The 72,089-nt window shown below is 38.4% G+C and overlaps 2 protein-coding genes across 8 annotated transcripts; one reads left to right on the forward strand and one right to left on the reverse strand.

Moving 5' to 3' along the window:
* The first annotated feature begins 8,087 nt into the window (after positions 1–8,087).
* LOC306997364 (uncharacterized protein) lies at positions 8,088–10,898 on the forward strand. The gene is made up of 2 exons (XM_079610666.1): positions 8,088–8,217; positions 8,611–10,898. Exon 2 carries the CDS (start codon positions 8,639–8,641, stop codon positions 10,685–10,687), a length of 2,049 nt encoding a protein of 682 aa, XP_079466792.1. The 5' UTR covers positions 8,088–8,217; positions 8,611–8,638; the 3' UTR covers positions 10,688–10,898.
* Positions 10,899–16,352: 5,454 nt separating this feature from the next.
* On the reverse strand, positions 16,353–30,989 carry LOC306996769 (uncharacterized protein). Of its 7 annotated transcripts, none has more exons than XM_079609631.1 (5): positions 30,702–30,979; positions 30,091–30,313; positions 29,934–30,004; positions 17,840–18,032; positions 16,353–17,763 (listed from the first exon to the last, which is right to left on the reverse strand). In XM_079609631.1, exons 1-5 carry the CDS (start codon positions 30,858–30,860, stop codon positions 17,726–17,728), a joined length of 684 nt encoding a protein of 227 aa, XP_079465757.1. In that variant the 5' UTR covers positions 30,861–30,979; the 3' UTR covers positions 16,353–17,725. The 7 variants fall into 7 exon arrangements, with proteins under 7 accessions (XP_079465757.1, XP_079465758.1, XP_079465756.1 ...); XM_079609632.1 differs by having other exon boundaries at positions 29,943–30,004; positions 30,702–30,956; XM_079609630.1 differs by having other exon boundaries at positions 17,840–18,125; positions 30,702–30,956.
* Positions 30,990–72,089: the final 41,100 nt, after the last annotated feature.

Consider the following 72,089-nt stretch of genomic DNA (forward strand, 5'->3'; position numbering starts at 1 on the left):
ATATTTATTTACCAACTGTTTGATTTTGGATGCGTTTTGTTGGATTAATTATGTTTTAAACAAATTATTTACTGGAAGAACAAACCTGTCCTGTATCTACACAATAGGTCTACACAATAATAGTCAATTAAAATAAATATTTTTGTTTACAAGCAGAAAATTCTAGATTTGTAGGACTATGCTCGACATTAGCTGAAAAATAAAACTCCCAATATATATGTTTAGCTACTGTCCAGTCTTAACAATATGTCACGAATCTACTTCTGAATGAGCAAAAGCCATTATTCATCTCAACTGCGCCATCTATTGTTTAATAATGGGCAGTGCAGTGAATTAATTAATTTCCCTATTAGCCTATGTCAGGCAGTGAATAAAGAGCTTTGAGATATTTTTAAGAATGTAAAAACAAAGAAACTGGCTAGACCACTATGCGCTGGGTTAATTTCCTACTCAAACGTCGGTTGAGCCTGTTGGGTAATTTTTGGGGGTTATTTGTTAGCGTGTCTTTATCTTAATACATGGTTTTATTTAAAAAAGAAGAAGCTTTACACAACCTTATCAGAGCTAATGATAATTACCTATATTGTTATACATTTAGTCTTGATTTGGGTGTGTACAGTAGTTTTACATTTAAAAGGGTTGTAAATCTAGTTCAAGTAAATTTTAGCACGCCATGGTCAACTTTTATCAGGTAATTTCACAACAACAAAAATGTGGCTAGTAAAAATGCGTTGTGGCAAGTAACTTTGGAGCCGTCAAACTACGTCATCAGAAAAGAACGCCATTCCAGACCGGAAGTAACTTTTCAGACCTTGATCAAAGAGTATAGAAGTTACTTCTATACTCTTTGCCTTTATTAAAGATAACTTCGGCAAACGATTTTTTTCTGTGTATTAACTTGCACGGATTAATTGTTCACCACAAGACTAGTAATATCCGCTAACAAAGTAAATAGGGTCAATTTTGATTTCATGCCGACTTAATGTCAAGCCCTGATTCATCACACGAGTTAAGGCTGATTTATACTTCTGCGTCGAACTGACGCCGTAGCTACGCCGTAGGCTGTGTGTAGCGCGCGTACCCTCCGGCGTACCCTGATGTGCACCTCTCCAAAAATGTAACAACGCGTCAATTCTATGCGGACGCAAGCGCTGTGATTGGTCTGCTAGAACCCCTCCCTCGGGTTTCACACGCTCCCTCTGCATGTGTAATTGCGCGTCAACGCGGACAACGACGCAGAAGTATAAATGAAAACCAACGCGTTGCCTACAGCGTAGTGGCTCCGGCGTAGGTCCGACGCAGAAGTATAAATCAGCCTTCAAGTCAAGTCAAGTCACCTTTATTTATATAGCGCTTTTTACAATACAGATTGTATCAAAGCAGCTTCACAGTGATAACATGAAAATAATACAAAAAACAATTTCATCATCATCCACCTTTAAGGCAGATCTATAATATTGTTGAATATTAAATGTCCCCAACTAAGCAAGCCAGAAGGTAAGGCAACAGCGGCAAGGAACTAAAACTCGCTCAGTTGACAAAAGGGAGAAAAAAAAACTTGGGAGAACCCAGGCTCAGTCGGGGGCCAGTTCTCCTCTGGCCAACGAGCGAACAGTGTATGATTATGATTCAGGAGCATTACAAGTCAGAAGTTCAGAATGAATCAGAGTATTTGTCCAGTTCCTGTTTGTTGAAGTCGGAGTGGAGAGGAGGAGAGACTGGTTGACACTTCAGGTCAGCGTCGTGTCCTGGCGCTGGTCCTTCATCAGATCTGGATACGGCCTGGTTCCGGTGGACAGCGGTAAACCTCGGGATAGACAGAGAGACTAATATTAGCGTAGACGCCATCCTTCTTATGATGTACCAAGCACATCAGGATTTACGGGAAGTGTTCCCGGTCCCGGCTGTTCTAAACTATGCAGCCTAACATTGAATTATAGAAGTCTATAATGTGTTATGTGTATGCTAGGCTGAAGAGATGTGTTTTTAGTCTAGATTTGAACTGACAGAGTGTGTCTGTTCCCGGACAATGTTAGGAAGACTGTTCCAAAGTTTTGGTGCTAAATAGGAAAAGGATCTACCGCCAGCAGTCGATTTTGATATTCTAGGTATTATTAACTGGCCGGAATTTTGAGATCGCAGTAGACGTGAAGGACTATAATGCGTTAAGAGCTCGCTCAAGTACTGCAGAGCTAAACCATTTAGTGCTTTGTAAGTGATCAGCAATATTTTAACATTTATACGATGATTAATAGGCAGCCAATGCAGTGTTGACAGAACGGGGCTAATATGGTCATACTTCCTGGTTCTAGTAAGAACTCGAGCTGCTGCGTTTTGAACTAGCTGTAGTTTCTTTATTAAGCGTGCAGGGCAACCACCCAGTAGAGCATTACAATAATCTAGCCTTGAGGTCATGAACGCATGAACTAATTGTTCTGCATTATTCATTGAGAGCATATGACGTAATTTAGATATATTTTTAAGATGGAAGAAAGCGGTTTTACAGACACATGACTTTCAAATGAAAGATTGGTATCAAAGAGCACACCCAGGTTCCTAACCGACGACGAAGACTTAACAGAGCAGCCATCAAGTGTTAGACAGTACTCTAGGTTATTACGTGTGGAAGTTTTTTGTCCAATAATTAGAATCTCTGTTTTTTCTGAATTTAGTAGTAGGAAATTACTAGTCATCCAATTTTTTATATCAGCTATGCATTCCGTTAATTTTGTGAATTGGTAGGTTTTGTTAGGTTTTGAAGAAATATACAGCTGAGTATCGTCAGCATAACAGTGAAAACTAATTCCATGTTTCCTAATGATATCTCCTAATGGTAGCATATACAGAGTGAACAGCAGCGGTCCTAGTACTGAGCCTTGTGGTACGCCAAACTGAACTTGTGATTGATAAGACATCTCTTCATTTACTGCTACAAACTGATAACGGTCAGATAAGTATGATTTAAACCATGCTAGTGCAATTCCACTAATGCCAACATAATGTTCGAGTCTATTTAAAAGGATGTTGTGGTCAATGGTGTCAAATGCAGCACTAAGATCAAGTAATACTAATAGAGAGATGATGATAAGAGAGATGATGATAAGACACGATCGGATGATAAGAGCAAATCATTTGTGACTCTAACGAGAGCTGTCTCGGTACTATGATACGGTCTAAATCCGGACTGAAAATCCTCGCAGATATCATTTCTTTCAAGCAAGGAACACAGTTGTGAGGATACTGCTTTTTCTAATATCTTTGACAGAAATGGCAGATTAGAGATCGGCCTGTAATTGACTAGTTTTGTAGGATCAAGTTGCTGTTTTTTAACAAGCGGTTTAATCATAGCTAGCTTAAAGGTTTTTGGTACGTATCCTAGAGACAAAGATGAATTAATGATATTAAGAAGAGGATCTATGACATCTGGAAGCATCTCTTTCAGCAGCTTAGTCGGTATAGGGTCTAACATACACGTTGTCGATTTAGATGATTTGACGAGTTTGCAAAATTCTTCCTCTCCTATAGCAATGAATGAATCAAATTTTCCCTCAGGGAGACTACAATGCACTTCCTGATGCGATACTGTATTAGACGGTTGCATAGTTATAATTTTGTCCCTGATATTATCGATCTTATAAGTGAAGAAGTTCATGAAGTCTTTACTGCTGTGTTTCTTGGAAACTTCTGGGCTTGAAGCTTTCTTTTTCGTTAGTTTAGCCACTGTTTCAAATAAATACCTAGGATTATGTTTATTTTCTTCTAATAGGGTTGAAAAATAAGCAGATCTAGCAGCTTTTATAGCCTCTCTGTAAGCAATCGAGCTCTCCTTCCATGAAATCCGAAACACCTCTAGTTTTGTTTTCTTCCAGTTGCGCTCCATTTTTCTGGCTGCTCTCTTAAGGGCCTGAGTGTGCTCGTTGTGCCACGGCGTTGGACTATGTTCTTTAATCTTCTTTAAGAGCAGCGGAGCAACTGTGTCTAAAGTGCTGGAAAAGAGAGAGTTAAAAGTTTCTGTTGCAATATCAAGTTCTTCTAAGCTATCCGGGATGCTGAGATGATGAAACTGATTAGGAAGATTATTGATAAAGCAATCTTTAGTGGCAGAAGTGATTGGTCTAACATATTTATAACACGGAGTCGGCTTTGCAGCCTTGGCTAAATGTAATTTACACGAGACTAGATAATGATCTGAGATGTCATCGCTCTGCTGCAGTATTTCAACGGCATCAACATCTATTCCATGTGATAGTATTAGATCTAGAGTATGATTACGGCAATGAGTAGGACACGTGTTGTCTAACTCCAATTGAGTTTACAATGTCTTTAAATGCCAATCCCAATGCATCTTTTTCATTATCAATGTGTATATTAAAATCACCAACAATTAGTACTTTATCTGCAGCCAATATTAATTCAGATAGAAAGTCAGCAAATTTAAACGTGATTTATCGTTTACACTATATATTTTTACATTAAGCACCAACACTTCAAAATAATTATATTTACAACTAGATTTCTTAGTGGTTTTGAAAATATTACTATAAATTACAGCAACACCTCCTCCTTTGCGTTTCAGACGAGGTTCATGTTTATAACCGTAATCTTGTGGGGTTGACTCATTTAAAGCAATGTAATTGTTTGGTTTTAGCCAGGTTTCTGTCAAACACAGCACATCTAGGTTATAATCTGTAATCATATCATTAACTATTAGCGCTTTTGAAGTAAGAGATTGAATATTCAGCAACCCAAGCTTTATCATTTGCTCATTTGTATTATATCTGTTTTTTATTTGTTGAACATCAATTAATTTTTTAACCTTAGATGGGTTTGAACGTTTTTTTGGATTTCCAAGTTCGGGGAACAGACACAGTCTCTATATGATGATATCTAGGTGAAAGAGGCTCTATGTCAGGGATGTTCAACTTCAGTCCTGGAGGGCCACTGTCCTGCAGAGTTTAGCTCCAACCCTAATTAAACACACCTGAACAAGCTAATCAATGTTTTCAGGATTACTAGAAAAGAGCTTTTGTCAGGGTTGAAGCTAAACTCTGTAGGACAGTGGCCCTCCAGGACCGAAGTTGAACATCCCTGCTCTATGTGATGGGATTTATCTGACCTTGGTGACGTGAGGCCGCTAGCAGACGGTCGGTTAAGCCAGTCTGTCTGCTTCCTGACCTGAGGCCCAGATTGTCATGTTTTATCTCTAAGACTATGAGCCAAATTACTAGAGAGAAGAGCAGCACCATCCCAGGAGGGATGAATACCAGGTTTGCCCCAAAAACTTTTCCAATTGTCTATGAATTCTATCACATATAAATCCTATATTGCCGACAGAGAAGGCTATGGTAAACATGTGACATGAAGTGCAGGTGACAATAACAGGAGAAGACATTACTTACCGTGTTTGTTGACTGATTCTTACTCACCTGGGCTTTTATGAACTCAAAGGCGCGGGCGCGCGAGAGAAAAATAAATAACTGAGCGCACGGGTGGTGCGTTAAAAGGCTAGCGAGTTAGCGTGTTGTGCTGACAATAACGGAAGCTAGCAATGTCAGGTTAATCTGAGATGTTGAGTAAGCTGTATTTAGTAGTATAAACAACTAGAATTTATAATAAATGATGGTTCAAAACAGAAAGAAACACGAAGCTAATACGAGGCTTAGACGCAGCAAACAAACTCACAGCAGCAGTCACAGCGAGGCAGACAGGAGCAATTGATCTAGGTAGACTGTAAGGTTAAGGTTAGGTGTTAGGGTTTGGGTTAGGAGAATCCTAACCCAAGATGTTCAAGTAACTTTTTTTTACTGTTGAATGTTTTTGACGAAAATGTTGGTTAAAAAAGTTTAAATGTTGGTAAAAATTATATAAATGAATAAAAAAACTGTATGAAATATAGTGTATTTAGAACTGTATTTAACCAACATAATGTAGGCCTATCGTGAAAATAGTTGTGTAATGTATTTTCCAGGATTTAAGTCAATCTGGATATTTTTACCCATGATGAGGTGCAAAAAAAAGTAAATTAAATTTTGTATTTATTTGAAATACTTCCCATCCCTGTTTACAAGCTGTTTTATCCACGGTTGAAACATTGATTGAGCAAGTACATGAGACATCATACATTTCAGTCAATTGTACTGGATTTTTGAAAACATACCCTCTGATGTTTATTCATGTTTAGCTGTTTTGTGTTGTAACTATAGTCAGAAGGATGAGATATCAACCTGCTCTGTCTTGTCTGTCAGCAGCGCATTGTCCTCTGTTTGCTCTGTTATGTTTGAATATTTGTATCATAATATAGTATGAATATAGACTGAATTAAAATTTCTAGAATGACGTGAGAGCGTGAGAGCGTGAGAACGGTGTCAGCGTGACTCTGAAATGAAATGCGTGTTGGCAGCCCTGGTTTACATAACCCACGGTTGGGTTTGTCCATAATTGAAACTGGGTTATTTAAACCCAACACTTTTAGAGTGACAAGGACTACATCTGCTTGTAAGCAGGACTCTATTACTACCTGATGATCTAGAGCGCACCTGTTCTCACCCAAATGCGTCTCTATAGCACGCAGTGTGTTTATCGTGCAATTTATACGCGAAAATGAGTTTTTACGTGGATATGATACGCAGTTTTGCGCGTGCATATGATACGCACTTAATTTCGTGATATACACACGCACCCCACACCACTAATCCTACCCAAGCGTATACACACGCACCCTACCCCACCCTAAACCCAACCATGTGCTATCCATGCGTATACTATGCACGTAAAAAGTCATTTTCGCGTATATATTACACGATAAACACACTGCGTGCTATATAGACGCATTTGGTGAGATCGGGTTGGTTATATATAGGCTATATATATATATATATATATATATATATATAGTTGTGTAAAAAGGCAGTTTATTCTATTACAATTGTGCCTACTGATATAATATATATACTTATATGTTATATTCAACTGCATTTAGAACTTTGTTAAGAAAGTGGTTTATAATGTAAGACTATAATAAATATTAATATAGTTTATTGGAGAGAACTAGTTTATTAAGAAAGACACTGCAACTGTTGGTGTAAAATAATTTATTGAGAAAATGGTTTATAAAGAAAACCATACCACACTGAATGTTGTAAGCATGTATTAAGCCTATGGCAGAGTAGAGAGAAATTGAAAATGTATTAGAAAGTGCTTTGCCAAAGAAAGAAGAAAAATGCAAGCATTTGGTTGAGGTGGTGCATACGAGATGCAGGAGAAAGCAGAGAATCCGAGCCAGCAGACAAAGGACGAAAAAACGGAGAGCTTTATATATGAAGGTTTTAAGGGGGTTTCCAGAACTAATGACAGTTCAAGACTTCAGATTGGACAGATTGTTTGTAAAGGACTGAATCTGTGCGGAGTGAGTGTTATGGTGAACTATAAAAAGTACTGTAAAGGAATGTCATGGTCAAAGGCTGACACGCCACCGACGGCCTCTCTGGTGTTAGATGTCCTTGCCATTGAGCCTCCTGCAGTCGAAGTTTGTAAACTGTTTGTTTTTGAATTTATGCTATTTTATTTTATTTTATATTATATATTTGTATGTAAACTAATTAACCTGCATTTAATAAAAATACATATAATTTAGATTAAGAAACCATGCCTAAGTCTCTGCTTTATAAAAGATTGAGCTGAACTAACCACGGAGAAGTCTTCTGACTAAATTGTAAGTATGGAAATTGATTGTACTGTTGTACTGTTTTTTAACAGTACAACATAAATTGTACTGTTTGGAACAGATTTCACTTACTTTACCTAACCTGAGAAAAATTTAAATAAGGTAAAAGGTATCTTCAAAATGAAGCACCATAAAACAAATATATATATATATATAATAAATAATATATAATAGTATTGATGAAATACTTGATATAAACATTTATATCAAGTATTTCATTAAAAACTAGCAGTTTTCATTTCCCTGCTCATATGGTTTTAAATTGCACACATTTTGTATTTGTTGAGTTTCCTCGAGCTGTGGTGAGATTTTAGTTCATGTGGTTAAGATAAAATGTTTTTTTCACGTAGGCATCGCATGTGACATCAGAGATAGGATCTTTTAAGCTCAGTTGTTCTGCTGACAGGTCTTTTTTTTTACCTTCTGCTATTGTGATACGGAGCATTTTACATCTTTCACAATCGTTCTGTTTTGCAGGTCGACTCTTTCTGCAGGTAAGCGTGTCTACATGCATTAAGAGCAATTTAAAAGAAATATCAAAGTTGCTGATTATATATATATATATATATATATATATATATATATATATATACACATATGGGACATCAAGTTAATAGATTTGTGACAGTTATGTGTTACCATTCAAAAAATGTATAATTCGATTTTGTAATATGATACATTATTGATAATTTCTAAAACTAATAAAAAACTAGCTAATTGATAGGTGAGAATGGATATTATGCCACTTTATTTAATTAAGATGTTGCATCTCAGCAAAAAAAGCATTAAATACTTTCATTCTGTCTCATAACTTGCTATCAGTTGTTTAAAATGAATACATGCCCAGTTTCAGATAGTGTCACAATGTAATTTGTGGTTTTCTTTAGGTCTTGGAGATCACATGCATCATTAAAAATGTTTTGGCCCTTGTCAGTGATTCTGGCTCTCACCTCAGTTGTTGATGCCTGTCCGATACCATGTAAATGTGAAGATACTGACATCATCATATGCTCAAGACAGAAACTTCTGGAGGTCCCTTATCTGCCTCAGGGTACCAGGCAATTATATGCTACAAATAACATGATTAAAGCTCTCCCAAATGAAGGTTTAGAAGAATTGTTGGTTCTCGACCTCACCAAGAATGTCTTCAATATGTCACTGAATACCAACTGGCAGAACATGAGCAGACTTTCAAAGCTATTTCTGAGTGGAAATGGACTGAGTACATTAGGACCAAGACAATTTCATGGGTTGCTGAACCTCCAAGTGTTGGATCTCAGTGATAATTACATTAAAACTCTTCCTCAGATGTTTCTATATGGTCTGACCAAGCTTCAAATCCTCAATTTGAATATGAACGAGATATTTAGTTTATCTTATGGGGTCCTGGAGGGAGCTCCTGCCCTTATGGACCTCCAACTGAGAAATAACATGATCAAGATGATTGAGGTGGATGTATTTGAGAACTCCACCCATCTAGCTAAACTCTATCTATCAATAAACAACCTAAAAAGTGTAGGCAATGGGAGTTTTAAGGGTGCCATAAGGCTACAGCACCTTGATCTTAGTCGAAATGGACTAGATGCCATACCTACTGGTGTCCTTCAGGATACTTCAAACCTCACTAGCCTCCATCTTCAAAGAAATTCCATAACTTCAATTCCTGAGGACATTTTCTCTAAGGTTCCAGCACTGAGGCATTTGGATATGAGTCATAATGCTCTTGTTTCTATGTCTGACAGTTCCCTCAGAGGTCTTTCCCAGTTGGGCGCATTGGATTTGAGTTTCAATAAGTTAGAGACACTTACGCCACATGTGTTTCTAGACATGGGGAAGCTTGAGAACCTTAATTTGTATCACAACAATCTGATGTCCCTTCCGAACAGCGTGTTTAACAACTTAAGCAGGGTAACTGAGCTCCAGCTGGACAACAATAATATCTCTGCTATTCCACTAGACCTCTTTTACCCACTTTCAGCATTACAGGATCTACAATTGGACAACAATCGCATTTCGGAGCTCCACTCACACACTTTTATAAAGCTGACGAAGCTTCAACATCTCGACCTTAGCAACAACAACCTGGTGAAGATTCCCAAGGACCTCTTCAGAAGGAAACATCATCTGAGGGATCTCAATCTGGAGAACAATCGTATCCACTCCATTCCAAAGTTGTCCTTTAAAGGGTTAATCAGACTACGGACTCTGAAACTCAGCAACAACCACCTGGCAATACTTACAGAGCTACTGACTAGCCTTAGTAATTTACGGGAGTTATGGCTGAACAACAACCAGATAGAAACCATCCCTATTGGATTTTTCACAGGTCTTATGGACCTGAGGGTTCTAGATGTGTCTAACAATAAGTTGCATTTCATCTCCTCAGATATCTTCAAAGATCTGTTCAACCTGAAAGAGCTGGATCTGAGCTTTAATACCCTCAATAAGCTTCCAGATGACATCTTCACATCGTTGAGAAGTCTCACAATGCTCCACCTGCAAAACAACCAGCTGACACACTTACCCACCAAAGTGTTTTCTGCTCTAGCCAAGTTGGAAGAGCTCCATTTGGACAGAAACCATCTCCAGCATATTCATCCAGCACAGTTTCAAGGCTTAGTAAAATTACGTGAACTCGATATTAAATTTAATCAACTGCGCTCATTGGAAAATGGGACTCTGGTGCCTTTAGGAAAACGAACACATATCCATCTTGACGGGAATCCATGGGATTGTTCTTGTGTGTCCATTCTGTATCTAAGTCAGTGGTTTAACAATAATACTCAGTTGGTAAAACATACACCCATGTGCTCCTCTGGCCAGAATCTCTCCTACCCAGCTCTTTTTCCATCATCGTTATCAAAGAATTTGATAACATATCAAACAAGTTCAGCCTGTTTCTCTTTAAAAATGAAGAAACTGATGGCTCTCATTGTTTTCTTTCAAGGTTTCCTTTTCTTATGAAATTGCTGTGCTATGCTAAACGACCATATGTGTGGTTAAAGTGTTGAGAAAATAAACCACAACAGCTTGTGTGCAAATGATTAATACTTTTAACATATCTGAAATGCAAATTTTCATCAGAGAACATGACTATATTCCATAAAACACTGAAAAATTATGTATCTGAGATTTAATGTTTTACATTATTATTCCATAAAATAAACTACTATGCTCAATACTTGCAGGCTATTCTCAGAGTGTGTGACAAGACAAAGCGTTTAAAGAGGCCACATGCTGATGCTGCAAGAGGGGATTTCCATTTACTCAGAATCTTATGCACTCACTTGGTGTTTTTAAGAACTATATATCTCAAGGCAAAGATGTATAACCAGCTGTGAACTGTGGTTGTTTGTCTGAAAAACTGGATCAGATTTATCTTCATAGATTCTTTTCAGATTTCCTCATAGACGTTTTCTGTGTTTCTTCTTCTTTTATTGGCCCAAGCTTGTCAATAAAAATGGTTCTAAGGATGACAAGAAACTTACAACTAGGATATTAAGTCATATTTATGGGTACATTAGATTCATTTATAACTTCTGTACATCTGTCAAATGTTTTTGACTGATTAGACCAGTGTTTCACCACCTTTTTTCAGTCAAGGCACCCTTTGAAAATGTAAAAAAATGTGTGGCACCCTAGTGTTGCTACGATACTACTTTGATACTATACCTTGAAATGTATCGATTTTCAATACCACAGGAATTGCAAATCTTACCTAAAATGTTTGCTCACTCAGTGTATTTGTGTTTTTGGTAACACTTTACAATAAGGTTCATTTATTAAACATTAGTTAATGTATTAACTAACATGAACTAACAATAATCAATACATTTGTTACAGTATTTATTCATCTTTGTTAATGTTAGTTAATATTAATAAAGCTGTTCATTGTTTGTTCATGTTAGTTCACAGTGCATTAACTCATGTTAACAAGATTTTAATAAAGTATTAGTAAATGTTGAAATTAACATTAACAAAGATGAATAAATGCTGTATAAGTGCAGTTCATTATTAGTTAACGTTAACTAATGTAACTAATGAACCTTATTGTAAAGTGTTACCGTGTTTTTATATTGGGATAATTTTGTTATAATTGCACAAGATAGCTTGTTTTTTAATGTAATAATTTCACAGTTAATCTAACAACAAAGACAACAAAAAGTATATTTTAAATAATTGTTTAATGGCATATTTTTATGAATGAAGGCCAGTAGGCTATCACTGATACCAATACTTCAATTATTTATTTAATTGAATAATAAATAAATAACTATCACTATTCAACACTACAGTATTAATAATGGAAAGCTATCCATTTTAAAATGTATTAGGCTCCAAAAAATATAACAACTTTTATAACAACTAATTTGAGTGAAGTGAACTTAAAACAATCTTCACATAAGCCCATAAATGTCGCCCACCTGTCTACCGGAAATACACAGAAATTGAATAAAGTTATCAAACACTTTACAGTCTTCACTGCATAAATTATAAATGAAATATATCCTTACTAAAGCTACAAGTGTTCTCTAGCAGTGAGTGACTTTCTCTGTCCCCTGTGTTCTTTGATTCTGCTGTCACTGCTGCACATGTGGATCTCACACGCGTCCCATTTACTCACAACTCTTAACGTTAATTTAAGACTTTATTTAACGAATTTAAGACTGATCTCATGAGGATACTCAACAAAACGGAAATTTTGGCACAACTGTGTGTTATTATTAGTTCAAGCGCGAAAGAGAAGTCGATTCTGGCGCGCGTCGTCCTGTGCGTCCTCTGCTGTCTGTGTTTGTGTCAGCAGGACATACACAGACAGCGCATTCTCTTTTGTCTTTTCGCGCTTGCATGGTTTAAAAGCATTTGCATGAAGAAGAACGTGATTATATAATGTAACGCTCAAAGGATGACAGAAAAAAAAACGGATGCTGCGTTAATTGCGTTAAGTATTTTTAACGCGTTAAACTGAAAAACATTAATCGCACGCGTTACCGTTGACAGCAGCACAGACATAACCGATGTGTTCATGTGAATACGCGGCAAAACGAACGTTGTGACCATGTTTTCGTGTGTATTTGACCGTAAGCGCAACAAGCCATTAAAAGAGGCAGCATTATGTGTACGCAGACTACGCACTGGGAATGAAGGACAGGGATAAAACCATGCGCAACCCCCGCAATTCAACGAAAACTTTTGAAATGATTTGCATTTTTAATATAAATTTGTGTAAATTATTTGTTGTCATTAGAGACTGCCGACGATCCTAGATTGATGGTAGGCCTACAATAAAATGTTTATTATTATTTTTTTAACGCATTTTAGCAATTTTAAAATGTTTGATGGAGTTCTTACACGGCACCCCTGCTCTCGCCAGAAGGCACCCAGGGTGCCGCATACTCCGGTTGGGAAACGCTGGTTTAGACTGCCCCTTTTTCATAAAATCACTGTAGTTTTTAAGAAACAGATAGAAATAATGTTCAAGTATCAAGTAATAATGTAAGGTAGAGGCTAGCTATAATGGAAGATGAAGTCTATTCAGGAAGGGTGGAAGATAAGGAAATGCATTGAAACATCTATAGGCCTATCTAAATTATATTTTACTAGTTTTTTTTTTCGTTTTTAAGTTTCTCAGTGTAAAAGTAACACTTTAAAAAAAGAATAATATTGGAATAATTAAACATCTAGGAAATTAATATAGAGAAAGTCAGACTATCCACTAACAAATTATATTTTGACTTTTGTGTGACCAAGTCAGTTTTATTAATACAGTACTGCCTTGACTAATATTCAAGCATCTAAATTCAAAATGAATATGGGTCAAATTAACACAGCACTGTTATTACAATCCATGCAACCACCTAGAACCAAGACACATGATATTGTAGACTATATTTTATTATGTAATAAATCAATCTAATAAATTAAAACATAGAATGATATGCATGTTGCTCACATCCTTAAGCATGTTCTTAAATTGAAAAACAGAAAAAGAAAATAAACACGGTGTCTGTAATTGGATGTTCTGATTTGATCAGAACAAGATCACAATCTTATCACAATTATTTTTCATGTTGGTTTTTAAGAGTATTTTGTAAGTTATGAAGAAGCAAAGCCAATCTAATTTCCCTATTTAAAAATATAGTCCTACAAGGTTTCAAGCCCAGAAGTTTCCAAGAAACACAGCAGTAAAGACTTCATGAACTTCTTCACTTATAAGATCGATAATATCAGGGACAAAATTATAACTATGCAACCGTCTAATACAGTATCGCATCAGGAAGTGCATTGTAGTCTCCCTGAGGGAAAATTTGATTCATTCATTGCTATAGGAGAGGAAGAATTTTGCAAACTCGTCAAATCATCTAAATCGACAACGTGTATGTTAGACCCTATACCGACTAAGCTGCTGAAAGAGATGCTTCCAGATGTCATAGATCCTCTTCTTAATATCATTAATTCATCTTTGTCTCTAGGATACGTACCAAAAACCTTTAAGCTAGCTATGATTAAAAAACTTGTTAAAAAACAGCAACTTGATCCTACAAAACTAGTCAATTACAGGCCGATCTCTAATCTGCCATTTCTGTCAAAGATATTAGAAAAATCAGTATCCTCACAACTGTGTTCCTTTCTTGAAAGAAATGATATCTGCGAGGATTTTCAGTCCGGATTTAGACCGTATCATAGTACCGAGACAGCTCTTGTTAGAGTCACAAATGATTTGCTCTTATCATCCGATCGTGGTTGTATCTCTCTATTAGTATTACTTGATCTTAGTGCTGCATTTGACACCATTGACCACAACATCCTTTTAAAAAGACTCGAACATTATGTTGGCATTAGTGGAATTGCACTAGCATGGTTTAAATCATACTTATCTGACCGTTATCAGTTTGTAGCAGTAAATGAAGAGATGTCTTATCAATCACAAGTTCAGTATGGCGTACCACAAGGCTCAGTACTAGGACCGCTGCTGTTCACTCTGTATATGCTACCATTAGGAGATATCATTAGGAAACATGGAATTAGTTTTCACTGTTATGCTGACGATACTCAGCTGTATATTTCTTCAAAACCTAACGAAACCTACCAATTCACAAAATTAACGGAACGCATAGCTGATATAAAAAATTGGATGACTAGTAATTTCCTACTACTGAATTCAGAAAAAACAGAGATTCTAATTATTGGACAAAAAACTTCAAACACGTAATAACCTAGAGTACTGTCTAACACTTGATGGCTGCTCTGTTAAGTCTTCGTCGTCGGTTAGGAACCTGGGTGTGCTCTTTGATACCAATCTTTCATTTGAAAGTCATGTGTCTAGTATCTGTAAAACCGCTTTCTTCCATCTTAAAAATATATCTAAATTACGTCATATGCTCTCAATGAATAATGAAGAACAATTAGTTCATGCGTTTATGACCTCAAGGCTAGATTATTGTAATGCTCTACTGGGTGGTTGCCCTGCACGCTTAATAAACAAACTACAGCTAGTTCAAAACGCAGCAGCTCGAGTTCTTACTAGAACCAGGAAGTATGACCATATTAGCCCCGTTCTGTCAACACTGCATTGGCTGCCTATTAAACATCGTATAAATTTTAAAATATTGCTGATCACTTACAAAGCACTAAATGGTTTAGCTCTGCAGTACTTGAGCGAGCTCTTAACGCATTATAGTCCTTCACGTCTACTGCGATCTCAAAATTCCGGCCAGTTAATAATACCTATCAAAATCGACTGCTGGCGGTAGATCCTTTTCCTATTTAGCACCAAAACTTTGGAACAGTCTTCCTACCATTGTCCGGGAAGCAGACACACCCTGTCAGTTCAAATCTAGACTAAAAACACATCTCTTCGGCCTAGCATACACATAACACATTATAGACTTCTATAATTCAATGTTAGGCTGCATAGTTTAGAACAGCCGGGACCGGGAACACTTCCCGTAAATCCTGATGTACTTGGTACATCATAAGAAGGATGGCGTCTACGCTAATATTAGTCTCTCTGTCTATCCCGAGGTTTACCGCTGTCCACCGGAACCAGGCCGTATCCAGATCTGATGAAGGACCAGCGCCAGGACACGACGACGCCGCTGACCTGAAGTGTCAACCAGTCTCTCCTCCTCTCCACTCCGACTTCAACAAACAGGAACTGGACAAATACTCTGATTCATTCTGAACTTCTGACCTGTAATGCTCCTCCTGAAACATAATCATACACTGTTCGCTCGTTGGCCAGAGGAGAACTGGCCCCCGACTGAGCCTGGGTTCTCCCAAGGTTTTTTTCTCCCTTCTGTCAACTGATGGAGTTTTGGTTCCTTGCCACTGTTGCCTTGCCTTCTGGCTTGCTTAGTTGGGGACATTTAATATTCAACAATATTATAGATCTGCCTTAAAGGTGGATGATGATGAAATTGTTTTTTGTATTATTTTCATGTTATCACTGTGAAGCTGCTTTGATACAATCTGTATTGTAAAAAGCGCTATATAAATAAAGGTGACTTGACTTGACAAGGTAACAAAGATTAAAGAAAGCGTTTACATTTTTTTAAATGTAAAACAAAAATGTAAAAAAAATTACCCACCTTTATAAGCATAGACAAAAAAAGACTAGATCACTAGATAATCTGATGACTTTGATTTATTTGTTGATTTATAACAAAGGGCTTTACAGTTTATTTCACATTCATTTGAAGATTAATTCTACATTAAACAGAATCTTTTGAGGGAACGAGTTAACTGAAATATTTATATCAAGCTGAAAAACTGAAGACAAATGAACAAAGCAACCAGACCCCTGTTAAAACACAAAATCCTGTTAGTTAGTTTACCCAAAAATTTTAATTCTGTCATCGATTACTCCAAACCTGTATGATTTTTATCTTTCTGTGGAACACAAAAGTTATATTTTGAAAAAAAATTTTTTTTTTGTCAATGGGGTCCAAATGGGGGTGTTTGAAAAAAGAGAAAAAAAAGAAAGAAAGCTGTATCAAGAGTAAACAAGGACAACATTTTCATTTTTGAGTGAACGATCCATTTAAATCTATATACATTTATGGCACCTCAAATTTCTTAGATAAGCAAAACTCTTCCCACACTTGTCACACATGTATTGCTTTTCCCCAGTGTGAACGTGGATGTGAGCTTTGAGCGAATTTGACTGGTTAAATTCCCGCCCACATGTGGCACATCTGAACGGCTTTTCTCCGGTGTGTATGCGCTGATGTCGACGGAGATTTCCCAATGTGCAAAAACCTTTTCCACACACGTCGCAATTAAAAGGTCTTTCGCCCGTATGCAAGTTCAGGTGAGCTTTTAGGCAATTCTGCTGCGAAAAGGTCTTCCCGCACACGGAACAGCTATAGGGCTTCTCTCCCGTATGAATCCTCTCATGAGTTTTCACACCAGCAACACTCTTAAAGGACTTTCCGCACACACAACAGCTGTATTTGGTAGCGACGGTGTGTTGATGGTGATGGTGATGGTGAGATTTCAAGGTGCTAATAGAACCGAGGTTCTCTTTACACACGATACAGGCGACCGGAAACTGTCCCGCATGAATAGTGAGATGCGTTTTTAAGGCGTTTGTGCACCCCAAAACCACTCCGCATACAACACAGCCATGTCCGGTTTGTCCCGTTTGCTGTCCCTCATGAAGGCGAAGCATCCACTTCTGGACAAAGCCCTGACCGCACAATTTGCATTTGTGCGGTTTCTCGCCGGTGTGAGTTAGTTTGTGCGCCTTTAGCGAATCGAGCTGGTTGAAACTTCGCCCGCACGTCTGGCAGGTGAACGGCTTCTCGCCTGTATGGATTCTCTGGTGCCGAAGTAGATTGTTTCGAAAGTTGAAGCTCTTCTCACATACGTCACATTTATGCAGCTTCTCTCCCGAATGCACAACCAGATGCTTCCTGAGACAGTAAGCTTGATGAAAAGACTTCCCACAAACTTTACACATAAAAGTCTTGTCTTCGTTATGAATCCTCTGGTGATACATCAGCTGTTTATGTTCGGTGAAGGTCTTGCCACAATGACTGCAAGCATAAGGGCTCTTGTCAGTATGAAGCTGGTAGTGTACATCCAAATTGCCTTTACTGCCAAAACGCCTACCACACTCCGAGCAGCTGAAGGTTTTATCTCCCGCCGCATGAATGACCCGATGAGCTCTCAACAGAACGAGTGAGTCAAATTTCCTTCTACAGTGTTTACAGCTGAACGCTTTGTTTTTCATACGACATCTCAGCTGAGCACGTCTGCTTTTTAAGCTGCTCAAAGTTCTAGATTCTTCCTCATCATCACTGTCCTGCAACACCACAAACAGAGAATGGTTGCTGTTTTCTGAACAATCAGCTGACTTCTCATCCTTAATGATCACGGCCTTCTGTGTTTTAATGGGCTTTTCAAAACATAAAAAGAGAACAATTTTAGATCAACATGAAAGATATGTATTATTGCAGTATACACTATCGTTCAAAAGCTTGGGGTTGGTAAGATTTTTTTTATGTTTTGTAAGATTTTATAGTAAAGATTTTTCATTTTATATTTTAAAATGTAAATTATTCCTGTAATGTCAAAGCTGAATTATTGGCAGCCATTATTCCAGTCTTCAGTGTCACATGATCCTTCAGAAATCATTCTAATATGTTGATTTGGAGCTCCAAAAAAAAAAAAATCTAATTATTATCAAAGTGGAAAACAGTTTAATATTTTTGTGGAAACCGTAATACACATTTTTTTAGGTTTCTCGGATGAACAGAAAGTTAAAAAGAACAGCATTTATTTGAAATAGAAATCTCAATATAGTATCACTTTTGATAAATGTAAAAGGGTCATGAACTGAGAAATCAGAGGTTTTCAAATTTTCCTTGAGGTTTTGACATATGAGAGGTCATTATATTATAAGAATATACCCTGAAAGTTTCAGAACTGAAAACTTCATTGTTAGTCCAATATCAGCTTTTATTACTCATCCTGGAATGTGCCTCTTTATGACGTAATAAGGTAGTGAAAGTCCGGCTCTGCTTAGAAAATCAACTTAGACCCCACACACTGGCATTAGTGAGATGAGGAAGAGAGAAGAGAGAAGAGCACAGGGTCCCTCACTAGACTAAAAATAACATAACATCTAATGGATCCTAATGCTAGGAATGTGGATATTTATTTTCAACAATGTGAATGTCTCAGTTGAACATTATTTATTCGTATTCGGTGCATTTCACTGGATTCTTTGGTAAATCAGTCCGCAAACTCAGCGCAGGCTTTGCAGACTTTTACGATATGGACTCGACAGAATTGCCACAACATGCAAGTAACCATGTTCATTCTAATGCCTGATCTGTGACCAGTGATTTCTGATGTTCTTTGTCCTGTCAGTAAATCAAACCAGTGACTAAACGGTACACTTCACATTGTTTCTCTTAGTAGGGTGTAAATAATCGATGATTTAAACTGACTGAATTATATCTAGAAAGTGATCAAAGAACGCTCCGCTTACAATAGCTGTAGCAGTCAATCAAACAGCGTGCGCTGGAGCTGTCAATCAAACAGCGGAGTTCTGGACTCGCGCCAAAATTCTCGTAATAATCAACAAATCTCTTTACTTTAGCATTAGTTAGTGTGCAGATTGAAATCGAGTTGCAATGACAAGATCGCTACATACATGATCGGCTTCATGCTCATCACTGCAACCTTTCATGCCACAATCTAAATAATGCAGGGAACTACACTGCGACCAAAATGGTCGCATATGCGACCTTTTGAAATGCCATTGCGACCCTAATTTTAAATGGGTCGCAAATGTATCACTGATTATTTTTGTAGGGGTGATATCAGCTAAATTGGGCCACTTTTCGGTAAATCGTTTGGGACAATAATACAACACCATATATGCCCTTTCCATGTGTTTTTATGATTAATAATGACTGTTTTTTATCATTTTGTGTTGAAATTATTTAATAAAATATAATTATTTAGGCCCTACAGTTCTTGAAACATCAGCTGTGCCAACTTTTTTTGCATGAGCAGTTTCAGGTAAAATGGGCCAGCTGTTCAGGTAAAATGGGCCAGTCAAACTGCAAAGGGAAATAGTAATTTATCATCAATTTTAATTTTAAAACACAATTGCTTATACAGCCACATAACATTTAAAGTGCATTAAACAAAAATATTCATATGTGCCATTAAAAAAAAAAAAACATTTTGGGTGCAAACCCACATATTAAAATGTGCTATTAAAAAAATGTGTGTGCATGTGTGAGTGTGTGTGCGTGCATGTGTGAGTGTGTGTGTGCATGTGTGAGTGTGTGTGCGTGCATGTGTGAGTGTGATTGTGTGAGTGTGTGTGTGATTGTGTGTGTGTGTGTGCATGTGTGAGTGTGTGCAATGTGCATGTATGAGTGTGTGTGCGTGCATGTGTGAGTGTGTGCGTGTGTGTGCATGTGTGAGTGTGTGCAATGTGCATGTGTGAGTGTGTGCGTGTGTGCATGTGTGAGTGTGTGCAATGTGCATGTGTGAGTGTGTGCATGTGTGAGTGTGTGTGCGTGCATGTGTGAGTGTGTGTGCGTGCATGTGTGAGTGTGATTGTGTGTGCATGTGTGAGTGTGTGCAATGTGCATGTGTGAGTGTGATTGTGTGTGCATGTGTGCAATGTGCATGTGTGAGTGTGTGAGCGTGTGTGCATGTGTGAGTGTGTGTGTGATTGTGTGTGAGTGTGTGCAATGTGCATGTGTGAGTGTGTGAGTGTGTGTGCATGTGTGAGTGTGATTGTGTGCATGTGTGAGTGTGTGCAATGTGCATGTGTGAGTGTGTGAGCGTGTGTGAGTTTGTGTGCATAATGTGAATAAAATATCTACTACCATTATTACTGTTCAGGGGGTGTGTGGGGTCATGGTGAGACACGCACAAACACACACACACACACACACACACACACACACACACACACACACACACACACACACACACACACACACACACACACACACACACACACACACACACACACACACACACACACACACACACACACACACACACATGTGTGTCATTGACACAGATGATGGCCCATTTTAGCTGAAACCATGTAGCCCATTTTACCTGAGTGGGTTAAGGTAAATTGGGCCGCCAAGAAAAACATCACTTTTTCAAAAAATATGTTCATATACCAAACTAACAATATTATTTCTGATCGATGCCATCAAGACAGATATTATGCATAGTTTTTTTTATGTGAATGTTCGTTTTTTATAGATGTATCATCCTTATAATAGTTTAGTTATATTTGGTATGCCAGGCTACTTACCATGCAACTTTCTGGTGCAGTCTTGATTTGAATTATTGCCCCACCCACCATAGCAACAATAAACCAATCAAATCACCTGTTACTTGTCAAGCACAGTTATGACAACAGTTTGAAATCATTTGCAGTCATTGGCTTTAAATTCCAGAGGGGCTGGGACCCCCAAACCTTAGATGGCCCATTTTACCTGATATCACCCTACCTACCTTATGTTTTAGGCAATATGCTATGATTTACTATGAGCATTTATTAAAACAGAAATTTGTATTTTAAGAATACGTTTTATAACGTGCTCTGAGCATTCAACACAAAGTTGGCTTCAGCCCCGCGACTTATAAAGTAATCGGGTTGATGTGCGCGTTTATGTCACACGTTTCCCGCTGTTAGCGCATAACTAGTCTCCTCTATTGGTTCTTTATTTGTTTTAAACAGCAGACGTAATATTAATCCGTCTTTGGTCATGATTTGGAGTCAATGAGCATTGAACCGTTTTGCCGTGCCGCTTATATTTATCACGCAGTAAAAATGCCCCTCCCCGCGGCCAAAACCAGTCGTCTGTGGATGAGAATCCAAAACAATTAGTGGGACGTTGTCCTGCTTCACTTCACAGGCGCTGAGTGAAATGAGAATTTTAGAATGACGGGACACTCGTTTATATAACACTTTATTCAACAGGAAGAACGGCTCGTTCCGCGCGTCATACGTCATTGTACATGCGCAGTCCTTTCAGTTTCGGTTTTCAATCCGATAAAGTGTTGACATGTTCTCTCGATCGCATTACAAAAAGGAATAAACCACCCCTTTCAATCCGATCGAAATCGCATTCGGATCGAGCACAATCCGATCGATTAAGGTGTTTACATGAAGATTTTTTTAGTCCGATTGAGCCGTCAATCCGATTATAAGTGTCTACGTAAACGCAGCTTCATGTAAATTGAAGCTTCACAATGACAGTATGAAGCAGGCGAAATGTATAGGGATGTTCGCCGGAGTCAAATGTGACGTCACGATATGGGCGTGGTCGCGAACTGGTTGGCAGAAAGAACCAAAACATGTCGCAGACTCGCAGCAGTCTACCTGTGTTTTGTCAGCATATGCTAATTATTTGTCCGAAGAACCAAAAAAGAGATATAAGGTTAAGCTTTTATATAACCAGGGTTCATGTTCTCTGCCTGATCAATATCACCTGAGTGAGAATTGGAGCAAAAGCCCGGACACATGGCCAGATTTGACATTCGGCGACATCTATCTGTATCTCATCGACACGCCATCTATGTTTACCAGAGAGTCGATGAAGGCGTACAAATCTTTAGATGCCTATAAATTAAGTAATAATTACGAATATTACTTGTTGTAACTAAGGATAACTGGTAAATATGTTACAACTAGAGTAAAAATACAGGTGTAATTTATCCATGGGCTATATTCAAAATTATCTTACCTCTGATATATAACATTGGTTAACATATACGTAAAATGTATGAATAAAAATATTATTAGTTTTAATTTTTAACGCAAAATGTAGGTAGCAGACGCGATCGTGGTCCGCTGGCTCCCATTGTTTTCCGCTGGGTATAGACGCCTAATTGCAGAAATTCAAAGCTTTCTTTCTTGATTCAGGCTGTTTAGGTACGCGGTAGAAGCTCTTGGCGTTATTACTCTTATCGAACCTGTTAACACAGCCGATCACAAAGCCAGTGGCGCCTCCAGAAATTTTTCATAGGGGTGGCCAGATGGGGCCACTTAAAATCTTGGGGTGGCACACCAAAACTATAAACCATAATTTCAGAATTGTATTCTACTGTTGTAGTAACCCATACGGAAATGTAATATATGACATATCCCTATATCGCTAGTGACACCGTCATATATGTTAAATATAAGACAATATATTGCTATCACATATACATATCTCTACATATATGTTGATATAGGTTTTTAACATATATAAATTTGCCATATTAAATGAGTATATTGACATATATTAATATGATGTATATGATTATTATTTATATAATACTGTATGTTTTGACCATATATGTCACCGATTTGTTTAATTTATATATGCCAAACTATTTACTATTTTTTTCAAGTCTACAGATCAAGTCTACATATCCACATTTCATTTTTAATTTCTATCTCAGTATCCACATTTCATTTCAATTTCTATCTCATTTTCGAATCTTTTATAAATAAAATTTATTATTTATTATTATTTTACCTCTTCTTGACCAGCTCATAAAAACAAAACAAAAACTACACAAATTCTATTTGAAAACTGATAATTATATATGTGACATGTATGTAAAAAAACACTATTATACATACATCAAATATATGGGCTGGTTTTATATGTCAATTGTTCCATTTTCTAATAGGTTTTATATATGGGCATATATATGGGTATATATATTTTATATATGTGGATATATTTCATATATGTATATTTCATATACCTAGCCTATGTACATATATTACATTTCCGTATGGGTAAACCGGCCTGAAGAAAACTATCAGAAAGACTTAAGGAAACTCCTACTGATATACTTTGGTTTATTGTGTTATATTTAACGGACAGTGCATCACGTTGCATGAATTTCTTAAATGAAATAAACAGAGTTCACAAGCAGGTTAATAATAATACACACACTCCATTTCATCATTGCAAATAACACATATGACTTGACTGACAGAACTAGGAACTAACAGACACATGAAGTAAACTTGTGTGTAGTTTATAAAGTCCAACCTTGCACTTGAAAACAATCTAAACTCTGTTTTTATGCCGCAGCTCTTATTGATGCACTGACCAGCAGCGAGAGATGTGACTCTGCTGGTGGTGACATAGCTCCGCCCGCAATATCACGCACACAAATGCGAGTGATGCAACAGCCAATGTCGAGTTTTCCCAATTAATGCATGAATTTAACAGCATTATTTAAACTCTGTTACACATATACATGCACCAGCTAACGACGTTAGCTAGGTAACTCTTGTCAAAACGTGTCAAAGACGCATCAAAAAGCTGCTGTAACAGTATACTGTAACCATTTGGCACTTAAAAAGCAAGTCACGACACATAATTCCCCGTCTTCTTTTACTAAAGAATATTTTTTACTTATTTACTTACCGGTAGTCTTCGTCTTCTTTCTTAACTTCTTTTAAAATTGTTGACCGACGGGCACGCGCTGAGCTGTTGCTGTCTGAGCGCGCAACAGCGGCATGTACGGAGGGGCGGGGGAGGGGTGGGCTACTGTGTGCGATCGAAAGTCTAGAGCGGCTTGCCTGCCTGGCTGTGCATTAGGGATGAAATGCATAACTGATGCTACTACATTTTTTACTGGCCATTGGGGTGGCCAGTGGGGTGGCCAGGAGTCGGCCAGGGGTGGCCACGGCCACCCCTGGCCACCCCCTGGTGGCGCCATTGCACAAAGCACGATACAACCATTTTCTTCTGTGTTTGCGCTGCGCTTTAAGCGGTCATTACTGTTCTTCTGCCAACCAGAGCGCGTCGTGACGTCACGGCGAAGATCCCTATAGACAGTACATATCTCGTGACGCAGCAGCACTCCCCACTGCATTACGGCGTCAAGCAAACCGAGCAAGTGAGGAATCTGAATTGATAATTAAGTTCAATGTAGCTTATAATATAGCCTTATTTGTGGCTTATTATATTTCACTTAATTGTGAAGTGGACATGCATTGTTTTTTTTTTTTAATCTTTAATACCGAATAGTCAATAGCTGCTGAAAATCTTTTATTATATTATTTTATTGATTATATTTATTTTAAGAGTTCAGGAGTCTGCCCATCTGTGCCAACCATTATAGCATGTTGAAATCCAAAATAAATTAATTTTGCAAATTATTGTGTACTGTATTTTCTATTGCAGTAAATCTATCCCAACCAATGTTAAAGAAAACAAGGCGGCATGTGGTTTAAAAGATGGCAGGTAAAATAAAAAGCACATCTGTATGCAATACAGTTTCATTATTGTTCATTATTATCCAGAGCGGCTTACTATAAATAATTTGTGCGACCAAATCATGTTTTGCGCCAGTAACTGAAAAAGTTAGTAGCGCAAGTGCCACCAGTGGAAAAGGTTAGTGTAGTTCCCTGTAATGCCATAATTATCACTTTTCACGAGTAGTTAACATTGAGAGCTGTAATAGTAAAACCATTGTTAAAAGTTTTCGAGAGAGTTCCACATGTAATACTAGCTATTTTTTATGCAAACATGTCAGCCAATCACAGCAGCAGTAGACAATTACACTGAAGTCTCACAGACACGCCCCTTAAAACAGAGCACTCAAATCAAGGGGGTAATCCATCCGCCGCCGGAAACTGAAGCTTCCCCGAGGGCCGCCATTGTAGCAGACCATCACCTGCTGTTAGCATTCCATTAACTCCCATTAATTTTGGCGTCACTTTGACAGCGAATAACTTTACATCTGAGGCGTCCAAAGAAACGCCACAGATTTCTAGAGAAACACGACAATGTATAAAAGGCTCCAACACTTTGTATCTTACGTTATGGCCCCATAGAAGCCGTTTCTGTAAAAATAGGCTAACGATTGCGTCATAACCACGCGACTTTCTGTTACACAGTCGAGAAATTACCGTGTAGACAGACGGAGAAGCTCGCGGGCAATCGGGGGGACGTGGAGGCATAAAGTCCGATAAAGTCAAGGGAGAAGCCCATTAGGGAGTCATAAAGTTCTCTGCAAGATTCGGAAGGGAATAATTCAGTTTTTTCTCTGCACGCCGTGGCACAACGAGCACACTCAGGCCCTTAAGAGAGCAGCCAGAAAAATGGAGCGCAACTGGAAGAAAACAAAACTAGAGGTGTTTCGGATTTCATGGAAGGAGAGCTCGATTGCTTACAGAGAGGCTTTAAAAGCTGCTAGATCTGCTTATTTTTCAACCCTATTAGAAGAAAATAAACATAATCCTAGGTATTTATTTGAAACAGTGGCTAAACTAACGAAAAAGAAAGCTTCAAGCCCAGAAGTTTCCAAGCAACACAGCAGTAATGACTTTATGAACTTCTTCACTTATAAGATCGATAATATCAGGGACAAAATTATAACTATGCAACCGTCTAATACAGTATCGCATCAGGAAGTGCATTGTAGTCTCCCTGAGGGAAAATTTGATTCATTCATTGCCATAGGGGAGGAAGAATTTTGCAAACTCGTCAAATCATCTAAATCGACAACGTGCATGTTAGACCATATACCGACTAAGCTGCTGACAGAGATGCTTCCAGATGTCATAGATCCTCTTCTTAATATCATTAATTCATCTTTGTCTCTAGGATACGTACCAAAAACCTTTAAGCTAGCTATGATTAAACCGCTTGTTAAAAAACAGCAACTTGATCCTACAAAACTAGTCAATTACAGGCCGATCTCTAATCTGCCATTTCTGTCAAAGATATTAGAAAAATCAGTATCCTCACAACTGTGTTCCTTTCTTGAAAGAAATGATATCTGCGAGGATTTTCAGTCCGGATTTAGACCGTATCATAGTACCGAGACAGCTCTCGTTAGAGTCACAAATGATTTGCTCTTATCATCCGATCGTGGTTGTATCTCTCTATTAGTATTACTTGATCTTAGTGCTGCATTTGACACCATTGACCACAACATCCTTTTAAATAGACTCGAACATTATGTTGGCATTAGTGGAATTGCACTAGCATGGTTTAAATCATACTTATCTGACCGTTATCAGTTTGTAGCAGTAAATGAAGAGATGTCTTATCAATCATAAGTTCCGTATGGCGTACCACAAGGCTCAGTACTAGGACCGCTGCTGTTCACTCTGTATATGCTACCATTAGGAGATATCATTAGGAAACATGGAATTAGCTTTCACTGTTATGCTGACGATACTCAGCTGTATATTTCTTCAAAACCTAACGAAACCAACCAATTCACAAAATTAACGGAATGCATAGCTGATATAAAAAATTGGATGACTAGTAATTTCCTACTACTAAATTCAGAAAAAACAGAGATTCTAATTATTGGACAAAAAACTTCCACACATAATAACCTAGAGTACTGTCTAACACTTGATGGCTGCTCTGTTAAAGGGCACCTATTATGGAATTTTGAAATTTACCTTTCATGTAGTGTGTAACATAGATCTAAGTGAACAAAACATCCTGCAAAGTTTGAAATATGAAAGTGCACCGTATATAAAGTTATTGTCTTTCAAAAGTAAGAGTCGACTCTGAGTCATTTTTATGAATCGTTAGAAGACCGAAGCTTTTTCTCTGACTAGATGACGTCAACTTGTCGAGTTATTTGAATACGATGCGCCCACTTATTGCGCTCCAAGGCCAGCAGGGAAAACGTCATGGCGACGAGACGCTGTGTTCTGAAGTGCGGCTCAAAAGACAACTTTTTTTTCATCTGCCCAAGGAGGAGCATTTGAAGACTAAGTGGCTACAATTCATATATACAACTATACCACAGAAGTATAGTCTGAGCCTTGTGCTTTGCTCTCGCCATTTTGAAGACGATTGCTTTTTAAATGCAATCTAACTTGGATTCGCCAGCCGGCTGATATTGAAGGAAGGTTCATTTCTAAGTGTATTTGCATCAGCTTCCTCCTCCGTATCACAACCTGTAAGTGTTATTAATAATTGTTGCTTTTATGTTTTATGTAGCATGCTTAGTAATTATTTTGTTTGTTGAGTAAGCACCGTTTAGCTTCTAGGTCTTCAATGGCAATTGTATTGAGATATGTGAAGTGTTTGTCGTTGTTTTCGGAGTTGTCTTAAAGAATAGAGTAATATCTCGTAGTAACGTAACTGCATTTTTTTTTTGTAAAAACGTTATGTTTATGCATCGGGCTAACGCAAACAAAGACTGATTGTGCTTTTACAATATGAACTTTGGGCTATGCTCGCTAACATAACATTAAATTCTTTATCTTATTTTAATTTTTTTACTACAAACTACAAAGCAGTGGACTATAATCATTATTATAACACGATTTAATTGATAAAAGCATCATTGTACTCCGTGTTAAACAATAAGTATTATCTCTGTAAACACTGCTGGGTCATCTGACCAATCGCAGATTAGCGTCGCGCAAAGGAGGGGTTTGGAAAAACGAGTCGTTGAACGAATCATTTGGGAGTCGGTGAGCAAATCAGGTAAAAATAAATGCATATTATACGAAAACAGAAGTGTTTTTTGACATTGCATGCACGTAAAACTGTTGTTGGGGACTCCCTAAACAACATTAGGAACATTTTAAATGTCATAATAGGTGCCCTTTAAGTCTTCGTCGTCGGTTAGGAACCTGGGTGTGCTCTTTGATACCAATCTTTCATTTGAAAGTCATGTGTCTAGTATCTGTAAAACCGCTTTCTTCCATCTTAAAAATATATCTAAATTACGTCATATGCTCTCATTGAATAATGCAGAACAATTAGTTCATGCGTTCATGACCTCAAGGCTAGATTATTGTAATGCTCTACTGGGTGGTTGCCCTGCACGCTTAATAAACAAACTACAGCTAGTTCAAAACGCAGCAGCTCGAGTTCTTACCAGAACCAGGAAGTATGACCATATTAGCCCTGTTCTGTCAACACTGCATTGGCTGCCTATTAAACATCGTATAAATTTTAAAATATTGCTGATCACTTACAAAGCACTAAATGGTTTAGCTCCGCAGTACTTGAGCGAGCTCTTAACGCATTATAGTCCTTCACGTCTACTGCGATCTCAAAATTCCGGCCAGTTAATAATACCTAGAATATCAAAATCGACAGCTGGCGGTAGATCCTTTTCCTACTTAGCACCAAAACTTTGGAACAGTCTTCCTACCATTGTCCGGGAAGCAGACACACTCTGTCAGTTCAAATCTAGACTAAAAACACATCTCTTCAGCCTAGCATACACATAACACATTATAGACTTATATAATTAGGCTGCATAGTTTAGAACAGCCGGGACCGGGAACACTTCCTGTAATCCTGATGTACTTGGTACATCATAAGAAGGATGGCGTCTACGCTAATATTAGTCTCTCTGTCTATCCCGAGGTTTACTGCTGTCCACCGGAACCAGGCCGTATCCAGATCTGATGAAGGACCAGCGCCAGGACACGACGACGCCGCTGACCTGAAGTGTCAACCAGTCTCTCCTCCTCTCCACTCCGACTTCAACCAACCGGAACTGGACAAATACTCTGATTCATTCTGAACTTCATACACCGTTCACTCATTGGCCAGAGGAGAACTAGCCCCCGACTGAGCCTGGGTTCTCCCAAGGTTTTTTTCTCCATTCTGTCACCTGATGGAGTTTTGGTTCCTTGCCGCTGTTGCCTTGCCTTCTGGCTTGCTTAGTTGGGGACATTTAATATTCAACAATATTATAGATCTGCCTTAAAGGTGGACGATGATGAAATTATTTTTTGTATTATTTTCATGTTATCACTGTGAAGCTGCTTTGATACAATCTGTATTGTAAAAAGCGCTATATAAATAAAGATGACTTGACTTGACTACTAGAAGACTTACAACTTCACATCTACGTCATCAAGCTCAGTTTGAGCCTGCTCAGTACGTCTGGCCATCAGGAAGTGAGTGCTTCTAATGGGCTTCACTTTTCTCAGTTGAAAGCTATGGGGTCGCTGTGTCCATCTTATATACTGTCTATGGCTAAAAATGCCTTTTATTTCTAAATTATGACAATTTTTGAAGTAAAAATAATACTAACATTATAAGTGCACCCCAGGAAACATTATGAAACAATGCAGTTCATGACCCCTTTAATATGTCCTTGTTTAATAAAAGTAATAATTTATTTTTTTTAAAAAATGAATAAAGAGATTTTTTACTTTCAGAACCCAACTGTTGTGATCTATTATGTGTAAACAACTTACTGTTCTCACATATTCAGTGTCTATGATCTCCTCCTCCTCCTCCCAGCTCACAATGATTTTCTCTGTAGAGACTGCAATGGCACAGCGGATCATAAATCTTAAAGATTTGCTCTGAGAAGCATAGTGGTGTGAATGAAGCATAAGTACTGAATCTCACCTAGAGTAAGCTGGTCACTGGACTGACTTCTGAAGAGAGCACTGTCGTTTAGATTAGTCTCTCCCTGTAGAATCTTCTGCCGTTCCTCAACTTGCTTTAGTGTTGTTTTCAAGCTGTCCTGTGCATTCCGAGTCGTTTCAAGATGCTGAAGTGCAGAGAAAAGCTGGCATATTTTCTCCACAGCTTCCTTTGCGTTACGTTCTAACACACAGTTCAGATGGGCCTAAAATATAGAAATAAATAAATAAATGATAAACTAGCCTAAATTAAGCTGTCATTCATTAAGGGACGAGAATTGTTTTCAAATTTTCATACAATAACATGAATAACAGGTTTGAATGTTATTCATTCAGTCATACAGTCTACATGTAAGCCTACAATTGGTAAACAAACTGAGAATCTGGAAATAACTTAGCCTATTTATTCTAAATTATGTTACTAAGATGGCACAATATCAACGAATGAACATTTTATCTGACCAATTTATCTGTGGCACCTTTGATTTATTGCCATATCTAATTAAAGCATGCAGGTTATGATATTGCTTACAAACAAACGTAGCAACTAGCAAGCACACATTCAGTCATTTCGTAAACTTTTTGCTCACTTACTGTAAAGTCCAGGGTAACAGACTCGTTTGCTGTAACGTTAGTTTCTATCAGTGGAGGTAACGTTATGCCTGATAAGTCCACGAATGTAGTAATTTCTTTTACCGTGTCCTTTACAAGCGTCTCCAAAACAGAGACAACCTCAGACTCCAACAACGACATTTTTCTCCTGCTGCTGTTTTGGTGACAGATATTATAATTTCTATAAAGCCATACAATCTTCGTTTCCTGTTCTCTTCTCTTGTATTAAACAGCGTTGCGGTTGTGCTCACTGCTGCCCCTCACTGGACTGGAGGCATTTTGAGGGAAAATTCATTTCAATATAGTTTTTTCTGATTGCTTTTTTGTAACTATTGGCTTTTTTTTGCAAAACTCTACACACAAATAAGAAAACCTTTCACCCAATTATCAAAACATTGTAGTTCTCTTGCAAAAGCGAACACAGCTAGATTAACTCTTCACACCTTCGTAAAAATGGTGTTTTCGTATCAAACAGTAAACACAAGCCATCATCTACTAAGCACACAATGTGCCAACTACACACTGATGGTATGAATACAAAACACATCTGGCTTTTGCTTTCTCTGTGTACAGATGTCAATTTGAGGTCATACTTTTGTCATAGTGTCATGTAAACATACAAGGATCCAAACTTCAAGTATTGGTGTTTATTCACACTCATCATCAAAACCAAGACAAAGTCAGAACACAAAATAGTAGGCCTAATTTCACAACAAAAAAAAAAGTAGTAATTTCACACAAAAAAGACAATCAGCCTACATCATGTCGTCTTTCTGGGTCCGGCCACAAAATTTCGTCCACATCGCATGCGATATCCTCCAGTCCAAGGCACCGGGGAAAATATCTCCTTGAATGCCGTATCCAGGCCTGACATGATGCCTGGTCAATATCTCCACATGCCTCCTCCATTGCCTGTAAAAGGGCTACCTGTTGATGAGGATGACGGTCGTACACTTCCCAGCGCCAGGCAGAGAAGAACTCCTCGATGGGATTTAAGAATGGAGAGTATGGAGGGAGGTTGAGTGCCATGAAGAATGGGTGGTCTGTAAACCAGTTGCGGACCAAAGCAGCCCTATGGAAACTAACATTGTCCCATATGATGACATATCGGGTATGCTCTGGTCTCTGAACAGTGAGCATGTCATGTAAGGTGTCCAGGAATGCAATAATGTGTGCAGTGTTGTATGGGCCTATGGTTGCATGATGGTGAACACCATTTTGGCTTATATCTGCACACATGGTTATGTTACCACAACGTTGTCCTGGGACATTGATGATGGCACGGTGTCCAATAATGTTCCTGCCACGTCTCCTGGTTTTACTAAGGTTAAAACCGGCCTCATCTACAAAAAAGTAGCTCATGTCCCATGGCATCTGCTTCTAGTTCCATCACTCTCTGGACAAGACAAAACAAATGCAACACATCAGGCCCATGCACAGCACTACAGTATGCACTTCCAAATTCAGAACCAATGACACTATAGCTTACCTGCACATAGTCATATCGCAGTTGCTTTACACGTTCTGTGTTTCTCTCGAAAGCAACTCTGTAAATTTGCTTCATTCTTATTCTGTGGCGCGCAAGTACACGACTTAGTGCAGAAATGCTTACACTGTGTATATTTTGAAAGATGGTGTCATTATCATTTATGCGCTGCTGTATTTCGCGCAGTCTTATTGCATTATTGGCAATCACCATGTTCACTATATGGGTCTCTTGAAAAATATTCTTTAAAAAAATATTATTTAAACTGATGGCATTTAAGCTCCATCCACAAAAAAATTGAAACAGCCACTTCATCAAAACATCTCATAATGAGGGTGGGGGAACGGATTCCGACAGCTGTTTTTATGCCGTCGGATTCTGTTCCCCCCCTCTCATTTTTCTTAGCAGTGAGGTTCAAATACTCAACAAACTTTTGTTTTGCACTTGTCCTCTATAGCCTATTTGTCTAAGCACTGATATTTAACACTTTTGGGATTTTGACGACCACAGTTCAAGTCCCGGGTCATCGTTTTTTTTTTGTGTTTTTTTCATACTTATGGGATTTTGACGACAGGTCCCGGGTCATCGTTTTTTTTTTTTTTTTCATACTTTCCTACCATGGTTAAAAGGTAAAATATATTCTTTAAACTGATGGCAGTTAAGCTCCATCCACAAAAAAATTAAATCAGCCTTTTTTTAAGGCACTTCATCAAAACCTCTCATAATGAGGGTGGGGGAACGGATTCCGACAGCTGTTTTTTTGCCGTCGGATTCTGTTCCCCCCCTCTCATTTTTCTTAGCAGTGAGGTTCAAATACTCAACAAACTTTTCCTTTGCAATTGTCCCCTATAGCCTAGTGGTCTAAGCACTGACATTTAACACTTTTGGGATTTTGACGACCAGAGTTCAAGTCCCGGGTCATAGTGTTTTTTTTTTTTTTTTTTCATACTTTTGGGATTTTGACGACAGGTCCCGGGTCATCGTTTTTTTTTTTTTTTTTTTTTTTTTTTTTCATACTTTCCTATCATGGTTAAAAGGCAAAAGATATTCTTTAAACTGATGGCAGTTAAGCTCCATCCACAAAAAAATTGAATCAGCCTTTTTTTAAGGCACTTCATCAAAACCTCTCAAAATGAGGGTGGGGGAACGGATTCCGACAGCTGGTTTTATGCCGTCGGATTCTGTTCCCCCCCTCTCATTTTTCTTAGCAGTGAGGTTCAAATACTCAACAAACTTTTGCTTTGTACTTGTCCCCTGTAGCCTAGTGGTCTAAGCACTGACATTTAACACTTTTGGGATTTTGACGACCAGAGTTCAAGTCACGGGTCATCGTTTTTTTTTTTTTTTTTTTCATACTTTTGGGATTTTGACGACAGGTCCCGGGTCATCGTTTTTTTTTTTTTTTTTCATACTTTCCTATCATGGTTAAAAGGCAAAATATATTCTTTAAACTGATGGCAGTTAAGCTCCATCCACAAAAAAATTGAATCAGCCTTTTTTTAAGGCACTTCATCAAAACCTCTCAAAATGAGGGTGGGGGAACGGATTCCGACAGCTGTTTTTTTGCCGTCGGATTCTGTTCCCCCCCTGTCATTTTTCTTAGCAGTGAGGTTCAAATACTCAACAAACTTTTGCTTTGCACTTGTCCCCTATAGCCTAGTGGTCTAAGCACTGACATTTAACACTTTTGGGATTTTGACGACCAGAGTTCAAGTCCCGGGTCATAGTGTTTTTTTTTTTTTTTTTCATACTTTTGGGATTTTGACGACAGGTCCCGGGTCATCGTTTTTTTTTTTTTTTTTTTTTTTTCATACTTTCCTATCATGGTTAAAAGGCAAAAGATATTCTTTAAACTGATGGCAGTTAAGCTCCATCCACAAAAAAATTGAATCAGCCTTTTTTTAAGGCACTTCATCAAAACCTCTCAAAATGAGGGTGGGGGAACGGATTCCGACAGCTGTTTTTTTGCCGTCGGTCGGATTCTGTTCCCCCCCTGTCATTTTTCTTAGCAGTGAGGTTCAAATACTCAACAAACTTTTGCTTTGCACTTGTCCCCTATAGCCTAGTGGTCTAAGCACTGACATTTAACACTTTTGGGATTTTGACGACCAGAGTTCAAGTCCCGGGTCATAGTGTTTTTTTTTTTTTTTTCATACTTTTGGGATTTTGACGACAGGTCCCGGGTCATCGTTTTTTTTTTTTTTTTTTTTTTTTCATACTTTCCTATCATGGTTAAAAGGCAAAAGATATTCTTTAAACTGATGGCAGTTAAGCTCCATCCACAAAAAAATTGAATCAGCCTTTTTTTAAGGCACTTCATCAAAACCTCTCAAAATGAGGGTGGGGGAACGGATTCCGACAGCTGTTTTTTTGCCGTCGGATTCTGTTCCCCCCTGTCATTTTTCTTAGCAGTGAGGTTCAAATACTCAACAAACTTTTGCTTTGCACTTGTCCCCTATAGCCTAGTGGTCTAAGCACTGACATTTAACACTTTTGGGATTTTGACGACCAGAGTTCAAGTCCCGGGTCATAGTGTTTTTTTTTTTTTTTTTCATACTTTTGGGATTTTGACGACAGGTCCCGGGTCATCGTTTTTTTTTTTTTTTTTTTTTTTCATACTTTCCTATCATGGTTAAAAGGCAAAATATATTCTTTAAACTGATGGCAGTTAAGCTCCATCCACAAAAAAATTGAATCAGCCTTTTTTTAAGGCACTTCATCAAAACCTCTCAAAATGAGGGTGGGGGAACGGATTCCGACAGCTGTTTTTTTGCCGTCGGATTCTGTTCCCCCCCTGTCATTTTTCTTAGCAGTGAGGTTCAAATACTCAACAAACTTTTGCTTTGCACTTGTCCCCTATAGCCTAGTGGTCTAAGCACTGACATTTAACACTTTTGGGATTTTGACGACCAGAGTTCAAGTCCCGGGTCATAGTGTTTTTTTTTTTTTTTTTCATACTTTTGGGATTTTGACGACAGGTCCCGGGTCATCGTTTTTTTTTTTTTTTTTTTTTTTTCATACTTTCCTATCATGGTTAAAAGGCAAAAGATATTCTTTAAACTGATGGCAGTTAAGCTCCATCCACAAAAAAATTGAATCAGCCTTTTTTTAAGGCACTTCATCAAAACCTCTCAAAATGAGGGTGGGGGAACGGATTCCGACAGCTGTTTTTTTGCCGTCGGTCGGATTCTGTTCCCCCCCTGTCATTTTTCTTAGCAGTGAGGTTCAAATACTCAACAAACTTTTGCTTTGCACTTGTACCCTATAGCCTAGTGGTCTAAGCACTGACATTTAACACTTTTGGGATTTTGACGACCAGAGTTCAAGTCCCGGGTCATAGTGTTTTTTTTTTTTTTTTTCATACTTTTGGGATTTTGACGACAGGTCCCGGGTCATGGTTTTTTTTTTTTTTTTTTTTTTCATACTTTCCTATCATGGTTAAAAGGCAAAAGATATTCTTTAAACTGATGGCAGTTAAGCTCCATCCACAAAAAAATTGAATCAGCCTTTTTTTAAGGCACTTCATCAAAACCTCTCAAAATGAGGGTGGGGGAACGGATTCCGACAGCTGTTTTTTTGCCGTCGGATTCTGTTCCCCCCTGTCATTTTTCTTAGCAGTGAGGTTCAAATACTCAACAAACTTTTGCTTTGCACTTGTCCCCTATAGCCTAGTGGTCTAGGCACTGACATTTAACTCTTTTGGGATTTTGACGACCAGAGTTCAAGTCCCGGGTCATAGTGTTTTTTTTTTTTTTTTTCATACTTTTGGGATTTTGACGACAGGTCCCGGGTCATCGTTTTTTTTTTTTTTTTTTTTTTTTTCATACTTTCCTATCATGGTTAAAAGGCAAAAGATATTCTTTAAACTGATGGCAGTTAAGCTCCATCCACAAAAAAATTGAATCAGCCTTTTTTTAAGGCACTTCATCAAAACCTCTCAAAATGAGGGTGGGGGAACGGATTCCGACAGCTGTTTTTTTGCCGTCGGATTCTGTTCCCCCCCTCTCATTTTTCTTAGCAGTGAGGTTCAAATACTCAACAAACTTTAGTTTTGCACTTGTTCCCTATAGCCTAGTGGTCTAAGCACTGACATTTAACACTTTTGGGATTTTGACGACCAGAGTTCAAGTCCCGGGTCATAGTGTTTTTTTGTTTTTTTTTCATACTTTTGGGATTTTGACGACAGGTCCCGGGTCATCGTTTTTTTTTTTTTTTTTCATACTTTCCTATCATGGTTAAAAGGCAAAAGATATTCTTTAAACTGATGGCAGTTAAGCTCCATCCACAAAAAAATTGAATCAGCCTTTTTTTAAGGCACTTCATCAAAACCTCTCAAAATGAGGGTGGGGGAACGGATTCCGACAGCTGTTTTTTTGCCGTCGGATTCTGTTCCCCCCCTCTCATTTTTCTTAGCAGTGAGGTTCAAATACTCAACAAACTTTAGCTTTGCACTTGTTCTCTATAGCCTAGTGGTCTAAGCACTGACATTTAACACTTTTGGGATTTTGACGACCAGAGTTCAAGTCCCGGGTCATAGTGTTTTTTTGTTTTTTTTTTCATACTTTTGGGATTTTGACGACAGGTCCCGGGTCATCGTTTTTTTTTTTTTTTTTCATACTTTCCTATCATGGTTAAAAGGCAAAAGATATTCTTTAAACTGATGGCAGTTAAGCTCCATCCACAAAAAAATTGAATCAGCCTTTTTTTAAGGCACTTCATCAAAACCTCTCAAAATGAGGGTGGGGGAACGGATTCCGACAGCTGTTTTTTTGCCGTCGGATTCTGTTCCCCCCTGTCATTTTTCTTAGCAGTGAGGTTCAAATACTCAACAAACTTTTACTTTGCACTTGTCCCCTATATCCTAGTGGTCTAAGCACTGACATTTAACACTTTTGGGATTTTGACGACCAGAGTTCAAGTCCCGGGTCATAGTGTTTTTTTGTTTTTTTTTCATACTTTTGGGATTTTGACGACAGGTCCCGGGTCATCGTTTTTTTTTTTTTTTTTTCATACTTTCCTATCATGGTTAAAAGGCAAAAGATATTCTTTAAACTGATGGCAGTTAAGCTCCATCCACAAAAAAATTGAATCAGCCTTTTTTTAAGGCACTTCATCAAAACCTCTCAAAATGAGGGTGGGGGAACGGATTCCGACAGCTGTTTTTTTGCCGTCGGATTCTGTTCCCCCCTGTCATTTTTCTTAGCAGTGAGGTTCAAATACTCAACAAACTTTTGCTTTGCACTTGTCCCCTATAGCCTAGTGGTCTAGGCACTGACATTTAACTCTTTTGGGATTTTGACGACCAGAGTTCAAGTCCCGGGTCATAGTGTTTTTTTTTTTTTTTTTTCATACTTTTGGGATTTTGACGACAGGTCCCGGGTCATCGTTTTTTTTTTTTTTTTTTTTTTCATAATTTCCTATCATGGTTAAAAGGCAAAAGATATTCTTTAAACTGATGGCAGTTAAGCTCCATCCACAAAAAAATTGAATCAGCCTTTTTTTAAGGCACTTCATCAAAACCTCTCAAAATGAGGGTGGGGGAACGGATTCCGACAGCTGTTTTTTTGCCGTCGGATTCTGTTCCCCCCCTGTCATTTTTCTTAGCAGTGAGGTTCAAATACTCAACAAACTTTTGCTTTGCACTTGTCCCCTATAGCCTAGTGGTCTAAGCACTGACATTTAACACTTTTGGGATTTTGACGACCAGAGTTCAAGTCCCGGGTCATAGTGTTTTTTTGTTTTTTTTTCATACTTTTGGGATTTTGACGACAGGTCCCGGGTCATCGTTTTTTTTTTTTTTTTTTTTTTTCATACTTTCCTATCATGGTTAAAAGGCAAAAGATATTCTTTAAACTGATGGCAGTTAAGCTCCATCCACAAAAAAATTGAATCAGCCTTTTTTTAAGGCACTTCATCAAAACCTCTCAAAATGAGGGTGGGGGAACGGATTCCGACAGCTGTTTTTTTGCCGTCGGATTCTGTTCCCCCCTGTCATTTTTCTTAGCAGTGAGGTTCAAATACTCAACAAACTTTTGCTTTGCACTTGTCCCCTATAGCCTAGTGGTCTAGGCACTGACATTTAACTCTTTTGGGATTTTGACGACCAGAGTTCAAGTCCCGGGTCATAGTGTTTTTTTTTTTTTTTTCCATACTTTTGGGATTTTGACGACAGGTCCCGGGTCATCGTTTTTTTTTTTTTTTTTTTTTTTCATAATTTCCTATCATGGTTAAAAGGCAAAAGATATTCTTTAAACTGATGGCAGTTAAGCTCCATCCACAAAAAAATTGAATCAGCCTTTTTTTAAGGCACTTCATCAAAACCTCTCAAAATGAGGGTGGGGGAATGGATTCCGACAGCTGTTTTTTTGCCGTCGGATTCTGTTCCCCCCCTGTCATTTTTCTTAGCATTGAGGTTCAAATACTCAACAAACTTTTGCTTTGCACTTGTCCCCTATAGCCTAGTGGTCTAAGCACTGACATTTAACTCTTTTGGGATTTTGACGACCAGAGTTCAAGTCCCGGGTCATAGTGTTTTTTTTTTTTTTTTCCATACTTTTGGGATTTTGACGACAGGTCCCGGGTCATCGTTTTTTTTTTTTTTTTTTTTTTTTTCATACTTTCCTATCATGGTTAAAAGGCAAAAGATATTCTTTAAACTGATGGCAGTTAAGCTCCATCCACAAAAAAATTGAATCAGCCTTTTTTTAAGGCACTTCATCAAAACCTCTCAAAATGAGGGTGGGGGAACGGATTCCGACAGCTGTTTTTTTGCCGTCGGATTCTGTTCACCCCTCTCATTTTTCTTAGCAGTGAGGTTCAAATACTCAACAAACTTTTGCTTTGCACTTGTCCCCTATAGCCTAGTGGTCTAAGCACTGACATTTAACACTTTTGGGATTTTGACGACCAGAGTTCAAGTCCCGGGTCATAGTGTTTTTTTGTTTTTTTTTCATACTTTTGGGATTTTGACGACAGGTCCCGGGTCATCGTTTTTTTTTTTTTTTTTCATACTTTCCTATCATGGTTAAAAGGCAAAAGATATTCTTTAAACTGATGGCAGTTAAGCTCCATCCACAAAAAAATTTAATCAGCCTTTTTTTAAGGCACTTCATCAAAACCTCTCAAAATGAGGGTGGGGGAACGGATTCCGACAGCTGTTTTTTTGCCGTCGGATTCTGTTCCCCCCCTGTCATTTTTCTTAGCAGTGAGGTTCAAATACTCAACAAACTTTTGCTTTGCACTTGTCCCCTATAGCCTAGTGGTCTAAGCACTGACATTTAACACTTTTGGGATTTTGACGACCAGAGTTCAAGTCCCGGGTCATAGTGTTTTTTTGTTTTTTTTTCATACTTTTGGGATTTTGACGACAGGTCCCGGGTCATCGTTTTTTTTTTTTTTTTCATACTTTCCTATCATGGTTAAAAGGCAAAAGATATTCTTTAAACTGATGGCAGTTAAGCTCCATCCACAAAAAAATTGAATCAGCCTTTTTTTAAGGCACTTCATCAAAACCTCTCAAAATGAGGGTGGGGGAACGGATTCCGACAGCTGTTTTTTTGCCGTCGGATTCTGTTCCCCCCCTGTCATTTTTCTTAGCAGTGAGGTTCAAATACTCAACAAACTTTTGCTTTGCACTTGTCCCCTATAGCCTAGTGGTCTAAGCACTGACATTTAACACTTTTGGGATTTTGACGACCAGAGTTCAAGTCCCGGGTCATAGTGTTTTTTTTTTTTTTTTTCATACTTTTGGGATTTTGACGACAGGTCCCGGGTCATCGTTTTTTTTTTTTTTTTTCATACTTTCCTATCATGGTTAAAAGGCAAAAGATATTCTTTAAACTGATGGCAGTTAAGCTCCATCCACAAAAAAATTGAATCAGCCTTTTTTTAAGGCACTTCATCAAAACCTCTCAAAATGAGGGTGGGGGAACGGATTCCGACAGCTGTTTTTTTGCCGTCGGATTCTGTTCCCCCCCTCTCATTTTTCTTAGCAGTGAGGTTCAAATACTCAACAAACTTTCTTCGCACTTGTTCCCTATAGCCTAGTGGTCTAAGCACTGACATTTAACACTTTTGGGATTTTGACGACCAGAGTTCAAGTCCCGGGTCATAGTGTTTTTTTGTTTTTTTTTCATACTTTTGGGATTTTGACGACAGGTCCCGGGTCATCGTTTTTTTTTTTCTTTTCATACTTTCCTATCATGGTTAAAAGGCAAAAGATATTCTTTAAACTGATGGCAGTTAAGCTCCATCCACAAAAAAATTGAATCAGCCTTTTTTTAAGGCACTTCATCAAAACCTCTCAAAATGAGGGTGGGGGAACGGATTCCGACAGCTGTTTTTTTGTCGTCGGATTCTGTTCCCCCCTGTCATTTTTCTTAGCAGTGAGGTTCAAATACTCAACAAACTTTTGCTTTGCACTTGTCCCCTATAGCCTAGTGGTCTAGGCACTGACATTTAACTCTTTTGGGATTTTGACGACCAGAGTTCAAGTCCCGGGTCATAGTGTTTTTTTTTTTTTTTTCCATACTTTTGGGATTTTGACGACAGGTCCCGGGTCATCGTTTTTTTTTTTTTTTTTTTTTTTTACATACTTTCCTATCATGGTTAAAAGGCAAAAGATATTCTTTAAACTGATGGCAGTTAAGCTCCATCCACAAAAAAATTGAATCAGCCTTTTTTTAAGGCACTTCATCAAAACCTCTCAAAATGAGGGTGGGGGAACGGATTCCGACAGCTGTTTTTTTGCCGTCGGATTCTGTTCCCCCCCTGTCATTTTTCTTAGCAGTGAGGTTCAAATACTCAACAAACTTTTGCTTTGCACTTGTCCCCTATAGCCTAGTGGTCTAAGCACTGACATTTAACTCTTTTGGGATTTTGACGACCAGAGTTCAAGTCCCGGGTCATAGTGTTTTTTTGTTTTTTTTTCATACTTTTGGGATTTTGACGACAGGTCCCGGGTCATCGTTTTTTTTTTTTTTTTTCATACTTTCCTATCATGGTTAAAAGGCAAAAGATATTCTTTAAACTGATGGCAGTTAAGCTCCATCCACAAAAAAATTGAATCAGCCTTTTTTTAAGGCACTTCATCAAAACCTCTCAAAATGAGGGTGGGGGAACGGATTCCGACAGCTGTTTTTTTGCCGTCGGATTCTGTTCCCCCCTCTCATTTTTCTTAGCAGTGAGGTTCAAATACTCAACAAACTTTTGCTTTGCACTTGTCCCCTATAGCCTAGTGGTCTAAGCACTGACATTTAACACTTTTGGGATTTTGACGACCAGAGTTCAAGTCCCGGGTCATAGTGTTTTTTTGTTTTTTTTTCATACTTTTGGGATTTTGACGACAGGTCCCGGGTCATCGTTTTTTTTTTTTTTTTTCATACTTTTCTATCATGGTTAAAAGGCAAAAGATATTCTTTAAACTGATGGCAGTTAAGCTCCATCCACAAAAAAATTGAATCAGCCTTTTTTTAAGGCACTTCATCAAAACCTCTCAAAATGAGGGTGGGGGAATGGATTCCGACAGCTGTTTTTTTGCCGTCGGATTCTGTTCCCCCCTGTCATTTTTCTTAGCAGTGAGGTTCAAATACTCAACAAACTTTTGCTTTGCACTTGTCCCCTATAGCCTAGTGGTCTAGGCACTGACATTTAACTCTTTTGGGATTTTGACGACCAGAGTTCAAGTCCCGGGTCATAGTGTTTTTTTTTTTTTTTTCCATACTTTTGGGATTTTGACGACAGGTCCCCCGGGTCATCGTTTTTTTTTTTTTTTTTTTTTTTTACATACTTTCCTATCATGGTTAAAAGGCAAAAGATATTCTTTAAACTGATGGCAGTTAAGCTCCATCCACAAAAAAATTGAATCAGCCTTTTTTTAAGGCACTTCATCAAAACCTCTCAAAATGAGGGTGGGGGAACGGATTCCGACAGCTGTTTTTTTGCCGTCGGATTCTGTTCCCCCCCTGTCATTTTTCTTAGCAGTGAGGTTCAAATACTCAACAAACTTTTGCTTTGCACTTGTCCCCTATAGCCTAGTGGTCTAAGCACTGACATTTAACTCTTTTGGGATTTTGACGACCAGAGTTCAAGTCCCGGGTCATAGTGTTTTTTTGTTTTTTTTTCATACTTTTGGGATTTTGACGACAGGTCCCGGGTCATCGTTTTTTTTTTTTTTTTTCATACTTTCCTATCATGGTTAAAAGGCAAAAGATATTCTTTAAACTGATGGCAGTTAAGCTCCATCCACAAAAAAATTGAATCAGCCTTTTTTTAAGGCACTTCATCAAAACCTCTCAAAATGAGGGTGGGGGAACGGATTCCGACAGCTGTTTTTTTGCCGTCGGATTCTGTTCCCCCCCTCTCATTTTTCTTAGCAGTGAGGTTCAAATACTCAACAAACTTTCTTCGCACTTGTTCCCTATAGCCTAGTGGTCTAAGCACTGACATTTAACACTTTTGGGATTTTGACGACCAGAGTTCAAGTCCCGGGTCATAGTGTTTTTTTGTTTTTTTTTCATACTTTTGGGATTTTGACGACAGGTCCCGGGTCATCGTTTTTTTTTTTCTTTTCATACTTTCCTATCATGGTTAAAAGGCAAAAGATATTCTTTAAACTGATGGCAGTTAAGCTCCATCCACAAAAAAATTGAATCAGCCTTTTTTTAAGGCACTTCATCAAAACCTCTCAAAATGAGGGTGGGGGAACGGATTCCGACAGCTGTTTTTTTGCCGTCGGATTCTGTTCCCCCCTGTCATTTTTCTTAGCAGTGAGGTTCAAATACTCAACAAACTTTTGCTTTGCACTTGTCCCCTATAGCCTAGTGGTCTAAGCACTGACATTTAACTCTTTTGTGATTTTGACGACCAGAGTTCAAGTCCCGGGTCATAGTGTTTTTTTTTTTTTTTTCCATACTTTTGGGATTTTGACGACAGGTCCCGGGTCATCGTTTTTTTTTTTTTTTGTTTTTTTTTCATACTTTCCTATCATGGTTAAAAGGCAAAAGATATTCTTTAAACTGATGGCAGTTAAGCTCCATCCACAAAAAAATTGAATCAGCCTTTTTTTAAGGCACTTCATCAAAACCTCTCAAAATGAGGGTGGGGGAACGGATTCCGACAGCTGTTTTTTTGCCGTCGGATTCTGTTCACCCCTCTCATTTTTCTTAGCAGTGAGGTTCAAATACTCAACAAACTTTTGCTTTGCACTTGTCCCCTATAGCCTAGTGGTCTAAGCACTGACATTTAACACTTTTGGGATTTTGACGACCAGAGTTCAAGTCCCGGGTCATAGTGTTTTTTTGTTTTTTTTTCATACTTTTGGGATTTTGACGACAGGTCCCGGGTCATCGTTTTTTTTTTTTTTTTTCATACTTTCCTATCATGGTTAAAAGGCAAAAGATATTCTTTAAACTGATGGCAGTTAAGCTCCATCCACAAAAAAATTGAATCAGCCTTTTTTTAAGGCACTTCATCAAAACCTCTCAAAATGAGGGTGGGGGAACGGATTCCGACAGCTGTTTTTTTGCCGTCGGATTCTGTTCCCCCCTGTCATTTTTCTTAGCAGTGAGGTTCAAATACTCAACAAACTTTTGCTTTGCACTTGTCCCCTATAGCCTAGTGGTCTAAGCACTGACATTTAACTCTTTTGTGATTTTGACGACCAGAGTTCAAGTCCCGGGTCATAGTGTTTTTTTTTTTTTTTTTCATACTTTTGGGATTTTGACGACAGGTCCCGGGTCATCGTTTTTTTTTTTTTTTTTTTTTTTCATACTTTCCTATCATGGTTAAAAGGCAAAAGATATTCTTTAAACTGATGGCAGTTAAGCTCCATCCACAAAAAAATTGAATCAGCCTTTTTTTAAGGCACTTCATCAAAACCTCTCAAAATGAGGGTGGGGGAACGGATTCCGACAGCTGTTTTTTTGTCGTCGGATTCTGTTCCCCCCTGTCATTTTTCTTAGCAGTGAGGTTCAAATACTCAACAAACTTTTGCTTTGCACTTGTCCCCTATAGCCTAGTGGTCTAGGCACTGACATTTAACTCTTTTGGGATTTTGACGACCAGAGTTCAAGTCCCGGGTCATAGTGTTTTTTTTTTTTTTTTCCATACTTTTGGGATTTTGACGACAGGTCCCGGGTCATCGTTTTTTTTTTTTTTTTTTTTTTTTACATACTTTCCTATCATGGTTAAAAGGCAAAAGATATTCTTTAAACTGATGGCAGTTAAGCTCCATCCACAAAAAAATTGAATCAGCCTTTTTTTAAGGCACTTCATCAAAACCTCTCAAAATGAGGGTGGGGGAACGGATTCCGACAGCTGTTTTTTTGCCGTCGGATTCTGTTCCCCCCCTGTCATTTTTCTTAGCAGTGAGGTTCAAATACTCAACAAACTTTTGCTTTGCACTTGTCCCCTATAGCCTAGTGGTCTAAGCACTGACATTTAACTCTTTTGGGATTTTGACGACCAGAGTTCAAGTCCCGGGTCATAGTGTTTTTTTGTTTTTTTTTCATACTTTTGGGATTTTGACGACAGGTCCCGGGTCATCGTTTTTTTTTTTTTTTTTCATACTTTCCTATCATGGTTAAAAGGCAAAAGATATTCTTTAAACTGATGGCAGTTAAGCTCCATCCACAAAAAAATTGAATCAGCCTTTTTTTAAGGCACTTCATCAAAACCTCTCAAAATGAGGGTGGGGGAACGGATTCCGACAGCTGTTTTTTTGCCGTCGGATTCTGTTCCCCCCTCTCATTTTTCTTAGCAGTGAGGTTCAAATACTCAACAAACTTTTGCTTTGCACTTGTCCCCTATAGCCTAGTGGTCTAAGCACTGACATTTAACACTTTTGGGATTTTGACGACCAGAGTTCAAGTCCCGGGTCATAGTGTTTTTTTGTTTTTTTTTCATACTTTTGGGATTTTGACGACAGGTCCCGGGTCATCGTTTTTTTTTTTTTTTTTCATACTTTTCTATCATGGTTAAAAGGCAAAAGATATTCTTTAAACTGATGGCAGTTAAGCTCCATCCACAAAAAAATTGAATCAGCCTTTTTTTAAGGCACTTCATCAAAACCTCTCAAAATGAGGGTGGGGGAATGGATTCCGACAGCTGTTTTTTTGCCGTCGGATTCTGTTCCCCCCTGTCATTTTTCTTAGCAGTGAGGTTCAAATACTCAACAAACTTTTGCTTTGCACTTGTCCCCTATAGCCTAGTGGTCTAGGCACTGACATTTAACTCTTTTGGGATTTTGACGACCAGAGTTCAAGTCCCGGGTCATAGTGTTTTTTTTTTTTTTTTCCATACTTTTGGGATTTTGACGACAGGTCCCGGGTCATCGTTTTTTTTTTTTTTTTTTTTTTTTACATACTTTCCTATCATGGTTAAAAGGCAAAAGATATTCTTTAAACTGATGGCAGTTAAGCTCCATCCACAAAAAAATTGAATCAGCCTTTTTTTAAGGCACTTCATCAAAACCTCTCAAAATGAGGGTGGGGGAACGGATTCCGACAGCTGTTTTTTTGTCGTCGGATTCTGTTCCCCCCTGTCATTTTTCTTAGCAGTGAGGTTCAAATACTCAACAAACTTTTGCTTTGCACTTGTCCCCTATAGCCTAGTGGTCTAGGCACTGACATTTAACTCTTTTGGGATTTTGACGACCAGAGTTCAAGTCCCGGGTCATAGTGTTTTTTTGTTTTTTTTTCATACTTTTGGGATTTTGACGACAGGTCCCGGGTCATCGTTTTTTTTTTTTTTTTTCATACTTTCCTATCATGGTTAAAAGGCAAAAGATATTCTTTAAACTGATGGCAGTTAAGCTCCATCCACAAAAAAATTGAATCAGCCTTTTTTTAAGGCACTTCATCAAAACCTCTCAAAATGAGGGTGGGGGAACGGATTCCGACAGCTGTTTTTTTGCCGTCGGATTCTGTTCCCCCCCTCTCATTTTTCTTAGCAGTGAGGTTCAAATACTCAACAAACTTTCTTCGCACTTGTTCCCTATAGCCTAGTGGTCTAAGCACTGACATTTAACACTTTTGGGATTTTGACGACCAGAGTTCAAGTCCCGGGTCATAGTGTTTTTTTGTTTTTTTTTCATACTTTTGGGATTTTGACGACAGGTCCCGGGTCATCGTTTTTTTTTTTCTTTTCATACTTTCCTATCATGGTTAAAAGGCAAAAGATATTCTTTAAACTGATGGCAGTTAAGCTCCATCCACAAAAAAATTGAATCAGCCTTTTTTTAAGGCACTTCATCAAAACCTCTCAAAATGAGGGTGGGGGAACGGATTCCGACAGCTGTTTTTTTGTCGTCGGATTCTGTTCCCCCCTGTCATTTTTCTTAGCAGTGAGGTTCAAATACTCAACAAACTTTTGCTTTGCACTTGTCCCCTATAGCCTAGTGGTCTAGGCACTGACATTTAACTCTTTTGGGATTTTGACGACCAGAGTTCAAGTCCCGGGTCATAGTGTTTTTTTTTTTTTTTTCCATACTTTTGGGATTTTGACGACAGGTCCCGGGTCATCGTTTTTTTTTTTTTTTTTTTTTTTTACATACTTTCCTATCATGGTTAAAAGGCAAAAGATATTCTTTAAACTGATGGCAGTTAAGCTCCATCCACAAAAAAATTGAATCAGCCTTTTTTTAAGGCACTTCATCAAAACCTCTCAAAATGAGGGTGGGGGAACGGATTCCGACAGCTGTTTTTTTGCCGTCGGATTCTGTTCCCCCCCTGTCATTTTTCTTAGCAGTGAGGTTCAAATACTCAACAAACTTTTGCTTTGCACTTGTCCCCTATAGCCTAGTGGTCTAAGCACTGACATTTAACTCTTTTGGGATTTTGACGACCAGAGTTCAAGTCCCGGGTCATAGTGTTTTTTTGTTTTTTTTTCATACTTTTGGGATTTTGACGACAGGTCCCGGGTCATCGTTTTTTTTTTTTTTTTTCATACTTTCCTATCATGGTTAAAAGGCAAAAGATATTCTTTAAACTGATGGCAGTTAAGCTCCATCCACAAAAAAATTGAATCAGCCTTTTTTTAAGGCACTTCATCAAAACCTCTCAAAATGAGGGTGGGGGAACGGATTCCGACAGCTGTTTTTTTGCCGTCGGATTCTGTTCCCCCCCTCTCATTTTTCTTAGCAGTGAGGTTCAAATACTCAACAAACTTTCTTCGCACTTGTTCCCTATAGCCTAGTGGTCTAAGCACTGACATTTAACACTTTTGGGATTTTGACGACCAGAGTTCAAGTCCCGGGTCATAGTGTTTTTTTGTTTTTTTTTCATACTTTTGGGATTTTGACGACAGGTCCCGGGTCATCGTTTTTTTTTTTCTTTTCATACTTTCCTATCATGGTTAAAAGGCAAAAGATATTCTTTAAACTGATGGCAGTTAAGCTCCATCCACAAAAAAATTGAATCAGCCTTTTTTTAAGGCACTTCATCAAAACCTCTCAAAATGAGGGTGGGGGAACGGATTCCGACAGCTGTTTTTTTGTCGTCGGATTCTGTTCCCCCCTGTCATTTTTCTTAGCAGTGAGGTTCAAATACTCAACAAACTTTTGCTTTGCACTTGTCCCCTATAGCCTAGTGGTCTAGGCACTGACATTTAACTCTTTTGGGATTTTGACGACCAGAGTTCAAGTCCCGGGTCATAGTGTTTTTTTTTTTTTTTTCCATACTTTTGGGATTTTGACGACAGGTCCCGGGTCATCGTTTTTTTTTTTTTTTTTTTTTTTTACATACTTTCCTATCATGGTTAAAAGGCAAAAGATATTCTTTAAACTGATGGCAGTTAAGCTCCATCCACAAAAAAATTGAATCAGCCTTTTTTTAAGGCACTTCATCAAAACCTCTCAAAATGAGGGTGGGGGAACGGATTCCGACAGCTGTTTTTTTGCCGTCGGATTCTGTTCCCCCCCTGTCATTTTTCTTAGCAGTGAGGTTCAAATACTCAACAAACTTTTGCTTTGCACTTGTCCCCTATAGCCTAGTGGTCTAAGCACTGACATTTAACTCTTTTGGGATTTTGACGACCAGAGTTCAAGTCCCGGGTCATAGTGTTTTTTTGTTTTTTTTTCATACTTTTGGGATTTTGACGACAGGTCCCGGGTCATCGTTTTTTTTTTTTTTTTTCATACTTTCCTATCATGGTTAAAAGGCAAAAGATATTCTTTAAACTGATGGCAGTTAAGCTCCATCCACAAAAAAATTGAATCAGCCTTTTTTTAAGGCACTTCATCAAAACCTCTCAAAATGAGGGTGGGGGAACGGATTCCGACAGCTGTTTTTTTGCCGTCGGATTCTGTTCCCCCCCTCTCATTTTTCTTAGCAGTGAGGTTCAAATACTCAACAAACTTTTGCTTTGCACTTGTCCCCTATAGCCTAGTGGTCTAAGCACTGACATTTAACACTTTTGGGATTTTGACGACCAGAGTTCAAGTCCCGGGTCATAGTGTTTTTTTTTTTTTTTTTCATACTTTTGGGATTTTGACGACAGGTCCCGGGTCATCGTTTTTTTTTTTTTTTTTCATACTTTCCTATCATGGTTAAAAGGCAAAAGATATTCTTTAAACTGATGGCAGTTAAGCTCCATCCACAAAAAAATTGAATCAGCCTTTTTTTAAGGCACTTCATCAAAACCTCTCAAAATGAGGGTGGGGGAACGGATTCCGACAGCTGTTTTTTTGCCGTCGGATTCTGTTCCCCCCCTCTCATTTTTCTTAGCAGTGAGGTTCAAATACTCAACAAACTTTTGCTTTGCACTTGTCCCCTATAGCCTAGTGGTCTAAGCACTGACATTTAACACTTTTGGGATTTTGACGACCAGAGTTCAAGTCCCGGGTCATAGTGTTTTTTTGTTTTTTTTTCATACTTTTGGGATTTTGACGACAGGTCCCGGGTCATCGTTTTTTTTTTTTTTTTTTCATACTTTCCTATCATGGTTAAAAGGCAAAAGATATTCTTTAAACTGATGGCAGTTAAGCTCCATCCACAAAAAAATTGAATCAGCCTTTTTTTTAAGGCACTTCATCAAAACCTCTCAAAATGAGGGTGGGGGAACGGATTCCGACAGCTGTTTTTTTGCCGTCGGATTCTGTTCCCCCCCTGTCATTTTTCTTAGCAGTGAGGTTCAAATACTCAACAAACTTTTGATTTGCACTTGTCCCCTATAGCCTAGTGGTCTAAGCACTGACATTTAACTCTTTTGGGATTTTGACGACCAGAGTTCAAGTCCCGGGTCATAGTTTTTTTTTTTTTTTTTTTCATACTTTTGGGATTTTGACGACAGGTCCCGGGTCATCGTTTTTTTTTTTTTTTTTTTTTTTTTCATACTTTCCTATCATGGTTAAAAGGCAAAAGATATTCTTTTAACTGATGGCAGTTAAGCTCCATCCACAAAAAAATTGAATCAGCCTTTTTTTAAGGCACTTCATCAAAACCTCTCAAAATGAGGGTGGGGGAACGGATTCCGACAGCTGTTTTTTTGCCGTCGGATTCTGTTCCCCCCCTCTCATTTTTCTTAGCAGTGAGGTTCAAATACTCAACAAACTTTCTTCGCACTTGTTCCCTATAGCCTAGTGGTCTAAGCACTGACATTTAACACTTTTGGGATTTTGACGACCAGAGTTCAAGTCCCGGGTCATAGTGTTTTTTTGTTTTTTTTTCATACTTTTGGGATTTTGACGACAGGTCCCGGGTCATCGTTTTTTTTTTTCTTTTCATACTTTCCTATCATGGTTAAAAGGCAAAAGATATTCTTTAAACTGATGGCAGTTAAGCTCCATCCACAAAAAAATTGAATCAGCCTTTTTTTAAGGCACTTCATCAAAACCTCTCAAAATGAGGGTGGGGGAACGGATTCCGACAGCTGTTTTTTTGCCGTCGGATTCTGTTCCCCCCTGTCATTTTTCTTAGCAGTGAGGTTCAAATACTCAACAAACTTTTGCTTTGCACTTGTCCCCTATAGCCTAGTGGTCTAAGCACTGACATTTAACTCTTTTGTGATTTTGACGACCAGAGTTCAAGTCCCGGGTCATAGTGTTTTTTTTTTTTTTTTTCATACTTTTGGGATTTTGACGACAGGTCCCGGGTCATCGTTTTTTTTTTGTTTTGTTTTTTTTTCATACTTTCCTATCATGGTTAAAAGGCAAAAGATATTCTTTAAACTGATGGCAGTTAAGCTCCATCCACAAAAAAATTGAATCAGCCTTTTTTTAAGGCACTTCATCAAAACCTCTCAAAATGAGGGTGGGGGAACGGATTCCGACAGCTGTTTTTTTGCCGTCGGATTCTGTTCACCCCTCTCATTTTTCTTAGCAGTGAGGTTCAAATACTCAACAAACTTTTGCTTTGCACTTGTCCCCTATAGCCTAGTGGTCTAAGCACTGACATTTAACACTTCTGGGATTTTGACGACCAGAGTTCAAGTCCCGGGTCATAGTGTTTTTTTGTTTTTTTTTCATACTTTTGGGATTTTGACGACAGGTCCCGGGTCATCGTTTTTTTTTTTTTTTTTCATACTTTCCTATCATGGTTAAAAGGCAAAAGATATTCTTTAAACTGATGGCAGTTAAGCTCCATCCACAAAAAAATTTAATCAGCCTTTTTTTAAGGCACTTCATCAAAACCTCTCAAAATGAGGGTGGGGGAACGGATTCCGACAGCTGTTTTTTTGCCGTCGGATTCTGTTCCCCCCCTCTCATTTTTCTTAGCAGTGAGGTTCAAATACTCAACAAACTTTTGCTTTGCACTTGTTCCCTATAGCCTAGTGGTCTAAGCACTGACATTTAACAATTTTGGGATTTTGACGACCAAAGTTCAAGTCCCGGGTCATAGTGTTTTTTTGTTTTTTTTTCATACTTTTGGGATTTTGACGACAGGTCCCGGGTCATCGTTTTTTTTTTTTTTTTTCATACTTTCCTATCATGGTTAAAAGGCAAAAGATATTCTTTAAACTGATGGCAGTTAAGCTCCATCCACAAAAAAATTGAATCAGCCTTTTTTTAAGGCACTTCATCAAAACCTCTCAAAATGAGGGTGGGGGAACGGATTCCGACAGCTGTTTTTTTGCCGTCGGATTCTGTTCCCCCCTGTCATTTTTCTTAGCAGTGAGGTTCAAATACTCAACAAACTTTTGCTTTGCACTTGTCCCCTATTGCCTAGTGGTCTAAGCACTGACATTTAACTCTTTTGTGATTTTGACGACCAGAGTTCAAGTCCCGGGTCATAGTGTTTTTTTTTTTTTTTTTCATACTTTTGGGATTTTGACGACAGGTCCCGGGTCATCGTTTTTTTTTTTTTTTTTTTTTTTCATACTTTCCTATCATGGTTAAAAGGCAAAAGATATTCTTTAAACTGATGGCAGTTAAGCTCCATCCACAAAAAAATTGAATCAGCCTTTTTTTAAGGCACTTCATCAAAACCTCTCAAAATGAGGGTGGGGGAACGGATTCCGACAGCTGTTTTTTTGTCGTCGGATTCTGTTCCCCCCTGTCATTTTTCTTAGCAGTGAGGTTCAAATACTCAACAAACTTTTGCTTTGCACTTGTCCCCTATAGCCTAGTGGTCTAGGCACTGACATTTAACTCTTTTGGGATTTTGACGACCAGAGTTCAAGTCCCGGGTCATAGTGTTTTTTTTTTTTTTTTCCATACTTTTGGGATTTTGACGACAGGTCCCGGGTCATCGTTTTTTTTTTTTTTTTTTTTTTTTACATACTTTCCTATCATGGTTAAAAGGCAAAAGATATTCTTTAAACTGATGGCAGTTAAGCTCCATCCACAAAAAAATTGAATCAGCCTTTTTTTAAGGCACTTCATCAAAACCTCTCAAAATGAGGGTGGGGGAACGGATTCCGACAGCTGTTTTTTTGCCGTCGGATTCTGTTCCCCCCCTGTCATTTTTCTTAGCAGTGAGGTTCAAATACTCAACAAACTTTTGCTTTGCACTTGTCCCCTATAGCCTAGTGGTCTAAGCACTGACATTTAACTCTTTTGGGATTTTGACGACCAGAGTTCAAGTCCCGGGTCATAGTGTTTTTTTGTTTTTTTTTCATACTTTTGGGATTTTGACGACAGGTCCCGGGTCATCGTTTTTTTTTTTTTTTTTCATACTTTCCTATCATGGTTAAAAGGCAAAAGATATTCTTTAAACTGATGGCAGTTAAGCTCCATCCACAAAAAAATTGAATCAGCCTTTTTTTAAGGCACTTCATCAAAACCTCTCAAAATGAGGGTGGGGGAACGGATTCCGACAGCTGTTTTTTTGCCGTCGGATTCTGTTCCCCCCTCTCATTTTTCTTAGCAGTGAGGTTCAAATACTCAACAAACTTTTGCTTTGCACTTGTCCCCTATAGCCTAGTGGTCTAAGCACTGACATTTAACACTTTTGGGATTTTGACGACCAGAGTTCAAGTCCCGGGTCATAGTGTTTTTTTGTTTTTTTTTCATACTTTTGGGATTTTGACGACAGGTCCCGGGTCATCGTTTTTTTTTTTTTTTTTCATACTTTTCTATCATGGTTAAAAGGCAAAAGATATTCTTTAAACTGATGGCAGTTAAGCTCCATCCACAAAAAAATTGAATCAGCCTTTTTTTAAGGCACTTCATCAAAACCTCTCAAAATGAGGGTGGGGGAATGGATTCCGACAGCTGTTTTTTTGCCGTCGGATTCTGTTCCCCCCCTCTCATTTTTCTTAGCAGTGAGGTTCAAATACTCAACAAACTTTTGCTTTGCACTTGTCCCCTATAGCCTAGTGGTCTAAGCACTGACATTTAACACTTTTGGGATTTTGACGACCAGAGTTCAAGTCCCGGGTCATAGTGTTTTTTTGTTTTTTTTTCATACTTTTGGGATTTTGACGACAGGTCCCGGGTCATCGTTTTTTTTTTTTTTTTTCATACTTTCCTATCATGGTTAAAAGGCAAAAGATATTCTTTAAACTGATGGCAGTTAAGCTCCATCCACAAAAAAATTGAATCAGCCTTTTTTTAAGGCACTTCATCAAAACCTCTCAAAATGAGGGTGGGGGAACGGATTCCGACAGCTGTTTTTTTGCCGTCGGATTCTGTTCCCCCCTGTCATTTTTCTTAGCAGTGAGGTTCAAATACTCAACAAACTTTTGCTTTGCACTTGTCCCCTATAGCCTAGTGGTCTAGGCACTGACATTTAACTCTTTTGGGATTTTGACGACCAGAGTTCAAGTCCCGGGTCATAGTGTTTTTTTGTTTTTTTTTCATACTTTTGGGATTTTGACGACAGGTCCCGGGTCATCGTTTTTTTTTTTTTTTTTTTTTTTTTCATACTTTCCTATCATGGTTAAAAGGCAAAAGATATTCTTTAAACTGATGGCAGTTAAGCTCCATCCACAAAAAAATTGAATCAGCCTTTTTTTAAGGCACTTCATCAAAACCTCTCAAAATGAGGGTGGGGGAACGGATTCCGACAGCTGTTTTTTTGCCGTCGGATTCTGTTCCCCCCCTCTCATTTTTCTTAGCAGTGAGGTTCAAATACTCAACAAACTTTTGCTTTGCACTTGTCCCCTATAGCCTAGTGGTCTAAGCACTGACATTTAACACTTTTGGGATTTTGACGACCAGAGTTCAAGTCCCGGGTCATAGTGTTTTTTTGTTTTTTTTTCATACTTTTGGGATTTTGACGACAGGTCCCGGGTCATCGTTTTTTTTTTTTTTTTTCATACTTTCCTATCATGGTTAAAAGGCAAAAGATATTCTTTAAACTGATGGCAGTTAAGCTCCATCCACAAAAAAATTGAATCAGCCTTTTTTTAAGGCACTTCATCAAAACCTCTCAAAATGAGGGTGGGGGAACGGATTCCGACAGCTGTTTTTTTGCCGTCGGATTCTGTTCCCCCCCTGTCATTTTTCTTAGCAGTGAGGTTCAAATACTCAACAAACTTTTGCTTTGCACTTGTCCCCTATAGCCTAGTGGTCTAAGCACTGACATTTAACACTTTTGGGATTTTGACGACCAGAGTTCAAGTCCCGGGTCATAGTGTTTTTTTTTTTTTTTTTTATACTTTTGGGATTTTGACGACAGGTCCCGGGTCATCGTTTTTTTTTTTTTTTTTTCATACTTTTCTATCATGGTTAAAAGGCAAAAGATATTCTTTAAACTGATGGCAGTTAAGCTCCATCCACAAAAAAATTGAATCAGCCTTTTTTTAAGGCACTTCATCAAAACCTCTCAAAATGAGGGTGGGGGAACGGATTCCGACAGCTGTTTTTTTGCCGTCGGATTCTGTTCCCCCCTGTCATTTTTCTTAGCAGTGAGGTTCAAATACTCAACAAACTTTTGCTTTGCACTTGTCCCCTATAGCCTAGTGGTCTAAGCACTGACATTTAACTCTTTTGTGATTTTGACGACCAGAGTTCAAGTCCCGGGTCATAGTGTTTTTTTTTTTTTTTTCCATACTTTTGGGATTTTGACGACAGGTCCCGGGTCATCGTTTTTTTTTTTTTTTTTTTTTTTTTCATACTTTCCTATCATGGTTAAAAGGCAAAAGATATTCTTTAAACTGATGGCAGTTAAGCTCCATCCACAAAAAAATTGAATCAGCCTTTTTTTAAGGCACTTCATCAAAACCTCTCAAAATGAGGGTGGGGGAACGGATTCCGACAGCTGTTTTTTTGCCGTCGGATTCTGTTCACCCCTCTCATTTTTCTTAGCAGTGAGGTTCAAATACTCAACAAACTTTTGCTTTGCACTTGTCCCCTATAGCCTAGTGGTCTAAGCACTGACATTTAACACTTTTGGGATTTTGACGACCAGAGTTCAAGTCCCGGGTCATAGTGTTTTTTTTTTTTTTTTCATACTTTTGGGATTTTGACGACAGGTCCCGGGTCATCGTTTTTTTTTTTTTTTTTTTTTTTTCATACTTTCCTATCATGGTTAAAAGGCAAAAGATATTCTTTAAACTGATGGCAGTTAAGCTCCATCCACAAAAAAATTGAATCAGCCTTTTTTTAAGGCACTTCATAAAAACCTCTCAAAATGAGGGTGGGGGAACGGATTCCGACAGCTGTTTTTTTGCCGTCGGATTCTGTTCCCCCCCTCTCATTTTTCTTAGCAGTGAGGTTCAAATACTCAACAAACTTTTGCTTTGCACTTGTCCCCTATAGCCTAGTGGTCTAAGCACTGACATTTAACACTTTTGGGATTTTGACGACCAGAGTTCAAGTCCCGGGTCATAGTGTTTTTTTTTTTTTTTTTCATACTTTTGGGATTTTGACGACAGGTCCCGGGTCATCGTTTTTTTTTTTTTTTTTCATACTTTCCTATCATGGTTAAAAGGCAAAAGATATTCTTTAAACTGATGGCAGTTAAGCTCCATCCACAAAAAAATTGAATCAGCCTTTTTTTAAGGCACTTCATCAAAACCTCTCAAAATGAGGGTGGGGGAACGGATTCCGACAGCTGTTTTTTTGCCGTCGGATTCTGTTCCCCCCTGTCATTTTTCTTAGCAGTGAGGTTCAAATACTCAACAAACTTTTGCTTTGCACTTGTCCCCTATAGCCTAGTGGTCTAGGCACTGACATTTAACTCTTTTGGGATTTTGACGACCAGAGTTCAAGTCCCGGGTCATAGTGTTTTTTTTTTTTTTTTTTCCATACTTTTGGGATTTTGACGACAGGTCCCGGGTCATCGTTTTTTTTTTTTTTTTTTTTTTTTTTCATACTTTCCTATCATGGTTAAAAGGCAAAAGATATTCTTCAAACTGATGGCAGTTAAGCTCCATCCACAAAAAAATTGAATCAGCCTTTTTTTAAGGCACTTCATCAAAACCTCTCAAAATGAGGGTGGGGGAATGGATTCCGACAGCTGTTTTTTTGCCGTCGGATTCTGTTCCCCCCCTCTCATTTTTCTTAGCAGTGAGGTTCAAATACTCAACAAACTTTTGCTTTGCACTTGTCCCCTATAGCCTAGTGGTCTAAGCACTGACATTTAACACTTTTGGGATTTTGACGACCAGAGTTCAAGTCCCGGGTCATAGTGTTTTTTTGTTTTTTTTTCATACTTTTGGGATTTTGACGACAGGTCCCGGGTCATCGTTTTTTTTTTTTTTTTTCATACTTTCCTATCATGGTTAAAAGGCAAAAGATATTCTTTAAACTGATGGCAGTTAAGCTCCATCCACAAAAAAATTGAATCAGCCTTTTTTTAAGGCACTTCATCAAAACCTCTCAAAATGAGGGTGGGGGAACGGATTCCGACAGCTGTTTTTTTGCCGTCGGATTCTGTTCCCCCCCTGTCATTTTTCTTAGCAGTGAGGTTCAAATACTCAACAAACTTTTGATTTGCACTTGTCCCCTATAGCCTAGTGGTCTAAGCACTGACATTTAACTCTTTTGGGATTTTGACGACCAGAGTTCAAGTCCCGGGTCATATTTTTTTTTTTTTTTTTTTTCATACTTTTGGGATTTTGACGACAGGTCCCGGGTCATCGTTTTTTTTTTTTTTTTTTTTTTTCATACTTTCCTATCATGGTTAAAAGGCAAAAGATATTCTTTAAACTGATGGCAGTTAAGCTCCATCCACAAAAAAATTGAATCAGCCTTTTTTTAAGGCACTTCATCAAAACCTCTCAAAATGAGGGTGGGGGAACGGATTCCGACAGCTGTTTTTTTGCCGTCGGATTCTGTTCCCCCCCTGTCATTTTTCTTAGCAGTGAGGTTCAAATACTCAACAAACTTTTGCTTTGCACTTGTCCCCTATAGCCTAGTGGTCTAAGCACTGACATTTAACTCTTTTGGGATTTTGACGACCAGAGTTCAAGTCCCGGGTCGTAGTGTTTTTTTGTTTTTTTTTCATACTTTTGGGATTTTGACGACAGGTCCCGGGTCATCGTTTTATTTTATTTTTTTCATACTTTCCTATCATGGTTAAAAGGCAAAAGATATTCTTTAAACTGATGGCAGTTAAGCTCCATCCACAAAAAAATTGAATCAGCCTTTTTTTAAGGCACTTCATCAAAACCTCTCAAAATGAGGGTGGGGGAACGGATTCCGACAGCTGTTTTTTTGCCGTCGGATTCTGTTCCCCCCTGTCATTTTTCTTAGCAGTGAGGTTCAAATACTCAACAAACTTTTGCTTTGCACTTGTCCCCTATAGCCTAGTGGTCTAGGCACTGACATTTAACTCTTTTGGGATTTTGACGACCAGAGTTCAAGTCCCGGGTCATAGTGTTTTTTTGTTTTTTTTTCATACTTTTGGGATTTTGACGACAGGTCCCGGGTCATCGTTTTTTTTTTTTTTTTTTTTTTTTTCATACTTTCCTATCATGGTTAAAAGGCAAAAGATATTCTTTAAACTGATGGCAGTTAAGCTCCATCCACAAAAAAATTGAATCAGCCTTTTTTTAAGGCACTTCATCAAAACCTCTCAAAATGAGGGTGGGGGAACGGATTCCGACAGCTGTTTTTTTGCCGTCGGATTCTGTTCCCCCCCTCTCATTTTTCTTAGCAGTGAGGTTCAAATACTCAACAAACTTTTGCTTTGCACTTGTCCCCTATAGCCTAGTGGTCTAAGCACTGACATTTAACACTTTTGGGATTTTGACGACCAGAGTTCAAGTCCCGGGTCATAGTGTTTTTTTGTTTTTTTTTCATACTTTTGGGATTTTGACGACAGGTCCCGGGTCATCGTTTTTTTTTTTTTTTTTCATACTTTCCTATCATGGTTAAAAGGCAAAAGATATTCTTTAAACTGATGGCAGTTAAGCTCCATCCACAAAAAAATTGAATCAGCCTTTTTTTAAGGCACTTCATCAAAACCTCTCAAAATGAGGGTGGGGGAACGGATTCCGACAGCTGTTTTTTTGCCGTCGGATTCTGTTCCCCCCCTGTCATTTTTCTTAGCAGTGAGGTTCAAATACTCAACAAACTTTTGCTTTGCACTTGTCCCCTATAGCCTAGTGGTCTAAGCACTGACATTTAACACTTTTGGGATTTTGACGACCAGAGTTCAAGTCCCGGGTCATAGTGTTTTTTTTTTTTTTTTTTATACTTTTGGGATTTTGACGACAGGTCCCGGGTCATCGTTTTTTTTTTTTTTTTTCATACTTTTCTATCATGGTTAAAAGGCAAAAGATATTCTTTAAACTGATGGCAGTTAAGCTCCATCCACAAAAAAATTGAATCAGCCTTTTTTTAAGGCACTTCATCAAAACCTCTCAAAATGAGGGTGGGGGAACGGATTCCGACAGCTGTTTTTTTGCCGTCGGATTCTGTTCCCCCCTGTCATTTTTCTTAGCAGTGAGGTTCAAATACTCAACAAACTTTTGCTTTGCACTTGTCCCCTATAGCCTAGTGGTCTAAGCACTGACATTTAACTCTTTTGTGATTTTGACGACCAGAGTTCAAGTCCCGGGTCATAGTGTTTTTTTTTTTTTTTTCCATACTTTTGGGATTTTGACGACAGGTCCCGGGTCATCGTTTTTTTTTTTTTTTTTTTTTTTTTCATACTTTCCTATCATGGTTAAAAGGCAAAAGATATTCTTTAAACTGATGGCAGTTAAGCTCCATCCACAAAAAAATTGAATCAGCCTTTTTTTAAGGCACTTCATCAAAACCTCTCAAAATGAGGGTGGGGGAACGGATTCCGACAGCTGTTTTTTTGCCGTCGGATTCTGTTCACCCCTCTCATTTTTCTTAGCAGTGAGGTTCAAATACTCAACAAACTTTTGCTTTGCACTTGTCCCCTATAGCCTAGTGGTCTAAGCACTGACATTTAACACTTTTGGGATTTTGACGACCAGAGTTCAAGTCCCGGGTCATAGTGTTTTTTTTTTTTTTTTCATACTTTTGGGATTTTGACGACAGGTCCCGGGTCATCGTTTTTTTTTTTTTTTTTTTTTTTTCATACTTTCCTATCATGGTTAAAAGGCAAAAGATATTCTTTAAACTGATGGCAGTTAAGCTCCATCCACAAAAAAATTGAATCAGCCTTTTTTTAAGGCACTTCATAAAAACCTCTCAAAATGAGGGTGGGGGAACGGATTCCGACAGCTGTTTTTTTGCCGTCGGATTCTGTTCCCCCCCTCTCATTTTTCTTAGCAGTGAGGTTCAAATACTCAACAAACTTTTGCTTTGCACTTGTCCCCTATAGCCTAGTGGTCTAAGCACTGACATTTAACACTTTTGGGATTTTGACGACCAGAGTTCAAGTCCCGGGTCATAGTGTTTTTTTTTTTTTTTTTCATACTTTTGGGATTTTGACGACAGGTCCCGGGTCATCGTTTTTTTTTTTTTTTTTCATACTTTCCTATCATGGTTAAAAGGCAAAAGATATTCTTTAAACTGATGGCAGTTAAGCTCCATCCACAAAAAAATTGAATCAGCCTTTTTTTAAGGCACTTCATCAAAACCTCTCAAAATGAGGGTGGGGGAACGGATTCCGACAGCTGTTTTTTTGCCGTCGGATTCTGTTCCCCCCTGTCATTTTTCTTAGCAGTGAGGTTCAAATACTCAACAAACTTTTGCTTTGCACTTGTCCCCTATAGCCTAGTGGTCTAGGCACTGACATTTAACTCTTTTGGGATTTTGACGACCAGAGTTCAAGTCCCGGGTCATAGTGTTTTTTTTTTTTTTTTTTCCATACTTTTGGGATTTTGACGACAGGTCCCGGGTCATCGTTTTTTTTTTTTTTTTTTTTTTTTTTCATACTTTCCTATCATGGTTAAAAGGCAAAAGATATTCTTCAAACTGATGGCAGTTAAGCTCCATCCACAAAAAAATTGAATAAGCCTTTTTTTAAGGCACTTCATCAAAACCTCTCAAAATGAGGGTGGGGGAATGGATTCCGACAGCTGTTTTTTTGCCGTCGGATTCTGTTCCCCCCCTCTCATTTTTCTTAGCAGTGAGGTTCAAATACTCAACAAACTTTTGCTTTGCACTTGTCCCCTATAGCCTAGTGGTCTAAGCACTGACATTTAACACTTTTGGGATTTTGACGACCAGAGTTCAAGTCCCGGGTCATAGTGTTTTTTTGTTTTTTTTTCATACTTTTGGGATTTTGACGACAGGTCCCGGGTCATCGTTTTTTTTTTTTTTTTTCATACTTTCCTATCATGGTTAAAAGGCAAAAGATATTCTTTAAACTGATGGCAGTTAAGCTCCATCCACAAAAAAATTGAATCAGCCTTTTTTTAAGGCACTTCATCAAAACCTCTCAAAATGAGGGTGGGGGAACGGATTCCGACAGCTGTTTTTTTGCCGTCGGATTCTGTTCCCCCCCTGTCATTTTTCTTAGCAGTGAGGTTCAAATACTCAACAAACTTTTGATTTGCACTTGTCCCCTATAGCCTAGTGGTCTAAGCACTGACATTTAACTCTTTTGGGATTTTGACGACCAGAGTTCAAGTCCCGGGTCATATTTTTTTTTTTTTTTTTTTTCATACTTTTGGGATTTTGACGACAGGTCCCGGGTCATCGTTTTTTTTTTTTTTTTTTTTTTTCATACTTTCCTATCATGGTTAAAAGGCAAAAGATATTCTTTAAACTGATGGCAGTTAAGCTCCATCCACAAAAAAATTGAATCAGCCTTTTTTTAAGGCACTTCATCAAAACCTCTCAAAATGAGGGTGGGGGAACGGATTCCGACAGCTGTTTTTTTGCCGTCGGATTCTGTTCCCCCCCTGTCATTTTTCTTAGCAGTGAGGTTCAAATACTCAACAAACTTTTGCTTTGCACTTGTCCCCTATAGCCTAGTGGTCTAAGCACTGACATTTAACTCTTTTGGGATTTTGACGACCAGAGTTCAAGTCCCGGGTCGTAGTGTTTTTTTGTTTTTTTTTCATACTTTTGGGATTTTGACGACAGGTCCCGGGTCATCGTTTTATTTTATTTTTTTCATACTTTCCTATCATGGTTAAAAGGCAAAAGATATTCTTTAAACTGATGGCAGTTAAGCTCCATCCACAAAAAAATTAATCAGCCTTTTTTTAAGGCACTTCATCAAAACCTCTCAAAATGAGGGTGGGGGAACGGATTCCGACAGCTGTTTTTTTGCCGTCGGATTCTGTTCCCCCCTGTCATTTTTCTTAGCAGTGAGGTTCAAATACTCAACAAACTTTTGCTTTGCACTTGTCCCCTATAGCCTAGTGGTCTAGGCACTGACATTTAACTCTTTTGGGATTTTGACGACCAGAGTTCAAGTCCCGGGTCATAGTGTTTTTTTGTTTTTTTTTCATACTTTTGGGATTTTGACGACAGGTCCCGGGTCATCGTTTTTTTTTTTTTTTTTTTTTTTTTTTTTTTTTTTTCATACTTTCCTATCATGGTTAAAAGGCAAAAGATATTCTTTAAACTGATGGCAGTTAAGCTCCATCCACAAAAAAATTGAATCAGCCTTTTTTTAAGGCACTTCATCAAAACCTCTCAAAATGAGGGTGGGGGAACGGATTCCGACAGCTGTTTTTTTGCCGTCGGATTCTGTTCCCCCCCTCTCATTTTTCTTAGCAGTGAGGTTCAAATACTCAACAAACTTTTGCTTTGCACTTGTCCCCTATAGCCTAGTGGTCTAAGCACTGACATTTAACACTTTTGGGATTTTGACGACCAGAGTTCAAGTCCCGGGTCATAGTGTTTTTTTGTTTTTTTTTCATACTTTTGGGATTTTGACGACAGGTCCCGGGTCATCGTTTTTTTTTTTTTTTTTCATACTTTCCTATCATGGTTAAAAGGCAAAAGATATTCTTTAAACTGATGGCAGTTAAGCTCCATCCACAAAAAAATTGAATCAGCCTTTTTTTAAGGCACTTCATCAAAACCTCTCAAAATGAGGGTGGGGGAACGGATTCCGACAGCTGTTTTTTTGCCGTCGGATTCTGTTCCCCCCCTGTCATTTTTCTTAGCAGTGAGGTTCAAATACTCAACAAACTTTTGCTTTGCACTTGTCCCCTATAGCCTAGTGGTCTAAGCACTGACATTTAACACTTTTGGGATTTTGACGACCAGAGTTCAAGTCCCGGGTCATAGTGTTTTTTTGTTTTTTTTTCATACTTTTGGGATTTTGACGACAGGTCCCGGGTCATCGTTTTTTTTTTTTTTTTTCATACTTTTCTATCATGGTTAAAAGGCAAAAGATATTCTTTAAACTGATGGCAGTTAAGCTCCATCCACAAAAAAATTGAATCAGCCTTTTTTTAAGGCACTTCATCAAAACCTCTCAAAATGAGGGTGGGGGAATGGATTCCGACAGCTGTTTTTTTGCCGTCGGATTCTGTTCCCCCCCTCTCATTTTTCTTAGCAGTGAGGTTCAAATACTCAACAAACTTTTGCTTTGCACTTGTCCCCTATAGCCTAGTGGTCTAAGCACTGACATTTAACACTTTTGGGATTTTGACGACCAGAGTTCAAGTCCCGGGTCATAGTGTTTTTTTGTTTTTTTTTCATACTTTTGGGATTTTGACGACAGGTCCCGGGTCATCGTTTTTTTTTTTTTTTTTCATACTTTCCTATCATGGTTAAAAGGCAAAAGATATTCTTTAAACTGATGGCAGTTAAGCTCCATCCACAAAAAAATTTAATCAGCCTTTTTTTAAGGCACTTCATCAAAACCTCTCAAAATGAGGGTGGGGGAACGGATTCCGACAGCTGTTTTTTTGCCGTCGGATTCTGTTCCCCCCCTGTCATTTTTCTTAGCAGTGAGGTTCAAATACTCAACAAACTTTAGATTTGCACTTGTCCCCTATAGCCTAGTGGTCTAAGCACTGACATTTAACTCTTTTGGGATTTTGACGACCAGAGTTCAAGTCCCGGGTCATAGTTTTTTTTTTTTTTTTTTTCATACTTTTGGGATTTTGACGACAGGTCCCGGGTCATCGTTTTTTTTTTTTTTTTTTTTTTTTTCATACTTTCCTATCATGGTTAAAAGGCAAAAGATATTCTTTAAACTGATGGCAGTTAAGCTCCATCCACAAAAAAATTGAATCAGCCTTTTTTTAAGGCACTTCATCAAAACCTCTCAAAATGAGGGTGGGGGAACGGATTCCGACAGCTGTTTTTTTGCCGTCGGATTCTGTTCCCCCCCTCTCATTTTTCTTAGCAGTGAGGTTCAAATACTCAACAAACTTTCTTTGCACTTGTTCCCTATAGCCTAGTGGTCTAAGCACTGACATTTAACACTTTTGGGATTTTGACGACCAGAGTTCAAGTCCCGGGTCATAGTGTTTTTTTGTTTTTTTTTCATACTTTTGGGATTTTGACGACAGGTCCCGGGTCATCGTTTTTTTTTTTCTTTTCATACTTTCCTATCATGGTTAAAAGGCAAAAGATATTCTTTAAACTGATGGCAGTTAAGCTCCATCCACAAAAAAATTGAATCAGCCTTTTTTTAAGGCACTTCATCAAAACCTCTCAAAATGAGGGTGGGGGAACGGATTCCGACAGCTGTTTTTTTGCCGTCGGATTCTGTTCCCCCCCTGTCATTTTTCTTAGCAGTGAGGTTCAAATACTCAACAAACTTTTGCTTTGCACTTGTCCCCTATAGCCTAGTGGTCTAAGCACTGACATTTAACTCTTTTGTGATTTTGACGACCAGAGTTCAAGTCCCGGGTCATAGTGTTTTTTTTTTTTTTTTCCATACTTTTGGGATTTTGACGACAGGTCCCGGGTCATCGTTTTTTTTTTTTTTTTTTTTTTTTTCATACTTTCCTATCATGGTTAAAAGGCAAAAGATATTCTTTAAACTGATGGCAGTTAAGCTCCATCCACAAAAAAATTGAATCAGCCTTTTTTTAAGGCACTTCATCAAAACCTCTCAAAATGAGGGTGGGGGAACGGATTCCGACAGCTGTTTTTTTGCCGTCGGATTCTGTTCACCCCTCTCATTTTTCTTAGCAGTGAGGTTCAAATACTCAACAAACTTTTGCTTTGCACTTGTCCCCTATAGCCTAGTGGTCTAAGCACTGACATTTAACACTTTTGGGATTTTGACGACCAGAGTTCAAGTCCCGGGTCATAGTGTTTTTTTTTTTTTTTTTCATACTTTTGGGATTTTGACGACAGGTCCCGGGTCATCGTTTTTTTTTTTTTTTTTTTTTTTTCATACTTTCCTATCATGGTTAAAAGGCAAAAGATATTCTTTAAACTGATGGCAGTTAAGCTCCATCCACAAAAAAATTGAATCAGCCTTTTTTTAAGGCACTTCATAAAAACCTCTCAAAATGAGGGTGGGGGAACGGATTCCGACAGCTGTTTTTTTGCCGTCGGATTCTGTTCCCCCCCTCTCATTTTTCTTAGCAGTGAGGTTCAAATACTCAACAAACTTTTGCTTTGCACTTGTCCCCTATAGCCTAGTGGTCTAAGCACTGACATTTAACACTTTTGGGATTTTGACGACCAGAGTTCAAGTCCCGGGTCATAGTGTTTTTTTTTTTTTTTTTCATACTTTTGGGATTTTGACGACAGGTCCCGGGTCATCGTTTTTTTTTTTTTTTTTCATACTTTCCTATCATGGTTAAAAGGCAAAAGATATTCTTTAAACTGATGGCAGTTAAGCTCCATCCACAAAAAAATTGAATCAGCCTTTTTTTAAGGCACTTCATCAAAACCTCTCAAAATGAGGGTGGGGGAACGGATTCCGACAGCTGTTTTTTTGCCGTCGGATTCTGTTCCCCCCTGTCATTTTTCTTAGCAGTGAGGTTCAAATACTCAACAAACTTTTGCTTTGCACTTGTCCCCTATAGCCTAGTGGTCTAGGCACTGACATTTAACTCTTTTGGGATTTTGACGACCAGAGTTCAAGTCCCGGGTCATAGTGTTTTTTTTTTTTTTTTTTCCATACTTTTGGGATTTTGACGACAGGTCCCGGGTCATCGTTTTTTTTTTTTTTTTTTTTTTTTTTCATACTTTCCTATCATGGTTAAAAGGCAAAAGATATTCTTCAAACTGATGGCAGTTAAGCTCCATCCACAAAAAAATTGAATCAGCCTTTTTTTAAGGCACTTCATCAAAACCTCTCAAAATGAGGGTGGGGGAATGGATTCCGACAGCTGTTTTTTTGCCGTCGGATTCTGTTCCCCCCCTCTCATTTTTCTTAGCAGTGAGGTTCAAATACTCAACAAACTTTTGCTTTGCACTTGTCCCCTATAGCCTAGTGGTCTAAGCACTGACATTTAACACTTTTGGGATTTTGACGACCAGAGTTCAAGTCCCGGGTCATAGTGTTTTTTTGTTTTTTTTTCATACTTTTGGGATTTTGACGACAGGTCCCGGGTCATCGTTTTTTTTTTTTTTTTTCATACTTTCCTATCATGGTTAAAAGGCAAAAGATATTCTTTAAACTGATGGCAGTTAAGCTCCATCCACAAAAAAATTGAATCAGCCTTTTTTTAAGGCACTTCATCAAAACCTCTCAAAATGAGGGTGGGGGAACGGATTCCGACAGCTGTTTTTTTGCCGTCGGATTCTGTTCCCCCCCTGTCATTTTTCTTAGCAGTGAGGTTCAAATACTCAACAAACTTTTGATTTGCACTTGTCCCCTATAGCCTAGTGGTCTAAGCACTGACATTTAACTCTTTTGGGATTTTGACGACCAGAGTTCAAGTCCCGGGTCATATTTTTTTTTTTTTTTTTTTTCATACTTTTGGGATTTTGACGACAGGTCCCGGGTCATCGTTTTTTTTTTTTTTTTTTTTTTTCATACTTTCCTATCATGGTTAAAAGGCAAAAGATATTCTTTAAACTGATGGCAGTTAAGCTCCATCCACAAAAAAATTGAATCAGCCTTTTTTTAAGGCACTTCATCAAAACCTCTCAAAATGAGGGTGGGGGAACGGATTCCGACAGCTGTTTTTTTGCCGTCGGATTCTGTTCCCCCCCTGTCATTTTTCTTAGCAGTGAGGTTCAAATACTCAACAAACTTTTGCTTTGCACTTGTCCCCTATAGCCTAGTGGTCTAAGCACTGACATTTAACTCTTTTGGGATTTTGACGACCAGAGTTCAAGTCCCGGGTCATAGTGTTTTTTTGTTTTTTTTTCATACTTTTGGGATTTTGACGACAGGTCCCGGGTCATCGTTTTATTTTATTTTTTTCATACTTTCCTATCATGGTTAAAAGGCAAAAGATATTCTTTAAACTGATGGCAGTTAAGCTCCATCCACAAAAAAATTAATCAGCCTTTTTTTAAGGCACTTCATCAAAACCTCTCAAAATGAGGGTGGGGGAACGGATTCCGACAGCTGTTTTTTTGCCGTCGGATTCTGTTCCCCCCCTGTCATTTTTCTTAGCAGTGAGGTTCAAATACTCAACAAACTTTTATTTTGCACTTGTCCCCTATAGCCTAGTGGTCTAAGCACTGACATTTAACTCTTTTGGGATTTTGACGACCAGAGTTCAAGTCCCGGGTCATAGTGTTTTTTTTTTTTTTTTTTCATACTTTTGGGATTTTGACGACAGGTCCCGGGTCATCGTTTTTTTTTTTTTTTTTTTTTTTTTCATAATTTCCTATCATGGTTAAAAGGCAAAAGATATTCTTTAAACTGATGGCAGTTAAGCTCCATCCACAAAAAAATTGAATCAGCCTTTTTTTAAGGCACTTCATCAAAACCTCTCAAAATGAGGGTGGGGGAACGGATTCCGACAGCTGTTTTTTTGCCGTCGGATTCTGTTCCCCCCTGTCATTTTTCTTAGCAGTGAGGTTCAAATACTCAACAAACTTTTGCTTTGCACTTGTCCCCTATAGCCTAGTGGTCTAGGCACTGACATTTAACTCTTTTGGGATTTTGACGACCAGAGTTCAAGTCCCGGGTCATAGTGTTTTTTTTTTTTTTTTCCATACTTTTGGGATTTTGACGACAGGTCCCGGGTCATCGTTTTTTTTTCTTTTTTTTTTTTTTTTCATACTTTCCTATCATGGTTAAAAGGCAAAAGATATTCTTTAAACTGATGGCAGTTAAGCTCCATCCACAAAAAAATTGAATCAGCCTTTTTTTAAGGCACTTCATCAAAACCTCTCAAAATGAGGGTGGGGGAACGGATTCCGACAGCTGTTTTTTTGCCGTCGGATTCTGTTCCCCCCTGTCATTTTTCTTAGCAGTGAGGTTCAAATACTCAACAAACTTTTGGTTTGCACTTGTCCCCTATAGCCTAGTGGTCTAAGCACTGACATTTAACTCTTTTGTGATTTTGACGACCAGAGTTCAAGTCCCGGGTCATAGTGTTTTTTTTTTTTTTTCCATACTTTTGGGATTTTGACGACAGGTCCCGGGTCATCGTTTTTTTTTTTTTTTTTTTTTTTCATACTTTCCTATCATGGTTAAAAGGCAAAAGATATTCTTTAAACTGATGGCAGTTAAGCTCCATCCACAAAAAAATTGAATCAGCCTTTTTTTAAGGCACTTCATCAAAACCTCTCAAAATGAGGGTGGGGGAACGGATTCCGACAGCTGTTTTTTTGTCGTCGGATTCTGTTCCCCCCTGTCATTTTTCTTAGCAGTGAGGTTCAAATACTCAACAAACTTTTGCTTTGCACTTGTCCCCTATAGCCTAGTGGTCTAGGCACTGACATTTAACTCTTTTGGGATTTTGACGACCAGAGTTCAAGTCCCGGGTCATAGTGTCTTTTTTTTTTTTTTCCATACTTTTGGGATTTTGACGACAGGTCCCGGGTCATCGTTTTTTTTTTTTTTTTTTTTTTTTCATACTTTCCTATCATGGTTAAAAGGCAAAAGATATTCTTTAAACTGATGGCAGTTAAGCTCCATCCACAAAAAAATTGAATCAGCCTTTTTTTAAGGCACTTCATCAAAACCTCTCAAAATGAGGGTGGGGGAACGGATTCCGACAGCTGTTTTTTTGCCGTCGGATTCTGTTCCCCCCCTGTCATTTTTCTTAGCAGTGAGGTTCAAATACTCAACAAACTTTTGCTTTGCACTTGTCCCCTATAGCCTAGTGGTCTAAGCACTGACATTTAACTCTTTTGGGATTTTGACGACCAGAGTTCAAGTCCCGGGTCATAGTGTTTTTTTGTTTTTTTTTCATACTTTTGGGATTTTGACGACAGGTCCCGGGTCATCGTTTTTTTTTTTTTTTTTTCATACTTTCCTATCATGGTTAAAAGGCAAAAGATATTCTTTAAACTGATGGCAGTTAAGCTCCATCCACAAAAAAATTGAATCAGCCTTTTTTTAAGGCACTTCATCAAAACCTCTCAAAATGAGGGTGGGGGAACGGATTCCGACAGCTGTTTTTCTGCCGTCGGATTCTGTTCCCCCCCTCTCATTTTTCTTAGCAGTGAGGTTCAAATACTCAACAAACTTTCTTCGCACTTGTTCCCTATAGCCTAGTGGTCTAAGCACTGACATTTAACACTTTTGGGATTTTGACGACCAGAGTTCAAGTCCCGGGTCATAGTGTTTTTTTGTTTTTTTTTCATACTTTTGGGATTTTGACGACAGGTCCCGGGTCATCGTTTTTTTTTTTTTTTTTCATACTTTCCTATCATGGTTAAAAGGCAAAAGATATTCTTTAAACTGATGGCAGTTAAGCTCCATCCACAAAAAAATTGAATCAGCCTTTTTTTAAGGCACTTCATCAAAACCTCTCAAAATGAGGGTGGGGGAACGGATTCCGACAGCTGTTTTTTTGCCGTCGGATTCTGTTCCCCCCCTCTCATTTTTCTTAGCAGTGAGGTTCAAATACTCAACAAACTTTTGCTTTGCACTTGTTCCCTATAGCCTAGTGGTCTAAGCACTGACATTTAACACTTTTGGGATTTTGACGACCAGAGTTCAAGTCCCGGGTCATAGTGTTTTTTTGTTTTTTTTTCATACTTTTGGGATTTTGACGACAGGTCCCGGGTCATCGTTTTTTTTTTTTTTTTTTTTTTTCATACTTTCCTATCATGGTTAAAAGGCAAAAGATATTCTTTAAACTGATGGCAGTTAAGCTCCATCCACAAAAAAATTGAATCAGCCTTTTTTTAAGGCACTTCATCAAAACCTCTCAAAATGAGGGTGGGGAAACGGATTCCGACAGCTGTTTTTTTGTCGTCGGATTCTGTTCCCCCCTGTCATTTTTCTTAGCAGTGAGGTTCAAATACTCAACAAACTTTTGCTTTGCACTTGTCCCCTATAGCCTAGTGGTCTAGGCACTGACATTTAACTCTTTTGGGATTTTGACGACCAGAGTTCAAGTCCCGGGTCATAGTGTTTTTTTTTTTTTTTTCCATACTTTTGGGATTTTGACGACAGGTCCCGGGTCATCGTTTTTTTTTTTTTTTTTTTTTTTTCATACTTTCCTATCATGGTTAAAAGGCAAAAGATATTCTTTAAACTGATGGCAGTTAAGCTCCATCCACAAAAAAATTGAATCAGCCTTTTTTTAAGGCACTTCATCAAAACCTCTCAAAATGAGGGTGGGGGAACGGATTCCGACAGCTGTTTTTTTGCCGTCAGATTCTGTTCCCCCCCTCTCATTTTTCTTAGCAGTGAGGTTCAAATACTCAACAAACTTTAGCTTTGCACTTGTTCCCTATAGCCTAGTGGTCTAAGCACTGACATTTAACACTTTTGGGATTTTGACGACCAGAGTTCAAGTCCCGGGTCATAGTGTTTTTTTGTTTTTTTTTCATACTTTTGGGATTTTGACGACAGGTCCCGGGTCATCGTTTTTTTTTTTTTTTTTTTTTTTTTCATACTTTCCTATCATGGTTAAAAGGCAAAAGATATTCTTTAAACTGATGGCAGTTAAGCTCCATCCACAAAAAAATTGAATCAGCCTTTTTTTAAGGCACTTCATCAAAACCTCTCAAAATGAGGGTGGGGGAACGGATTCCGACAGCTGTTTTTTTGCCGTCGGATTCTGTTCCCCCCCTCTCATTTTTCTTAGCAGTGAGGTTCAAATACTCAACAAACTTTTGCTTTGCACTTGTTCCCTATAGCCTAGTGGTCTAAGCACTGACATTTAACACTTTTGGGATTTTGACGACCAGAGTTCAAGTCCCGGGTCATAGTGTTTTTTTGTTTTTTTTTCATACTTTTGGGATTTTGACGACAGGTCCCGGGTCATCGTTTTTTTTTTTTTTTTCATACTTTCCTATCATGGTTAAAAGGCAAAAGATATTCTTTAAACTGATGGCAGTTAAGCTCCATCCACAAAAAAATTGAATCAGCCTTTTTTTAAGGCACTTCATCAAAACCTCTCAAAATGAGGGTGGGGGAACGGATTCCGACAGCTGTTTTTTTGCCGTCGGATTCTGTTCCCCCCTGTCATTTTTCTTAGCAGTGAGGTTCAAGTACTCAACAAACTTTTGCTTTGCACTTGTCCCCTATAGCCTAGTGGTCTAAGCACTGACATTTAACTCTTTTGTGATTTTGACGACCAGAGTTCAAGTCCCGGGTCATAGTGTTTTTTTTTTTTTTTTTCATACTTTTGGGATTTTGACGACAGGTCCCGGGTCATCGTTTTTTTTTTTTTTTTTTTTTTTTTCATACTTTCCTATCATGGTTAAAAGGCAAAAGATATTCTTTAAACTGATGGCAGTTAAGCTCCATCCACAAAAAAATTGAATCAGCCTTTTTTTAAGGCACTTCATCAAAACCTCTCAAAATGAGGGTGGGGGAACGGATTCCGACAGCTGTTTTTTTGCCGTCGGATTCTGTTCCCCCCCTCTCATTTTTCTTAGCAGTGAGGTTCAAATACTCAACAAACTTTTGCTTTGCACTTGTTCCCTATAGCCTAGTGGTCTAAGCACTGACATTTAACACTTTTGGGATTTTGACGACCAGAGTTCAAGTCCCGGGTCATAGTGTTTTTTTGTTTTTCTTTCATACTTTTGGGATTTTGACGACAGGTCCCGGGTCATCGTTTTTTTTTTTTTTTCATACTTTCCTATCATGGTTAAAAGGCAAAAGATATTCTTTAAACTGATGGCAGTTAAGCTCCATCCACAAAAAAATTGAATCAGCCTTTTTTTAAGGCACTTCATCAAAACCTCTCAAAATGAGGGTGGGGGAACGGATTCCGACAGCTGTTTTTTTGCCGTCGGATTCTGTTCCCCCCCTCTCATTTTTCTTAGCAGTGAGGTTCAAATACTCAACAAACTTTTGCTTTGCACTTGTCCCCTATAGCCTAGTGGTCTAAGCACTGACATTTAACACTTTTGGGATTTTGACGACCAGAGTTCAAGTCCCGGGTCATAGTGTTTTTTTGTTTTTTTTTCATACTTTTGGGATTTTGACGACAGGTCCCGGGTCATCGTTTTTTTTTTTTTTTTTCATACTTTCCTATCATGGTTAAAAGGCAAAAGATATTCTTTAAACTGATGGCAGTTAAGCTCCATCCACAAAAAAATTGAATCAGCCTTTTTTTAAGGCACTTCATCAAAACCTCTCAAAATGAGGGTGGGGGAACGGATTCCGACAGCTGTTTTTTTGCCGTCGGATTCTGTTCCCCCCCTCTCATTTTTCTTAGCAGTGAGGTTCAAATACTCAACAAACTTTTGCTTTGCAATTGTTCCCTATAGCCTAGTGGTCTAAGCACTGACATTTAACACTTTTGGGATTTTGACGACCAGAGTTCAAGTCCCGGGTCATAGTGTTTTTTTGTTTTTTTTTCATACTTTTGGGATTTTTTGACGACAGGTCCCGGGTCATCGTTTTTTTTTTTTTTTTTCATACTTTCCTATCATGGTTAAAAGGCAAAAGATATTCTTTAAACTGATGGCAGTTAAGCTCCATCCACAAAAAAATTGAATCAGCCTTTTTTTAAGGCACTTCATCAAAACCTCTCAAAATGAGGGTGGGGGAACGGATTCCGACAGCTGTTTTTTTGCCGTCGGATTCTGTTCCCCCCCTCTCATTTTTCTTAGCAGTGAGGTTCAAATACTCAACAAACTTTTGCTTTGCACTTGTTCCCTATAGCCT

Source organism: Phoxinus phoxinus (genome assembly GCF_949152265.1).
Source record: "Phoxinus phoxinus genome assembly, chromosome: 4".
In the NCBI taxonomy this organism is placed as follows: Eukaryota; Metazoa; Chordata; class Actinopteri; order Cypriniformes; family Leuciscidae; genus Phoxinus; species Phoxinus phoxinus.

What these genes read in the sequence shown, in the direction of transcription:
- LOC306996769 (XM_079609626.1), bottom strand. Translation starts at nt 30,860, where the DNA reads ATGTCGTTGTTGGAGTCTGAGGTTGTCTCTGTTTTGGAGACGCTTGTA. An exon ending in CAGTGACCAGCTTACTCTAG is followed by an intron (nt 30,005 to 30,090) that starts GTGAGATTCAGT and finishes GTGCCATTGCAG; the next exon opens with TCTCTACAGAGAAAATCATT. An exon ending in ACACTGAATATGTGAGAACA is followed by an intron (nt 18,126 to 29,933) that starts GTAAGTTGTTTA and finishes TGTTTTGAAAAG; the next exon opens with CCCATTAAAACACAGAAGGC.
- LOC306997364 (XM_079610666.1), top strand. Translation starts at nt 8,639, where the DNA reads ATGTTTTGGCCCTTGTCAGTGATTCTGGCTCTCACCTCAGTTGTTGAT.